The sequence below is a fragment of the Pongo abelii genome, chromosome 15 (assembly GCF_028885655.2).
Source record: "Pongo abelii isolate AG06213 chromosome 15, NHGRI_mPonAbe1-v2.0_pri, whole genome shotgun sequence".
Lineage (NCBI taxonomy): Eukaryota > Metazoa > Chordata > Mammalia > Primates > Hominidae > Pongo > Pongo abelii.
In genome coordinates, this window is record NC_072000.2 from 30,478,028 (window position 1) to 30,550,116 (window position 72,089).

Here is a 72,089-nt window from a genome sequence, read left to right on the forward strand (position 1 = left end):
TCTGTAGGTCTTTTGCAGAAAAAGTGTCATGAGGGACAATCAAGTAGGATGAATCATTGCCTAGACAGAATATAAAAAACAGTCCTGAAATTGAACTGAACAGGTGGCAGAAGGAGGTGGTGGTATTATCACATTTTGATTATCATCAGGACCTGGCACGCAGTGAGAGGCTCAATAATCACTTTGGATATAATGACATTTCAATGTTAAATTTGTAGAAATGCTGACGCCATTTTGACATGGGGGCAGCCCAGGTTCTGGGGTCTTCCATGGTGGGAAATTGCACTACAAGGAGAGTAAAACACACAGTGGTGTGTAGGGTTGATAAATTGTATGAAGGAGAGAAATAAAGTTCCAAAACAAACTTCTGATAGGCATGAAAAAGTATAAGGAAGTTATAAGTAGAAAATCAATCAAGGGATAGGTCTGAATCATTAATCAGAATAAAAGCCGCAAATAAATGATTACTTAGACACTTTGAAAAAGAAGAATTACCACCACCAGGGACTTTTTGAGGTTAAAGTTGTTTCAAATAGAACTATTTATTTAGGAAGTAATATAAGTTTCATCTTTTCAGAGGGCCACTGGCAGACACATTGGGTGAAAGCATTTATTCAGACAGAGTGTTTCTTTATTCTGACTCATTCATTTTATTAACCATTTATCTCTTGGGGAGTTGTTTAAATATTTAATCCTTCTTAATATTTATTATGCAGCAGGCCAAAGATGGCTATGTTTTTAAAGGAACTACAGTATCTTATCATTCTGATGATCTGGAAGTTTATATTCACATCCAAGAATTCTTCCTGCTTCTCCGAAAACTCATCCTTTGCTTTATTACTCTTCATGGGAATAAGGAAACAGCTGTGCAGTATAAGTTATGTGCTCTTTCTTTTCTTCTTGACAACTATTATCAGCTCATTCTTACCGAAAAAATGACTTAATAAACTTCTCTCTTCTAGCCTCTTTTAAAAGATCTATGTAGTTTCCAAAACTCTCAAAACACTGTAGGAACTTTTTCAAAGCCTATTTCAAATTGAGGTCTGTATCAGATGTAATAATCTTTAGAAAACCTGATCAATATTAATTATTTGACATGATACCCTCCTCATTTCTAATTAGGAAATGTTTTATTTTTTTTCTTTGTATTCTATATGAGCACTTTATGTACCCTTTACCCCATACCCTAACAAATCTAAGAAAATAAATTATGGGCCCAGACATTTTATTGATTTTAAAATTACCTTATTCATCCATGAAAAGCCTAAAATGAGAAAGGTAAAAAACCCAGGTCATAATATATCCTAGAAATTCCTCTTTTAAAAATATCCCGTATTTTGTTCAATGGATTCCCATGTTTCTAATGAAAAAGAAACACCCATTTTTCCACTCAATTGCAATATTAAGAAAAAAGGCAGGGGAAAATACTTTCTATGGGAAAAAGATGCCAAACTGCATGGGTTTGAAAACATTTGATTCGAGAAGATATTATGAGATCAGTCTACTCTGAGATGTCCTCAGAGTTATCCCTGAGCTGTCTGCAACCTGACCTTTCAGTTGTTGATACCAGTTGTTTGTGTCCTTCCTTGTTTGATTGTTCCTTTTCCTCCCTATCACTTACAGCAAAAGTTACATTATTCTTAATCCTAGGATCTTATCTAAATTATTTGCCATTCCACTAAACCTCAACATTTTTTTGCTCAGGCTTTCGATACTTTGAACTCCCAACTTAAAAATTCTGTAATTTTTTTCCATCTTTTATTGTTTATTATTGTTATATGCTTTTATTTAGAAACCATAGATTCTAACAAGAAATCAGGATTAAAATGGCGGGTCTGAAACTAATGAGCTGTTTGAACTTGGGCAAGTTCCTTAACCTTGTTGAACTTCAGTTTCTTCATCTGTAAAATGGAAAAATCAATACCTATCTCATAATATTGGTGTGAGTAGCAAGTGAAATAATGTGTATAAAGGAATAAGAACGGTGCTGGCATTGTTAAAGCTAAAAATACTAGTTTGCCTTCTCATTCCTCATTGATTTCCTTTTTCAAGCTAAAACTGGATTTCACTTTGTCAGAAGCAACTAGAATATAATGTGCAAAAGAATATGGCTAATGCAGCTTAAATTTGTTGTTATCATTGTATTAAATGATCTAAAACTGTATCAAATTGTGTACAATGAATTTGCTTACAAAGGAGGACTCCTAAATTTAGTTGGTCACTCATTTTTGGTCATTTTTTTAAAAAGTTCCTGCAAAAATCTTGAATTGACATTATTTAGCCAGCAATAGCATCAGCTAGTAACAGAAAGCAGTTATAAGGAAAATGAGCATTAGAAGATTATTATTATGTCAAAATATATGTAAATAAAAACATCACACACACACTAAAATGTAGAAGAACAAAGCCCCACTGGAAAAAAACAAACAAACAAAAAAACAAAAAAAACAATGGTAAGTACTTGGCACATAGTCATCTAATTAGAAAGCACAGTTTTGATACATCCTTACTTTGGCAAAATATTAAGTCCATTTTCCACTGGATTGTTTGGAGACTATTAGTATTCAGGCTTGAATCCATGGAATAGGGACATGTATTGGTGCGTCACAGATTGAAGGAAATAATGATGACAGAAACAGCCTCTGCCTCCTATCTAGTGCTGCAGAGACATCTTAATAGAGGTGGAAGAAATACTTTTCTTTTTTAAAGCCATTTTAGGAAATAGTTATAGACCTCCAGAGAAGAGCAGAGAGGTAGCTCAGAAAATATTTATGCAGAGGAGGGATACCTATAAAAACTGTAGAACATTGATCATAAGGGATTGCAGAATTACTCTGACACTAATTCAAATTGGAGCACGACAGTGGCCACCAAAGGTGTTTGTTTTCAAGACAGCACAGGCAAGTGGCGGATAGGCAACTGTTGGAACAGAAAACAAAGTCATTGTCTTGAGAATTTGATCTTGTAATCATGCAAACTTCACTTCTAAATAATAATGAGAGTTCTAAGGGAGCCTTAAAAATTATAGCCTAATTCTCTCCCTCCCTTGCCTTAGTCTCTCTCTGGGAGAAGTCATAAGTGGGTACTCAAAGAAGCTCATTGACACTTGGAGGCTAAGAGGACACTGAAGCAGTAATATGCTAAGTGCTCCCCTAGCGGGATAAAAACCTGAATGTGCTTCCCTGAGTGTAAAATGTTATCAACAAAGACCTTGGCACTAGAAAGATAAAAACCTCATTGAACACATGGATATGTTTTCTTTGACTCTGATTTATAGCAAGAATGTCCGACAGACAAAATCATAAAATTCGACTTCCATACATTTGTACTATGCGCAGCTCGACACCAGATTTTCTGAGGACAGTAGCTCTACATCGCTTCCTCCTTTACCATCAGAACAAACTTTGAGCTAGCTGTCACATAAAATGGAAGGTGATAAAAGAAACCAATTCAAATTAAGGATTTAATTATACAACTGTTTAATTTGCCCTTTCCCTCCAAAAGGGGAATTTCAGGCATTAGGCATAGGCTATGGGGAAAATTTATTTGAAGGTAGCCCTGAGTCATTCTGCCAAAATACCTGCCTAAAATCTTGTCAGGTAGTTGCAAATTTGAGTTAACTTGTCATAGCATCCTATTGAGACTAGTAGAGAAATACTTTATGGAAGCCAACTTAAATTTGAATTTGACGGCGTGACCTTAAAAAAAGGGAATGTTCAACACAGAATAGAAAAGAACTTTGAGATACCCTCTCCTCCAAAGTGCACCAGTAATACATTTACTAAACTTATATAATCAAACAGAAGTTGGTTAAATACTGAGAGATCACATCTACAGTTTTTTTTTTGTTTTTTTTATAAATTGGAAAGGAGGGAAATAGAAACAACTCAATAAAAGCAGTGTGGTTTGATTAATTGGTGGTTTACCTCCAATTTAGGTAAATAGTACAGTTATTCTAGGGCATAGATTCTCGAACACACTTTCTTTTCCTTGTCCTTTGTTTCTTCTATATCAGAATCTGTTTATATGCTATCGTATAGTTTAGAACTATTACTCAAGCATGACAACAATAGGTCTACAATTATTTAAGTAGGAACCAACTCTTTGGAGATATTCATTACTTTAAAAAGCCTCAATGTGAGCAAATGTAATTGTATTTAAAACACAAACACACATGTACACAAACAAAAAGAAGGCCACTGTACAAAAATTTCCTTACTGGTTAACTATTGCTGCATACCAAAGAATCTTTATACCTCATGACTTGAAACAATAATCATTTGTTTGGCTTCTGAGTCTGCAATTTGGACAGATATTAGGGAAGGCTCCTTTCTGCTCCATGAGGCTGAAAAATTCACTTTCAAGAGAGCTCACACACGTCCCTAGCAAATTTGGCACTCTCTGCTGGCTAGTAGGTCAGTTGGGAGCAAAGGTCAAGAACATCAGTTCATCTTCTCTTGGTTCTCTCTAGGTTCTGCCTGGTTGACTGGTGGTATAGTGGCTGTGTCTCAAAAGTGAACATCCTAAGAGACTCAACAACTGGATGCTGCCAGTTTACTGAGGTCTGAATTCAGAATTTGCCACTATGAAACTTTTTTCATGTTTTTTTGGTCAAGCAGTCACAGGTCCCAGGTTCAAGTATATGAAACATATAATCTACCTCTTGATAGGAAAGGTGCCAAGATTATTGAGGCCATATTTTAAAATATTACATATCTCTTTTAAAACATCTCATGGTAAACTCTACTACTTGATTTGAAAAAGGATTGAATAGAGGGCAATTTGTTTTTTTCATACAACTTTTCAGAAACTGTTCATTGTAAAAAACAACTGGTATGACTTCTTTAAAAAATATTTATATTATTGTTTATTTATAATTACTGATACTACATTACCACTACATAGCATCAGTGCCACTGTTGTGATATCTATCTGACTTACCAAAACACAAATTAATTCACTATGCTGTGACAAATCACTCATCCTAGTGTAAAACAAAAATTAAATTCTAAGCCTCCTAACAGACTGAATGGATCCCCCTCTTGGCCAAAAGAATCCCAAAGAAACCTAAAAAACTAGTTCAGGCCATGACAGAGAAGGGGGTCAGATATACTTCATTACAGTATCCTCCCTTTGGAGTTTAAACACAGCTTATCAGCATTAAGATTAAAACAGAGCTTACAACTGACAAAACAGCTCTTTGTAGCAATAAGATACGAAATTCGAACCTGACCCTGGTGTAGCATCACATTTTTGGAAAAAAAAAAAGAAAAGAAAAAAGGCTAAACTCTGTAAGATATTTAAGGAGATTTATTCTGAGCCAAATATGAGTGGCCATGGCCCAAGGCATGGTCTCAAGAGGTTCTGAGAACATGTATCAAAGGTGGCTGGGTTACAGCTTGGTTTTGAAAACCTAGGGAGACATAAGACATCAATCAGCACATGTGAAGTGTACATTAGTTTGGTCTGGAAAGATGGGACAACTCAATGCAGGGGCTTACAGCTCATAGGTGGATCCAAAGATCTTCTGAGTGACAATTGATTCAAAGACTTAAGTTATTATCTAACGACCTGGAATCAATAGAAGGGTTAAAATAAGCGTTATGGAGACCATGGTCCTTATTATGTAGATGAAGTCTCATAGGTGGCCTTCCTAATAAATGGCAAATGTTTCCTGTTTAGACCTTTAAAAGGTGCTAGCCTCTCAATTCATCTCTTCAAGATTGGAAGGGCCTGAAAAGGGAAAGATCTAGTTATATTAATATAGAGATTATTCATAGATGCAAATATTCCCTCAAAAAAGATGCCTTTGCAGATCCATTTCAAAATATGGAAGATATTTTGGGGGAAAAATATCTTGATTTCTTTCTTTTTGTGTTATGTGATGTTATACTAGAGTCAGATTGGAATTTGATATCTTATTGCTACGAAGAATCTGTTTTGTCAGTCTTAAGATCACTGTTTTAATGTTAATGCCGGTCAGTTGCGTCTAAACTGGAAAGGGAGGAGGTTATAGTGAAGCATGTCTGACATTATAATTACTGATATTCTGAATTATTGTCATGGCCTGAACTAGTTTTTCAGGTTGTTTTGGGATCACCTTAGCCAACAAGAGGGTCCATTCAGTCTGTTGGGGGGCTTACAATTTTATTTTTGGTTTACAACGTGGCATATAGCAGGCTCTGAAGGAAATCAAAGTATTTTACCCCAAAATATATTTCTTTGACCTATTTTAAAGTGGCCCTACAAAGCTGTCACTTGTAGGGGAAATCTGCATTCTGTGGAGACTCTCTTTCCCTTATTAGGTCTTTCTGGGGAAGTCTGACACAGTTTAGATTTGATAAGAGACATTCACCATCTATTTTCTCTGAAGCCTCCTACCTGGAGGTTTCATTATATGACAAGAACCTTAGCTTCCACAACCTCCCCCTGACTTTAATTTAAGCTGACCTCAGTTCTTCAGGCAGAGCTTAACTCTTTCAACCAATTGCCAATCAGAAACTTTCTGAATCTACCTGTGACCTGGAAGACACCCCACTTCAGGTGCCCCGCCTTTCCGGGCCAAGCCAATGTATACCTTACATGTATTGATTTATGTCTTTGCCTGTAACTTCTGTCTCCCTAAAATGTATAAAACCAAGCAGTAGCTCAACCACCTTGGCCACATGTTCTCAGGACTTCCTAAGGCTGTGTCATGGGCCATGGTACTTAACCTTGGCAAAACAAACCTTTAAATTGATCGAGACCTGTCTCAGACACTTTTTGGTTTACACTAGAAACTGATTTCACTCTGACAAATCACTTTAGCAATATTTCATATTCTGTTGCAATAACTTGAAAGAGCTAATGCACAACCTGAAAAGCTAACAAATACAACCATCAGGAAGGGACTTAGGTGCTGAAGGAATTGGATTCATTATGTAAAATGGTGCATGAACCCTCACTTTTTCAAACTCCTGGAGGACTTTTTGAAGCAAATGGAAATTTTGTGCTTGCATTAGTCTACCGTATAGATTACTGTGATGAATTTAAAATCTTTGCCAAATGACTTAACAAAAAAAAATAAAAAACAAAACAAAAAAAACCCTCACACAGATGCCTCCAATTTGAAAATACAACGTAAGCATATCTATTTTGTTACTCCCATTTGTAGATTTTCCAATAATTTGAAAATAAACAAAACCTTCTGGCTTTACATGTCTGTGGGGAGTTTGGGACTTTAGGTACACATATTTGAGAATCTTTTGCGTAAATCTGCATATGTTTACATGCAATGACAGACATACTGCCACTTCCCAAATGTGGCTAGGGTAATTTAATCTTCTACAACATTTTGCATAGCATATGTAGGTGTAATATGCTCAGAAACGTTACCTGAATATATGCAAAGTACACTTAGCTCATGCTTACATAGTTCTCATACCACAAGATGTAGTTAGATCTGAGATAACACTTTATAGCTTTACATCTGTACATTTAAAGAACTCAAACCAAATTATCCATCGCAAGAAATGAGCTTTTTATAAATTTAAAGATACTCCTAGATTTGCTTATTGTGCATTCTTTGAACTCATTTGTCTTTCTTTAACTATTTTCTTGGTTTAACTTTGTAACTATTGAAATTTATTTTTCTAAATTATTCAACAATTGTAAGTTGGGGCTATTGAAAATTGTTGTAACACTGACTGTAAGAGCATTTACTCCAAAACAGTAAAACTATAAACAGTAAAAATAATAAAAAGTAATATTGGTGTCAGCATAAAGAAAGCACCTATACATTTTTAAAAGGGGTAATATTACGAAATTTACAAAACTTATTAAATCATATAGAATATTATATTTTTACTTTTGTGTTGTTAGAAACACTCTTTCTTTTCTTATGAGCCTTTGATTTCATAGGCTGGCTCTTTGTTCCAAATTCCTTAATTTGAATAAATACCTAATGTTTTGTTTACCCAGAAAATATATATCTATTATAATATTATAGAAATACAAGTAAGCAAAAAGAAAAAAATAGCACCTATAATCCTGTTATCTAAAGCAATGTTAACAGTCCATCCAGATATTTTCTTCTATCATACTTATTTGGCTAAAGTTTTTCATATAGATTTTTTTCACCAAATCATATATTTGTATATATATTAAATATTTTTCATGCCATTTGAATATTATTCTTCTATAACATCTTCTTTCCTGGCTGCATAGTTTTCTAATCATCACAGTTTTGAAAGCAACTTTCCTGAATTCTCTCTTTTATGTATTATAGAGATAATCTTCAAATAAAAAAATATCTTTTTGAATAAGAATATTTTAAAAAATCTTATGTTCTGAAAAAGAGTTAAAAACAGCTCATCACCTGCTCACTAGTGGTTCCCTTCTAGTCATCTCCTCCTGCATGATTGGAATGTTCTATAATGAGTGCCTCTCATTCATACATCCAATTTACCTCCATCTATATCATAGTTATTTGGAATAGCACCTATGAGAGAATGAACTGACCACACCTGGAACATTATTTTCCCACGTTAAAAGAACAGAGCTGCATTTTTTTTAAGGCATATTATTTAGAACAACTAATGAGCCTTATATTCATGCAGGATAGTAAAAATTTAAAACTCCTGCCATTTTATTTTATAATTATGTCCTAAACTCTCAAAAAGTTAACAGATATATATATATAAATGTATATATGTAGATATTATATATATTATATTATATATAATATAAATATATAAAACCTGATTAGGTCATGACACTGCTTAAAGCACCTGGACCAGTCCTGTTTCTTTTGAACTAAACTAAAATCCTAAATGAGGCACAGCAGCTCCTCTATTACCAGTCCCTGCCTTGCTTTCTAGCTTCTCATTCCATCACTACCTCACCCAAAATTCTCTATTCATATTGAATTTTAGCTCACATAGAGACGCTGCTCTTTTCTGGTTGAAATGCTTCTTCTGTTTTCACTGGATCTTGTCTTCCTCCAAGGTTTAGCTCTGGCTTGTTCTCCCTTAGAAGCAGTCCTTGAACTCCCTATTTTGAGTCAGTTTCCCTTTCTCTGTGCTCATAAAGAACTGTAATACTATGTTTTGATGTTCCTTCAGCTGTGAGCTCCTTGAAGACAGGAATGAATGAAGGAAATTAGTTTGCTTGTGCCTTTGAAAATGATCTTCAGATGTGTACTTATGTAGGTGGCCCTGCAGATGGCCTTTAGGATGCTCTCTTTGATTCCTTCCAAGAATAAATTGTGCATGTGCAAATCTGTTCTCTCTGCATATTGCAGAGCATATGAATGCCAGAGCCCAATGGCTTGCTACTGCTGGTCATAATCTAGCCTGGGTAATAAGTATGCTCTGTGTTATATAAAGAACCTTCATTTTTTTTGTCTCTGCCTCAAATCTATGGCTGAAAGAATATATATGTGACATTTGTTAGTGTCCCTCATTCGTTCATTTCCCCATCCATACTCTAACTTACTAGCATTATAAGCATTATAACTCTAACAATTATAAGCATCCAGGACAAAATGATGTTGCTATTGATATAGAGTTACCAATTCACCCATAGTCTTCAGATTTCTGAGGTATGCCTTTGCCCTACCACATTTTTCCTTTTGTTGCTGTGTTATTAAGCACTCAGACATTAGAAGCCACAGAATATAATTAAAAACATGATTCCTGACCTTGAGATCCCTTCAAAATACATGAGGGTGAGAGTGTAAAAAGATAATGTGTATATGGGGCACGAGAGATATAAACATTTTAGAAATCCTAGTAATGTAAGCAACAATATCAACTAGTGTTTAATACCTGCCTCATAAAGTATGATGATTATATGAGTTAATATATGTAGAACATTTGGAGAGTGTCTGGAAGTATTAAGCATTTTATAAGTATTTGCTATTATTATTATTTACTAATTATACGATAGATGCTGCTGTAAGCATTTTAAAAATATGAACCTTATATAACTCTCATTTAAATCTTCATAATAGCTTATGAAATTGATTGTATTATCATCCCATTTTATATGTGAAGCAACTGAGGCTCAGAGACATAAGTAACTTGACATAGGTCATCTAGAATTCAGGCCCCCTCTCTCTAAATTTACTGACCTTTCCACTGCAGACAGCTGCCTCAAATTTATCTAGCAGTTAGAATTTATTTTATTGTGCTACTCTGAAGTTATCTCCGAAATGATTTTACTTCATATTTATTGGAAGTACTAAGTGCCTCTTGGTTAGAGATAAATACAGGGTAATAGTGTCAGTGAGGCCTAAGAAAAATGGTAGGACATTTTCCTTTTAATTTTCTACTCACTTAATTTTTTTAACATCATATGGCTCTAGTATAGGTCACATAGAGTTCACTTTTCGAGAGAATGATTATTTTAAAATACTTTACTCAAGTATCCTCTAACTCAACATACAATTAATTTTAGATTTTGTATTGATAATTTTCCTCTGCAAAGATAAATTAACTCTTCAAATCAAAGCTGTAGAAGTTGAGTATTGACTGTAGTGAATAGTAAGGCTTCCTTTATTCTTTCCAGCATCACCTAAAGAGTTGTAAATTTTCAAATCTCTGCTTCTGTTGGTGGGAAGCTCAGTTATTTATAAGCATAAATTACAAATCAATAACTAGCTATTGAAGACAAATTTTAAAACCACTTCATTCTTATTTGTGTTTTTCTAGTTATATCTTCCTCCCTTGAAGGTTATTTTCAACTGTAACTTTAAGTGTTAACCCTCATGTTACTTTGAAAATCTCTAAAGGGACTAATTATTCACATCTGCTTCCTCTGAATTTTAACCGGATTGAGACATGAGCTTAAGAGCCAAATACAGAATGAACTGTTAACATTATTATCAGTGAAATGGGCATATAGCTTGGATTTAAAGCCAAATTGGATTTAGCTCTGAATTTACTTTTCTCATGTCATTGCACACGAGAAACTTAGCAACTCAACCTCATCTCTTCAAGGGGCAGCCCTTCTCCCTGTGGGTATGAACTAGGGGAAGAAGGAGTGGTACATTACTTACAGGAAGGCAGGCTCTATCAGAGACTGTGCTATCCATCCATGCTCAGACCTTCTTCCTAATGCTCTAATCAGATTATCCCATGGCTCTTCCATTTGAGGTGGTGGGTAGAGGGTAGAGGTGAGGTAAGTGGTGAGGTGGAGAGATTGGACAGTTATCGGGGAACCTGCCCTGATAGTCAGGTAGGTTGTTTTCTATTTTCCCTAAGCGTCAGCTGGGTTGAGAAATAAAGGGACAGAGTGCAAAAGAGAGAAATTCTAAAGCTGGGCATCTGGGGGAGACATCACATGTTGGTAGGTTCTGTGATGCCCCACAAGCTGCAAAACAAGCAAGTTTTTATTAGGGATTTTCAAAAGGGGAGGGAGTGTACGAATAGGTGTGGGTCACAGAGGTCACGTACTTCACAAGGTAATAGAATATCACAAGGCAAATGGAGGCAGGGCGAGATCACAGGACCACAGGACCGGGGCGAAATTAAAATTGCTAATGAAGTTTCGGGCACCATTGTCATTGATAACATCTTATTAGGAGACAGGGTTTGAGAGCAACCAGTCTGATCAAAATTTATTAGGCAGGAATTTCCTCTTCCTAATAAGCCTGGGAGCGCTATGGGAGACTAGAGTTTATTTCATCCCTACAGTTTCCACCATAGAAAACGGCCACACCCAAGGGGGCCATTTTAGAGACCCACCCTCAGGGGCGTATTCTCTTTCTCAGGGATGTTCCTTGCTGAGAAAAAGAATTCAGCAATATTTCTCCCATTTGCTTTTGAAAGAAGAGAAATATGGCTCTGTTCCGCCCAGCTCACTGGCGATCAGAGTTTAAGGTTATCGCTCTTGTTCCCTAAACATTGCTGTTATCCTGTTCTTTTTTCAAGGTGCCCAGATTTCATATTGTTCAAACACACATGCTCTACAATTTGTGCAGTTAATGCAATTATCACAGGGTCCTGAGGTGACATACATCCTCCTCAGCTGACAGGATTAAGAGATTAAAGTAAAGACAGGCATAGGAAATCACAAGGGTATTGATTGGGGAAGTGATAAGTGTCCATGAAATCTTCACAATTTATATTTAGAGATTGCAGTAAAGACAAGCATAAGAAATTATAAAAGTATTAATTTGGGGAACTAATAAATGTCCATGAAATCTTCACAATCCACGTTCTTCTGCCATGGCTTCAGCTGGTCCCTCCGTTTGGGGTCCCTGACTTCCCGCAACAGACAGTGGAAGAAAGGAGCAAAAACTGTGTCTCAATATTTCTTAGGAACTCTATTTTAGTCTGAGGTAAAAACATGAATAAGTTTAGGGTAGGTTCTTTTACATATACATATTTATAAATTCTGAAAAGATCTAAGGTGACAAAGCAAAACAGCATGTCATATAATAATAGCTTAGGGGGAAAGACAGACTTTTTAAGAACTCATAACCCATACCAATGGAGTGTATTAAATACAATAAATACAATGGAACACAAAAGCACAGGATACTATGGGAAACAGTGGAGAAAACCTCACTCAGCTTAGGAAGATGGGAATCTTGGGGAAAGTTCCCAGAAGAGGCACTATAATATCAGAATTGCCAGCATAGAAGATTGCCATGTAATGAAGAATGGCAGTGATGGTGATGATCTGGGGGAAGAGCATCTTCTATAGAACTTTGGGCTCAGGGAAATCTTGAAATTCAAAGGAATGTAAGAACAAAGACTGTTCAGAGAAAATCACATCATTCAGTATTGGAACACGATGAGAATGAAATTAGAGATGCAGGTAGAAGCCAGATAATGGAGGTCCTATAACTTATGTTGAGAAATTCGTATTTTACTGGAATGGTAGTTGGGAGTTATCACTAGACATAATGAAGGGTTTGGTATGGTCATACATGAAGTCTCTTGGTATCTCTGTGGTGACAGACTGTAGGACTATGAGTCCAGAATCTGGAGAAGCCTTAAGAGTCATAATAATCTAGATGAGAGCAAATGAAGTTGTGGGAAGGAGTATTTTTGAGAAATTTGAGGCAATCCAATCCATGAAGTAGGTAGAAAGGTAGATACGGTAAATTATTGAGTGTGGAGTTAAGGCACAGAAGGAGTTAAAAGGGTGTTTACATACATGATTCACGATGACATGCAATACTTTGTACTTATTTCTAACATAACATTGAATATAATTATTTGTTCCTTATATGATTATTCTCTGAACTCTCGTAAGTGTAATATTACCAATATTTTTTTCTGGAGTACAAAGAACTAAGAGATTTTACTGATAAAACATAGTAAAATTTGCTAATTGAACAGTCTCTCTGGATCAAATTTAGCCAATATGAATGAGGTTAAGTCCATGAGTAGAATAAAAGATAATCTTCATGTTTTGTTTTAATCTCAAAATCCTAAAACTGTATTTGACAGAGGAGAATTTTTTAGTAATTGATAAACATGTCTAACCATTAGTAAGATAAGTATTTTTGTTTCAGCAGCAGGGTTTATATTTACAGCATTTACATTGTGTAAGACCCATTATATTCGTATATCCTCAAAGGTTATATTCCAAGGGCAATTTCTGGCTTTATACTTTTGGGATCTGTGTATTTATGAGTGTGTGTGTGTGTCTGTACATATACAATTTGACTTCAGCATATATTTTAAATATATTTTTTAATGTTTTCCTTATTCTAATGATGGAAATATTTTGAGTTATTTGTATTGTTGTGTCAAGTCTCCTTTGAAGACCAAAAACAAGGCAAAACATAATAAAACAAACACAGAAACAAACAAAAAATGTCTAAATACTTCATTGTACAGTACGGTGCTCAGCAAATTTGTTTGTCTGGCCACCCTTTCTCCACCCCTTCCACATCCTTCGTCTAGGAAGTTCCTTTGAACATTCTTCATCTATACAATATGATATTAATATAACAAAGATGCATAATTTACTGTGGCAACCAGTTGTAGGGGTACCTCACTCAGCCCAGTTGGGAGTTGGATATAGGAAGGTTTACCTGAAGAGATCCTGTAATACCTGAATAGTGATGGTCAATGTGGGAAGACCCTGTGTAATGAAGAGTTGTGGAGGTGGTGGTGGTCACACAGCATAAACCTGCACCGAGACAGTTAAGTACTTTTCTGAAGGTGATCAGTATACTCATACTGAGTTCATTTAATTTCTTCCTTGAGGACAGATAATACAGGATAACAAATTCCGTCTCTTTCTGAATACTCTTTTTGAGCAGAGGAGTAGGGACCTGGGAAATGTTGCCAGGAAACATTTTATTTCAGGTGGCTTATGAATTGGAAAAAGCCTGCCCAAATTTAGTGGAAGAATATAGTACATCCATGGAAAGAATCAGAGATTAGAAATAAAGAGAGGGTTTTACAGCACTCTCAACCCTGATTTTAATGCATTTTTAAGATTCAGCTGCATCCCTGCTCTTGGGTTTCTTAAGACACTAAACATCCTTGGGATGTATACGCTATACTCAAGGAGTTTTCTATTATTCCAAAACAGAAGGGTGCCATATGCACCAGAAAGTTTCTTTTTCAGTTGTTGATTAGGCTGCCAGAAAAGACAAAACAACAACAAAAAACCAAATATGTTTTGTGATAATGTGGTCTATCTTTAAAGCTCATTCCTACATGTTTTTCATTTGACAATACTTTTACCAAAGTATTATAACTTCTAAGGTATAATATTTTTCAGTGGTTGTGCTTAAGAATGCATACAGGATTTTAGAAGGGGTAGGAAGAGTATCTCAACAAAATCACTATAAATCGACCTTGTTAAGCAAAAGTCTAACCACTCAATCAAAGTAAAATTTACTAGAGTGAGAGATAATTGTGGGAAGGGAGAGGAGGACAGGAAAAAAAATATACTGTTGCCCAGGTCATTCTATGGATTTCAGAGAAATATGGCAAAACAAGTTCACTTGCCTGGGATGGATGTAGAAAGATAAACAGTGGGGTAAGTGTGAGTTCTTTTCGGTGGAAAAAGGGATAGGTGAATTATCTCTCCCAAGTTGAAACATGCCCAGTTTTCTTAATTTTTGTTTCTAAGATAACAATGATAGATCCACCAAACTAATTACTATCAAGGAGATTGAATGAGTGGCTGTTTGGGATAGCTTACAGTGTAATGCAGTGACTACAGTTGCTTGGATATACAAAACCTTAACCCAGAATCATTTTTAGGGTGGTGAGAATTTGATATTATAGAGAACTGATGGTGGCTGGGTTTATGAGATCTTATACATGATGCCAGACACAATGTGTGATTCTGGAGAAGAGAATAGAGATAATGATTTGATATCTTCATAGCCCTAGAAACTAGTTTGGTATCTGGCTCAAGATAGGCCCTTAGTAAATGTTTAGTAAATGAATGAATGTGGATGTTCACTTCTTCTTCCTATTTAGTGGGTTCTGTGTTGGTCAGATGCTTACTGCAAACAACAGAATTAAATTCTATCTGATTTAGGCAGAAAAATAATTTATTACATTCCCTTTTTGTTATTCCAAGTATTGATTGCAAGGCTAGAAAACTAGTTCTGAGATGACAGAGTCAAGAACAAAGCCAAAAATAACAAAGCAGAACTGGCACTATGATAAGATCTTATGCCACTACAGTTGAGCATTATTTGTTGAAACTTACCTCTCAACACATCTGATAAGAGAAAATGGATCCCACTTTTACCACTTATTCTTATTACCCAGAGACCAGTTACAAAGAGCATGGAGGAAGGGTAGATTTCTTAGCTCCCATTTAAAGTCTGGAGCAGACTTGTCTGATAGAGGAGTCAAAGACACCCTCCCTGGGCAGAAGATAGGCTACAAAAATAAATATCTGCCTCTTTCAGATTTTAGGGTGAGAGGTGGGCTATACTTCCCACCAGGAATGCTAAAATGGAGGATTTCCCAAATATAGAAACAAGATTTAGAATATGAGCATCAAAAAAAAAAAATGCCTACCTCAAGTGTCCTCTGCAGATAGATTTGAAAGGTTTATATATACAAGATGTTATGCATCAGCCCTGGTTCCTGATTCTGTAGATAATAAAGAATAAATTGAGTATTATTTAAGGAGTTCATTTGTACTTCTCCACACAACACAGTGATTACCAGCTCATCGTCAATTCCTACTTCCCCTTTCCCACTTTACATATCCATCACCAGTAGGACTCAAATATTTTTCAGGTTTTAAGCATATGACTGAACACATATGATATTTGTGATTCTTTGAGTAGTTAAATCAATATTCAGCAACATAAGGTTATTGACTAGAACTTCAATACAATGGAGTATTATACTATTTTAACTACAAGATTTAAATGGAAGAACAATTCCACAGGGAACTGGGAAAAACACAAAATAAACAATAATTATCAGAAACGTTTTAGATAATCAATGATTAAAGTGAGCAGAATGACTGGATTTTAATCCCAGGTTCAACACTTAAAATTGTGTGACTCTGTGTCATTTACTTAATGTTTTCATGCCTCGGTTTCTTCATTATTACCTAACTCAGATGATTGTTATCAGGATTAAATAAGTTAATGACAGTAAAGTGCTCAGACTGTGCTTGTCATGTAGAAAGCATTTATGTGTTTGCTCTTAATTTTTGTACTATTAATATTAAATCATTATTATTTAAAATATGCACTTCCTTAATATGTTCATCCATAAAGGAGCTTGATCTGCCTCTTTGATGGACTGTTCCCTGTGGATTTTCTTCTTCACTGTTCACCTTGCAGTTGAGGACAGTGGCAAGAGCTTTGACACTGGCATTGGGAAGAAGCCAGGGAGCTGAAGATAAGCTACTGCTCTGAGTGGCCGTCAGTAAAATTGTGACGTTTGTTTTCTGACATTTTCTGCTTGGTGACTCTGCTACCTCTTTCTTCAATGGCCAATACCCTTTATCATTTTTCCAGTTGGACCTCTATCAAAAATGATGTTTATAATTATTCCCTACATTTGTATTATACTTCCAATTTACAAGGTATATATATATATATATATATATATATATATACACATACATGTTTGGTCCTAGTAAAAACTATATGACAGTTGAGACAATTTAAAGATGAGTCTGAGCTTAAAGATTTTAAGCGACTTGCTCAGGGTCATGCCAATAATATCTGGCAGCATTAGAATCAAAGCCCAGGAATTCTGATGCTTAGTCCAATATGGTATCAGTTTTTCACAACAGTCATGTCCTTTTTAAGTGGAACATTCCCTAATCTCAGGCATATTTGTACAGGTAATAATACGCATCACTCTAGAATGGTGGGTCTCTACATAGGAAATTTGAAGCGACTTGAAGTCCCAAAGGAAGAACAGAGAAAAAGCTTTTTAAAGGGCCTCAAATTACATCAGGTAGCATGGTCCATAAAGAAGACAATTACCATTGTGCCTTGAATTTTCTGAAGAGTTATAAATGTGATTCATGCTATCTAATGGTCATGATCAAGATTACAACTGAGAAATTTCAGATTCCAGTTAGTGGTGGCATCTTACGTGCTTATCACCCTCTTAATAAAGAGCAATTATGTAAATATAAGAAATATTTAGATTATACTCTAAATGAGAATGGGTGTTGGCTATTTTAATTGCAAGACACATATATATATTTTTAGTTCCATAGTATTTTATTTGAATAAAGATTATTTGTAAAAGGTATAGAGCAGAATGTATAGTAAACTACTGTGTATAAAATGAAAGGGATAAATCACACTAATTTTATTTTATATACATAAATAAATTCTAGAATGGTACAAAAACTTACAGCAATAGTTACTATGAAGACGGGGGAATAATTGGGTATAGGACCCACAGCAATTAATGCATTTTAAAAAATTAACATATAAATGTATTACCTAGTTTTAAACTATATATTCAATTTTTTAAAAATCCAGAGAACTTAAAAATATGCAATATAGCTAGGAACACTCTGACAAGGAGGAATATGAGAACCAGTCTAACAGATATTTTTATATGTTATAAAATATTGAAAATTAAAATGGTGTGGTAATAGTGCAAGAATAGAGAGGTATATCAAGAAAACGAGTAGATATTCCAGAAATAGAGAAATACATATGCGGATTAAGTACATGTTAAAGTAAGCACCTAAAAATCAACTGCAGACAAGATGGACTATTTAGTAAGTGGTATTAGGAGAACAGAAAAGATATCTAAAAAAATCATTTGGACTAGTGTCACAATGCTTCTTAGGATGTATTTCAAATAGGTGCATATTTAAATTTAAGTAATAAACTATAGAAGTGCTAGAAGAAAATATGGGATAATTGACGTGGAAGGAAAAGCAATTTTAGAATTGGACTCAAAGCAAGGGACATAAAAGATTGTTAAATAAGAGAGAGAGAAAAAAAATGTACCAAAAGTCAAAGGACAAACAAGCTGAGGAGAAATATTTACCTCTCCTACCACAGACTGTGCTAATCTCTTTAACATAAAAAATCTGAAAATCAATAAGGAAAGCCCCAAAATTACAATAGAAAGCAAAAGAGAAAAGATTTTGAAAATAGAGCTCACCACGGAGGAAATGAAAACTGGTTCACGTACACAAGGAAATGCTCAAAATCATTTATGTTAAGAGAAAAGTAAGTTAATTACTTCAGCAAATTTTCCGAAGTTTCACAATACTCTGAAAGAGACTCTATAGGTAGATAGGCACTCATATATGCTATTGAGAATGTAAATTTGTGTAATCCTTATGGTGGGTAAATTGACAAAATATATTAAAACTATGCACACACATTCTTTGACCTAGTACTTTTACTTCTTTCTGGGAATTTATACTGGAATTATACTTACCTCTGTGCAAAATTGCAAATATATAAGGTAATTTATTCCAGCATTGCTTATATTAGGTTGAACTATGTAAAATTGACATTGATGTGAATCAAAAATGGTTGAAGGCTGGCAGTTTCATATAATTCAGCCTATAATAGCAAAAGATTGAAAAAATCCATTAATACAATGCGGTTCAAAAAAATTTGTTGTATCAAGGTAAAATAATAGCCTGAAAATAATTAAGATAGTCTGTGTATACATCAATGAAAAGATTGCCAATACGTGTTGTCATGTGGATAAAAACAAAAGAAAACAATATTTTTAATAATAGAGATTATATAATGTATTTTATGTAAAATGAGGGAAATGAATAATATTTGTCATATTTAATTGTGTAAGCATAAAGAAAGCCTAATATTTATAATAGTGGCTAGCTTTTGGAGGGAGGTGGGCCCGGGCTTCTGCATATGGTCATAACTTTTGGAGGTGAGATTCACATGGAACTGTAAAATGTGTGGCCATCATCAGGAAAGGCAACTGTGTGGATAGAGCCAAGAGTTCAATGGGAAAGGGAATTTGTTCATTGCATATGTTTTAATATGATTGGGTATTTGAACTACAAAAATGGTCTACCTGTTCACAGATAAAATATAGCTGGTATTTATTGTATAAAGTAGTTTCTTCATGTTATCTGTGGGCCAGAAGATTTTTCCTTATTCCTATAAGACTGTAATCTCATAACAGTAGTATTACAATATTCCGATGTAGAGTTATTTTATAGGCATTATGAATCTTCAATGGGTTAGAATAAAAAATATGTTTAGTAAGTATTTCTTTAACTTTTAAAAAATGTTTCTGGCAGTCTGCTTTGGTGTAATGATAGACGGATTTGGAGCCTCAGCTCTGCCACATATGTACCTCCTTTGTGGGCTTTAGATAGCCAACAGTTCTCAACCTCCATTTTTCTTAGTTGCAAAAGTAAATTAATAGTTAAAACCACCATTAAATAAAATTTCTTTGTAAAATGTTTCACATATCAAAATTTGTATAAAGTCAACATTTAAAAAAGTTCATTTTGAAGCATAAGTATTTATAATAATAGAGGTTATTGGGTTTTGCTTTGTAGACAAAGTGTCCAAAAGAGTTGTGCTATGTGAACTGCCATATGTATACAAAATAGAATCTTACAGATCTGCAGGGAATTGGTCAATGGGAAGAAAATAGGGTAAATATGGGTGTTACAAAATGCATAATGAACCACAGTACACTCCGGGCTGGGGCAGATCTTCTGCTTGTGTGTTCACCACCATCAACACCAATTATACCACAAAAGAAGCTATTACTTATTAAGTCCCAAATATTTGTTAGAGTCTGCGTGGGACGTTTTACTTATTCTATCCCACTTAACTGATATAAAAACCCCTGTGAAATAAGTATTACTATTTCTATTGTACAGTTGCCTAACAGTGAATAGCCAGTTAAATGTGTAAACAGGTGATTTAAAGACAGATCTTTTTGATCCCAAATCTCAAATCGTTATTAATATTCCACTTTCTTTCAGACTTTAGTGGGCATTAACATGTAATAGAAATGCAGATTTCTGGACTTTGCCTCAGAGATTCGGCTTTGCTTGGTCTGTACTGTACCATCTCTCCCAGCGGCTCTAATGCTGTTGGATAGTAGTTACTGGAAGTAATTCCATGCTATCCCCAACTCCTCTTGGCCTTCTTCTATAGCAAATAATCTGTAAGTAGCTCTGGTTAAGTCACTGTGTTTGCAGGAAAGATGGCAACCATGGAGCCATAGTTTCTTTATGCTTTGCTTTTGGTCTCTGGGTGTTCGATGTCAGCCTCTCAGATGATGATGTGGAGAAAGAGAAGGGGTCATAGAATCCACCTTCTTTGTTGGAATGGAGGCAGAGAGGTTAGAAATAATCTGGGCAATCTGGGTTCTAAATCCATGCTGGAGATTGAACTTCAGGTCTGCAATAGGGTGTTACAATGTGTAGCTTCGAAAAAACACAGTTTGGATAATTAGCCAGGTTTGCAAACAACTGGGATAAATGCTTTCAAACATTTTTTTTCTCTCTGTTACATGATTAAGAGCCACATGGCAAATGTTTCCCAATTCAATGCTGTCTTATTAGGATAGCCATTTCTTCATATTCTCAATAAGTAATTTTTTTTGAATCCTTGTCTGTACAGACACAGAGAAAAGCGCATGGATGGCTGCAAATCTGGATCAGGCATATGGAAGACGAGGCATAGCCACAAATGCTGTGCACCACTAAGTAGAAAATTTGCTGAGAACCAAGATGCAGTGAGGATGGGTGCTATAAGAAATTAGAAGAAGGGGGAGATCAGTGAAAGGATCAGGGAAACCTTCCCTGAGAAAATGATATTTGACCTAAATCTTGCAGGATGGGTATGATTTTAACAAGCCAGTCTAAAATGGAAAGTAACAGAAGGCTAAAAGACTGCACGAACATATGTAATAAATATGTTGAGATTTGGCCAAAAATACTTTTGAATAAAGAAAATAAATTAATAAATTTCTGTGTATAAATGCCACATATAAAAATGCAATTAAATAAAATAATTTATACCATAATCAACTTAATATTAGTAAACACTGTAAATTAGACATACTAAAGAGTCTAGAAATATAATAATAAACAAGATTCTACCCATATACAGGTCATTGTCTAATAGAATGCAGTGTAGAAACTGCTATATATTAGAGGTATTTGTCAGCCTCCCGGGGATTGTTTTCAAAACTGTATTTGACAATGTATATATACTTTAAAACATAATGCTCTACACAATACGTATATATAATTTTATCTATCAATTTAAATAATAATAAATAAAAAATAAAAACCTGTTTCCTATACAACACAGGGTGCCTGGGAATGGGCCTGGGAATTGTTTACATGTAATTTAAAAAATTGCCTCTGGTCAATAGTATGGAAATTGCTGGTTTAAACAAATTCTGTCAACTATTTTTTCTGTGTGACTTTCCAGAGCCATTAATATTCTAAGTATATTATGTAACATTTCTCCAACTTCCTTCAACATGGTCTCCTTTTACTTCTTTATTATTATTGCTATTACTGTAGAGCACCTATAAACATCTTGAGCATTAATGTTCTGTTGAACACAGATTGGGAAGCTAAGTACTGGAAAACACAGCAAAGGAGTCAGTCAAGATATTCTCCGGGAAAGAGGAAAGAGTCATTTCATGGAAAGCCTTTAGCTTTTTTCTATGAAAACTAAGGAAAATTAAAGGTAGGTAAGTTAGACTGTAAATAGCCATTGTAATAATAGTATACAATTTTATTTTATTCACAAGTTCTATATTATTTAATAATGTCATACATTGCATTTATTAAATAAAAATTAGTCTGGTTCCTGTGAAATATCCTTTCTTTATATTCTAACTATGTTTCAGAAAGAGTAAAAAAACAAGTCTATTTACTGTGTAGTCATGTAGTTCCTGCTGTCAAAGTGCGAGCATTTATTTCTCCAGGAAGCAGTATGTCAAGAAGTCTTGAAATAATCTGTGCAACAAACCTCTATGACACAAGTTTACCTATGTAACAAACCTATACATGTGTTCCTGAACTTAAAATAAAAGTTAAAAAGTAGAAGCATTGCACTGCAGATGTATATTAAGTTTTCAAAAAATATATGCACTCATTATGAAAAGTAAAGGGTCTTAAATATGGAAAATAAGAGCTCCTGTAGCCCTAATATTTATTTTGAACCTTTTCCCTATGGATGAGTGTCCTCAAATATTTCTAGACTACCAAGTTAAAGGGAGACTATATTGAAAGTACTTTAAAAATTTAATTAGATTATTCTTTCATTATTTATTAAATGGCAGCACCGATACAGTATTTTCAAAGTTTTTTTTAAGTCCATACAGATGAAAATATTCATGGAACTGTTCTTCAATCACTATAGGAATCACTCCCTCCTGGCATCCTTGGTTACTTACGCATTGTCATTTTTGGTTGGAGTTAATTTTTGTCCCCATGAAATGGCTAACCAAGGTGTAAAAACATATATAAGCTAAGGATTCTCTACTTACTATGTAGCTAAGGAGGTTGATACGCAAGAAAAATATTGTATTAATGACATATGGTCCAGATAAAGGAGTTTCTGAAACGGGTATTAATATTGCCAACTAAAATAAAGTAAACTTGAACATAAAAAAAAAACAGGCCATTTTGAAAACTAAGTGATCAAGAAAATGAGGGTAATTTCATTTTAAGTCAGAAGATACTAAGATTGTGCAGCTTTTCTGAGCAGATTTTATTGAAGGCCAGAGAAACGAGAGTATTGTCTTAAGGTTATACAACATGTTTTTGAAAGAGCCAGAACTCAAATGCAAATTCCCTGTCCACTACTTTTTCTATTACATATATTCTCTCATCTTTTCTGATTTTCTAGTTTTAGACAGTTTATCGAATTGTGTCCTGTAAATTCTCTTTAGGGCTACGTTGTGCCAAGGGCTGAGTTGCTGTCATTTTCTTATGCTGCCTATCAAAAGAAAATAAAAACAAAATAGTCAGTATTTAGCACCTACTTTGGTAGTATCAATATTTGAGGTTAGAATAGTATAATGTATTCATGGCCATGGTTTTCTCTGATGGTAGCACATATCCAAGTCAAAAATAGTTTGGCCCTGCCTTGACTGTTATAAAGTAAATCATTATTTTAAAATAATTACGAATGCGTTACAGCTTTCCTTTAAATTCTGTTAATTTTGATGCTTTTAAAATCAGCGACATAAATAATGTCCTAATACTTGAACTCTGGCTCATATATTCAACTGCATAGTTGACATCTCCACCCGAATGTTCAATAGCTATCACAAAATTAACATGTCTTAAACTTAAATCTTCATCAACTTGTCCTTCTCCCAATGTCCCGTACTTTACTAAATGATACTACCATTCAACCAGTTGCTCAGACCCAAAACCTTGGAGTCATCTGTGATTATTTTCTTTTTCTTTTACTCCACATCCAAACTATCAGTAAGTTCTGTTGACTCTATTGTCAGAAATTATTCAGAATCTCCCTGACATCTTATCATCTTTATCATCTTCCTTGTTCAGGCAGGAGCCATCACTCTCCATACTAGTGCAACAGCAGGCTAACTGAGCCCTTTGCTTCTGCTCTTTCACTGCCATAACTTTTCTCCACGTTAGATACTTTGAACCTTGTAAAACTAAAATTGAATTATTACACTCCTCTTTTTAAACACCTTCCCAGCACACTCAGAATAAAATCCAAATTGCAAACTCTTTTCTTGGCCTATAATATCCCATAAGATCTCAAGCTCTTTGTGTCTGTTCTCATCTCACTTTCCCTGTGCTCACTCACTTCGAGCCCCACTAGTGATCTTGCTGGATTTTGATCCTATAAGGCATACTACTACCTCAAGTCCTTTGCGTTTGCTCTTTCCTCCACTTGTAGTTGTAACACTTTTTCCTTTACTTTATTCTGTTCTTTTTTCAAATATCTCTAATTAAAAAATAATTTTCCTGACCACCTTACCTGAAATAATACTATCTTGTACCCCTAACCACTTACCCTGTTTTATTTTTCTTTATTTCTCTTAGTAGCACAACATTATAATATGTGTTATATTGGCTATTATCTGGCTCCTTTACTTTTGTCTAGAGCAGTAAATAATTGCAATTGTTGGCTTTTCTACTGCAAGTTTCTAGTAAGTGCATGAGTTATCGGTGACATCTAGTAAGTATTTGTTAATAACTTGTAAATGTGAACAAAACTAGACACATACAAACATTGAGCTGTAGTTCTAATTCCTATAAAGAATGCTCGACTGAATCAAGGTGATCAAAAAGTCTTCCCTGGGAAGAGCATCTCTATACCTAGATCTAAGGGGACAATGCAGTTAGCTAAGTGAAGAGAAGAAGAGGAATCTTTTGAGTAGTTCAGGGTCATGCCAAATATAAGAGCCTAAGGCAACAAGGCCAGTGTGGCTGCACCAGAGAGATCAAGAGCATTCATGAGCAGAGGAGTGTTACTCACTGAGGGATGGAGAGGTAAGTAGGAGCTGGATCATACAAAGCCTTGTTATGTGTGATAATTGTGCTGTTTTATTGTAACAATAGGAAGTCTTTTTGATGCTTTCAGTAGGGCATTGTCATGATCATATATATATATATTTAAATATATATATAATATATATTATATTATAAAAATATATATTATATATTATATAAATATATTTAAAATATATATTATATATTATATAAATATATTTAAAATATATATTTTATATTATATAAATATATTTAAAATATATATTTTATATTATATAAATATATTTAAAATATATATTATATATTATATAAATATATTTTAAATATATATTATATATTATATAAATATATTTTAAATATATATTATATATTATATAAATATATTTTAAATATATATTATATATATTATATAAATATATTTTAAATATATATTATATATATTATATAAATATATTTAAAAATATATATTATATATAATATAAATATATTTTAAATATATATATTATATATATATACACACACACACACACATATATATATATATATTTAAAGGTGCATATGACCATGGTGTGAAGTTTGAAATTTAAAAAACTGAGTGAAAATCAACTAATTCAGTGGTGAGAGAAATCATTGAGGAAAAAAACTATCAATAATTTACCAAGGGGAAGGTAGTGGGAGCTGTTCGTCTTAGTTCTGGGAAATACGGTGGTGCATTGTTTGTTGAAAATTTAAAAAGAATAATATAACCAATTAAAACCAATTTTTTTTTTTACTACCAGAAAGTGCCAGTAATTCTAAACAATGTTAGTGACTAAATTGGTCTGTTAACTTGGTATCCCCTGGAAATAATAGATGATCATAGCTTGAACCAAAGATTCAGTCATTTATTCATTCAAAAATATGTTTAAGTGCCATCTATGTGACAGGTCCTGTTGTAGACATGGGAACGCAGTAGTGAAAAAAAATTCTTTCCTGCAAGGAGCCTATATTTTTGTACAGGGAAGACAGACAATATTAAATACATGTTTAGCATCTCCACTGGTGATAATGTTTCTTAAGATGCCCAAGAGGAAATTTTAATTAAGCACTTGGCTATAAGCTCCAAGTGCTGAAGCAATAGCTGGGCTAAAGGTATAGTTTTCTATGTCATTTGTTGGTAGGTAGCTGTGATAATCATGCATGTGAAAAAAAAAAAAAAGGAGCTTAAGAAAGAGCTTTCGAAAGGAGTGTGCAGCTGAGAGAGGAGTCTAAATCCTAGCATGTAGGAGATGCTCCAATATTTAATATTGAGGCAAAGAAAGATGAGCTTGCAAAAAAGATAGAGAAGGAGCAGTTAATTAGACATAAGAGCATATCAGAGACTGATGTGGTCATTAGAAAATAATTAAAAGATCAATAGCTCAAAGAAATGTGGCCATAGTCCCAGTGCTTGAAGGGTGTGTTGCTTCTCACTTGGAAAATTTTGAAATTGCCTCTATTAAACATTTCTATTTTTCCACTAGAAAGATGGAGATGACTCTGGGATAGATAGGCTAATCTTTCCAAGACACTCATTTCCATGTCACTCTCTTGCCAAAACATCTTTCAGTGGCATCTTTCTCATGGAATCAATTAGAAGTTCAAAGTTCTGACATTCAAGATGCCCCATGATTTGGCCTAAACTTCTCTTTTCAACTGTGACTTCTACTTACTCCTTGCATGAACCTTCTGTTCTGGATCACCTATTCTTGTCATTCCTGTTCTAGAAATTCTTCCCATTTTATTCTTGGAATCATGAGAATATTTTTTCAAAACTCTAATATGATCAAGGATGAAGGCTGTTAATTATGTGTTTGTGTCTACCACAACATCTAGCTCACATTTCTATTTGCTCAGTATTAAGTAGATATTTATTGAGTGCGTATTTCATGTCAGGTACTGGAAAGAGCCAAACAAATAGCTGCTAGCTGAACAACTGTAGTTCTTCTCTTTAAAGGGCCAGATGGCCGGGTGCAGTGGCTCACGCATGTAATCCCAATACTTTGGGAGGCTGAGGCGGGTGGATCACTTGAGGCCAGGAGTTAGAGACCAGCCTGGCCGACATGGTGAAACCCATCTCTACTGAAAATACAAAAAAAAAAATTAACCAGGCATGGTGGCAGTTGCCTGTAATCCCAGCTGCTAGGGAGGCTGAGGCAAGAGAATTGCTTGAACGTGGGAGGCAGAGGTTGCAGTGAGCCGAGATTGCACCATTGCATTCCATCCTGGGTGACAGAGCGAGACTCCATCTCAAAATAAATAAATAAGCAAATAAATAAATAAATAAAATGAATAAAAAATAATAAAAAAAAGTGCCAGAATGAGCCTATCTTACAGAGCAGAGAGCTCTGGTGTTCAAGCTGATGGGCAATGACAGAGATGATCCGTAAGCTTACTTGGCTAATTTCATTTTTTTCTTGTTACTTACATAGCTCAGGTTAGTTTCAACACTATCACTGTTTTAAAGAAAAGAACAATTCCTCTTTTCCTGTTAAAATGATGAAACCTTAATGTTTAAAAACCTCTCTGTGCAAGCTGTTGGTATGAAATATCACAACATCACGTCTGATAGTTCAATTTAAATATTAATGAAAACCTTAAGCTTTATCTGGAAGAGTTAATTTGGAATTTCAATTCATATTCACATCCTTGTGCAAAAAGAGGAGAGAGAGAAGAAGGGGGAGGCTGTGTGTTTTAAAGGATTTGTGAATAAGATTCCCCAACAGACACACTGTTTGCAGACAAAGCAGCACAGATGTTACTTGTCTGTCACAAGAAACGCCAGCCTATAATGAGGCTCACCTGATTTGGTGTGCATGTGTATGTGTGTGTTTGTGTGTGTGCATGAACATGTGTATGACAAAGCTAACCTATTGCAAAGCCAAATAGCAAGTGCTTGCCAATCTGCCATATTCATACCATGTTGCATAGGAGAACACAGTAGAGAGAGAGAGCAAGAAAAGGAGGCTCAAGTCTGAAATCCCGTTTAACATGGGGCAAAGCAAGTGTGTCTTTCAGATGATCTAAAATCTGTGAACTTGTTTTCTGATTGATAAAGCCCTCCAAAGTTTAATTATATACATATAATTGTAAACATTCACAAAGTGAAATTGTATATAATAAGTAAAAAAAAATTCATAGGTAAATGGCCATTTAGCAAATGTATTTCTGTGTCCCTGTGGATCCAGACATAGAAACAGCCTACTGCTCTTCAATCTTTTTATGAATGCCTCCAAGAAAGCATTCTTGAATTTGGCTCATTGTGTTGTATGAACGGTGATTGATCTTGTCAGGCGAAAGTCAACCACACTTAGCCCCTTGCAAAGCAAACAGCACGGGCAATATCTTAGTCAAGTTCTCTCTGCTGCTGCTTCAGCTGTCAAAGTCACTGGTGCAATGCAGCATTCAAGGTAATTTCCATTTAGTGGTGAAAGCTGTTTTCTTCAATTTCTCGGCTTCTTTGTCTTTTTACTTGCCTGCTATCCATCTAATACCATTCCCGTGTCATTGGCACACTTATATTTACCTCACCTCGCTGATTTCTCCCCACCTGCATGACATGCGTAGAGCCCCAGTGCTGCTGATGCGTTATCCATCCAGGGCTTTGTTGCGTGGTGACATTCCAGAGCAGAGCTCAGCCCACGGGCATCTGCCAGTGCACAGGAACTCTCCTTTCTGGCAATTATTCAGTTTGATTACACACGATAATAAGCTATTAAGAGGCACTCATGCACGGCCCTTTATTTACCAACAGTGGAAATCTCCCCATTTGCTTCCACTGTGTAAGAAAATAATTGTAGTGAAGTAAACAAAAGGGAAGAGCAGTCACCTGTGGTGGGAACAGTGATACAGGGTAGTGAGTTTAAGTCTCCCAAATAACAAAGGTGTCAACAGATCAGTCACATCAATATGCAAAACTATCATGTAGATAGAGCAACTGGAAAAGAAGTATATTCAGTGTGTATGATCCCATAATCTAGTTTTCAGAAACGCTATTCCTGGTAGAAGGGGACAGTTTTATATATAGTCACACCTTGAGAACAAAATGCATATTAGGATATTGAAGAATGCTTGCACAAAGCAAGTTACCTGTAACAAACACTTTAACAACTATTGAAAATTCCATGTTTCCATTAATAATCCATAGACTTCTGCTTTATTAATTCAGTTACAAGTGTGTTTTCTGTGTCAATATTTACAGCAAATAATGCTTTGCATAGAAGTTCCTATTATTAACATTCTCAAACTCTAGAAAGAGTGCCATTGTGGACTGATGTGTGGAGTGCACATAAGTACCAGTTGCTTTCTGGGTCTCTTTCCACTGGTAAATTTAAACAAGTAGTTTAAATTCCAAGTGGAATCATTTATCTGAGCAGCAAGCTATCTTTAACAAGATACCCTAAATTCTCTCAAAAGTAGTCACCTTAAATAATTACAAACATCCACTATAGAGAATTCTATCTTCTTTCTAATGCCTTTTTTTTTCTCCTATCTGCAATCCTATCACCCCTACCCTCTACACAGGCATTTTGGAGCCTGGAGGAAGAAAAAGGAAATTAATTTGTTTATCAGGTAGGCTTGAAAAATAAGTGATTTTCCTTTGAAGGTCTCTTTCCTTCCTTTCACTGCAATGAATTTAGTGCCTTTCCTTCCGAACTTTTTCCCCCACTTGTTAATGCATTGCCTCCTCCCAGGGCAGCATCAATAAGAAGACCTAGAGATCTTGTTTTGCATTTGTTTACCCTCAGCCACAACTGGGAATATGATTCCTAGCAGCATACAGTGAAATCTTGCTATTGTAGGGGGAAAACAAGAAGATGAAAACTGTGATGCTTATGGAGTTCACTGCAACAAGAATAGATTGAGCCCGTGTGGATATGTGCTTCACCTATGTATGGTATTTATAAACTGTTCTCTGTATGTCCGTATGGGAAGTTGGTTGAATTACATGCATAGTCCATGCACTGTATGGAGGGAAAAATGTGAGGATAACAATACTAATTTTTTTACACACTCACAAGTGCACATAAGTACTAAGCTCGCATATCTATTTTCTAAGTATGTTTGCCAGTAATTCATCTAAGAAAGTCAGCAGGTGAGATAAATGTTTAGATGTAAATAAAACTAGCTCTTAGAAGCCCATTTAGCTCCCTGCAAAAAAGATCTCTAAACACACTGAGTATCTTCTCTAAGTAAGGCCTTCATCAAATCACAACTATAATTGGGTGGATACAAAAAGATAGGAATCTAGTTGGTAATTACAGAATGATTGAGGTGCCTACATGAAGTTTTTAGTCTGAACTGCCCAACTCCACAAACAAATATGTGAAATATCTAACATTTCTCAGAGAACTAGAGTTAAATTGCTTTTTTTTTTGGAAATGCAAACATTATTAACCTAACAAATCATTTCTGAAAACCTATGAAACATTAAAATATGAGTACTGCAAAATTTGATACTTGGAAATCTTGGAAACTAGAGACAGATCCAAAATTACTCTGATGTTTGCAATTTCTAACACGATATAAAAATATTACCACTTATTGTTTAATTCCTTCTAAACCAAGATAAAGTAGATACTCCATTGTCCAAATTCCTCCCATCCCAATCTTGTGATATTACATGTCCATAAATGTTATTCACAGTGGGCAGAATTTCTTGTCTCTGAATATTATGTTGTTGTTGTTTTTGTTTTTTTTATTTGTTTTTGTTTGTTTGTTTGAGACTGAGTCTTGCTTTGTCACCTAAGCTAGAGTGCCATGGCACGATCTCAGTCCACTGCAAACTCCACCTCCTGGGTTCAAGCAATTCTCCTGCCTCAGCCTCCCTAGTAGCTGGGACTACAGACATGCATCACCATGCCTGGCTAATTTTTGTATTTTTAGTAGAGACAAGGTTTCACCATGTTGGCCAGGCTGGTCTCGAACTCCTGACCTCAGGTGATCCACCAGCCCCGGCCTTCCAAAGTGCTGAGATTACAGGTGTGAGCCACCATGCCCAGGCTGAATGTTATGTTTTACTATTAGAAATGATCCCAATTTATTTTATAATGCTTTTTACAATTAAATATTCCAAAAGTAGCTTTAAAATGCAAGTAACAGCTTTATTTCCAGAAAAATATAAGTTCATATAGTCTACCTTGTGTAAAATTCACAGAAACAAACCATTCCAGACATTCTCCAAGTATTTTAAGAAATACACAAATTTTCAGAAACAAAAATCTGCATATATGAACATCAAACAGTGTTTTTGTTTGTGATTGTTATGCAAACTCCAATTTCCTTCATTTCTGACCAAGAGAACATTCTTCTAAGTTTCATTCCAAATAGAAATTTCCCCTGATGGCATCATTTAATAAAGACCAACTGTCATCCTTCCATCTAAGAGAACATTAAATCATACTTTCTGTGTCTTAAAACATAGACAATCTTTTCAAATTGCAAAGTTCTCACAATGTAATGGAAATTTTAACTTGTTTGGCTTTGTGGGCTATTCAATAGTTTTCTAGGTAAGTAATCAGAGAAAATATTCTTGTATGGTTTTGTGCATACACCATTTCAGCAGTGTAGCTAGCTCTAAAGCAAATAAAACTGGGGGAGAATAGTGAGTTTAACAATGTCAAAAAGCAATTGGTATTGGTAGTGGTATTGGTATCAGCTTGTCTATTACAAAGACTACTCTATTAATATTCTTCAGCGGTGAAGACATTTAGCATTGTGAGAAATGGGATTATTACCCGTTATAGAAATCCAAGAGAAACCTTGGAAATGATTGTTTCTACTTTATCCTTTGGTAGTTTCTAACACTTTGTTCATTAAAATAAGATTCAATTATGACTGCCTCACTGATTTAAAAACATATCTTATGAAGAGTTCCTGCCTTTCCCAGGCAATTCCTTTTTCTAATAATGTCCTCTCCCTGTTGGTCCACTTGACATAGCTTACTCATCTTTGAAGAAGACCCTGCTCTTTGTGGTCTGTTGTGTAAAACTGCTGTCTTCCAATGCAGTTTAGCCCTCTCACTCATTAGGCTCCCACAGACCTTCGTCCCAGTTCTGGGAGAGCCCTGGCCCTGTTGCATAAGAATGATTTATCTTCCAGTCTGTGTTCCTGACTGGAATATGAGCTTCATAAGAGCAAGGATTATACCTTTTTCTGCCGCATAACCTCAAGCCATATCTGACATACAATAAAGTGCCCCAGGGGGATAGAGACGAGTGCTAGGGAAGTTTCTGTTTAAATGTACACAACAACAGCAAAAAATGTGTGACTATATTTCCTTCTCATTGTCTTTAAGCTCTTTTTGTTTGTTTGTTTATTTTGTTTGGAGGGCAGTAGTGTTTTCCAGGGAGGTTTAGAATAAATTGCAAGCTCCTGCAGGACAGGGAACTTGCTTGATTTGTTTCTTCTTAGAGCCCCCAAATACAAGTGGTCTGTGCAGTGAGCAGTGAGTGTTGAATCAACACTCCAACGCTCATTGCTCATCTTTAAAGTAGGTCATAATGTCAACTGAAAATAATATTGTCTTGTCAATTATAAGTGTTATAAAACAAAAAAGATTCTCTTTATAAGTAAATTCACTGTCTGATATTAGAAAACAATTGAAGTTTATTTTAAAATGCTTTTGCAGTGATAAGCCACAATTAAAGCAAATCAAATACATACACTAACAAAAGCAAAGACATTTATTGTCTCTTTGTTGTCTTCAAGGCATCCACTTATTCATTCATAAGTTCATTAATTTATTTCCTCATTCCTTTAGTGATCAATAATTATTACTATTTTAAATTATTATGTGTACATAATAATTTTATATATTTAGGGTATATGTGAAATTTTGATACAAGCATACAACATGTAATGATCAAATTAGGGTTGTTGGGATATCCATCACCTCAAGCATTTATTATTTACAGGAGACCTATTGTGTAGGCACAATTCTAGTTTTCATGTGGTTTGCAATGTAGTGATGAAGACAGACATTGAAGGGATGAATGGACAAATTATAATAAAAATAAAAATACAAAAAGTCCTGATTGCTACTGGAGAAAGCATAAGGGAACGCTCATCTTGTCAGTGATGGAGGAGGATTGAGAGACTGGTGTAGAACAAGGAAGAAGTCCTTGAGGAAGTGTCACAGATGCCGAGTCCAGAGGCAGGAGGAGAGCTTGTCAGTCAAAGGGCTCAAGGGAAGGAAGAGAAAATGGTGAGGCAATGTTCTAATGCATGAATGATTTTTATGTAGCACAAGGGCAAGGTGGGTGGGTGTGACAATGGAGAGATAAAGAAGTGTAAATTGAGGATATATAGAGATAGGAGTCAAAGAAAAATGCTTCATGAAGCATTCATGAAGTTTTTAGTTTTTTTAATCAACATTTATATTATTAGTATTCTGAAAATATTTTAGGCAAGTACAAAAAAATCCTAATTTTTGATCTCAAAGAACTTTACATTTATTGTAATTATTCAGCCCTTTATTTATATGGTCTGCTAATAATTTATTTTCCAGGGGTTATAAAAATTTGTGACTAATTAAGAAGGGCTGGCTCTCATCAATGGAAAGAGGTCAGTGAGTATAGTTAAAGCTTAAAGGGATGCAGCCTGAGCTAAATTGTAGCTACTCTCAGTGTACTCAAATTTCCAGACAAACACCATGTCTTAGAAGAGGATAGTTCAAAATCTACCGGCAAGTGGTGTTGGAAAACTGACCCTATTGGAAGGATTGTGCAGTTGGGTTCAGAAAATAGGAGCTCTCCCTGTAAACTCCTGAAATTAACTTCTCTACATAGATCGCATAAGTGACAAGCTGCTGTCTTTTGCCATAGTGAAATGCAAAGCCTTTGTGTATCAGCGAAGTCTAAAGCAAGGTATATCACTATGGCAACCATAACTCCAATCTCAAGCCAGAAAATGGACATTTTATATTATGTGCAGAATTTTATTGAGATGGTGGTCTCCAGCAGTTCCCAGAGGTCTGGTATCAAAGACGGGGTAGGAGTAAGTTGGAAGTCACTATATATTGCTTATCAGACTGTTTTGTTGGTTGTTAAGCAGCATCTCTGTACAGCTCATTTCCTCTACTTTATTCAGAGATGGTTGTCTGTCTGACAAGCATAGTTTTGGCATTATAGGAAACTAGTTAGCTACTGACAACTGTTTCCTCATGATTTTGACTTTCTATGTTATCCTGAATTAATTGTAGGTGATTCTGTAAGATTTCTAGGCATTATCGTGTATTTTTTTTCAATGTTATTTATGAACACTTCAGGTAAAAAGTAAATACCAAATTTTTCATCTCGTTTGCCTAATTATTTGTTCATAAATAACAAACTGTAGGAGACTTAACATACCTGGAAGCTAGTTTGTAGCATATCTCCGTTGCATATTAATGCATTCACTCTGTTTGATTATTAATATAGAAATAATCAATATAAATTGATATTTGTGAGTGATGTTATTAAAATCCTTGTGGAGACAGAATTAAAGAATTAAATAGCTATGATGCTGATTATGTAGCCTTCTGAAGAAATTAACTTTTTTCCCACATCTTTTGTTAAATGCAAACAAAAATTTTGCAAAGATTTAATTTTTCACTTTGAATTAATGATATGCACACATCAAGAGACTCACAGAAAAAGCATATTGTTTTAAATCTTTCTTATTAGAAAATTTCAGATTATTTTTTCTTGTGTAGTTTCTAAGTTAAAAAAATGACTACTTATAAATTCATGGAAACCAGTCTTTCATTATGAAAAACCTGGAAATACTGGTCAAACATATTGAACAGCAAATGAGGATATTAACAACTTTTATATTAAGAATTTAAACAGTTTTGCTTCTTATTTCACATACACATAGACATAAATTATCTTAGATATCAATGATTTATTTTCTCAGCACCTCTGTTGGAGGAATAAAGAAAATAATATGAGCAACTTAATTCTGAGGAAAAGGCAGAGGAAGAGAAATCACTTTCAAATATTTTTTCATGACTAGAAGTTCCTCCTTTTATTTACATTCAATTTGCACTTGATTCCTCATTAACATATGTCCTTATTCATCTTTTCATTAGCAGGGAATCATAGCAACCTAGGAAGAGACAGAAAGGCATTGTAAGTTTTCTTACACAATAGATTGGAGGACAGAGTTGTCTTGTTTGTATAACTTTAGCCTTTTTTTATATTACTGAGGAGTCATAGAGCACTCTCACAGAGATCAACCCTGAATTAATGACGTTGGGATGATGAATGAGCAATTCATCTAAAGCTTCCTTTGGATAGGCAAACAGTCTTAGACGTGTGTGAACTACTCTCCAGGCAGCTGGGGAATAGGTCAAGTCAATGCCATTCTTTCCCTGAAAGTACTTTCTGTTCTAGGCATGAGGTCCTTTCAAGGCAGCAAGAAGTATCACATAGATGACTCAGCGTCATGCACAGGTGCTGGTTGGATTCGGTTCTTGGACCTGGGATCATAGCCTATTCAGATTATCAGTGAGATGTTAAAGAATTCCTGTCCAGGATCAAAAACAAAGCAGGCATTCTCTCTTTTTTACAGTTGGTTTTCCATGATCCTTTTAAAGTGCAAATTCTCTGTTTTCCTAAAATTAATAGTTAAACCACTGCCTTAGATTTTGACTTGTTAACTCTTTTTTTTCCCTCTTTGTGACATTACTGAACTATCTTACATAAGCTTGACTGTCCTGTCCTCATCTATAAAAATGAAGATCACATAATCTAAGTCACAGTGATATTTCCAGAGTTAAAAAGATAACACGTGCAAAATTATTGCAAAATCTTTGAGACATAGACAGTTAGTACTCTTCCAAATACATAAATCAGAAATTTAGCTCTCCTGAGTATTTTGTTTTTATCTTCAACTGTTACTGGTAGATAAATTATTAAAGATTAAAAATGTAAAATTGTGACAAAATTAGAACTTCATTAAAGAGTTTTAGATTCAAGATTTTATGATCTGCATTGGCAATTTCCTAATTCTATTATATTTTATAACCCCGCTTTAGATCAGTGAAGGATGTACATCTTCTCAGGAGCACAGCGGAAGTTGGAAAAGTCAGAGGCTGTGTAGCATCTCTGATTCTTTAATATCAGGTCACTCACTTGTTGAAACCTCTCTTTGTCCTTGAGGAGTTAATTACATTTCCCTTATTTCCTTTGAGTTATTAAAGAGAAATAATAATTGTAAATTGAAGAAGCACTTGTAGATCCTTTCATGGTGATGGATAATCCTTCAGAGTATAAACCAAGTGTTTGGCCATTTGTAAACTCACAGTGCATTTTAGAAATAAGTAGAAAAAAAACAAAAACAAATGCTCTGATGAGATAAAAGTTGGAATGTATTTTGTATCTTAAATGATTTTTTATTCTTTTCATTTTTTGTATAGTTAGACATTTAATATAACCAAACTTATGTAATATGAGGCACAGTGTGGTCTGAAATCTTTACTTTAAAGTTATTTTGAAAAAAAAAATAGAGCCAGAAATGTCATTTTGAGGCAGGAGTAGTCCCTTAACTACTATTATTATATAAGCTTAATGATTCCTAAAATTCTACTGTATCAGAACACCCAGAATAAATTAGTGCTCTCTTATTGGTGGCTTGGGGTCTTGTACAACTAAATGAAATTTAATATCATCTAAAAATATCTTATTGTAATAAAGAAGTCAAGATCATAATTTTAGTCAGCATCATTCTAAGATCTGGCAAATGTTATCCAAATTGAAGGAGCTAATAATATGCATTTTTTTTTTTTTTCAGATGGAGTCTCGCTTTGTCGCCCAGGCTGGAGTGCAGTGGCGCCATCTCGGCTCACTGCAAGCTCCGCCTCCTGGGCACCATTCCCCGGCCTCAGCCTCCCGAGTAGCTGGGACTACAGGCACCCACCACCACGCCCAGCTAATTTTTTTCTTTTTTTGTATTTTTAGCAGAGACGGGGTGTCACCGTGTTAGCCAGGACGGTCTCGATCTCCTGACCTCGTGATCCACCCGCCTCAGCCTCCCAAAGTGCTGGGATTTACAGGCATGAGCCACCATGCTCAGCCAATAATATACATTCTTATCAAAGTATCACAAACTTATATTGTAAGGAACTGTCAAAACAAATCTTACATCCATATTCTAGTGGCTGCTACCCCGAATGTACTTGTAAATCAAATTCTATGCCTTTTTTCTAATTTTGTTGTAAGCATTAATTGTTAAGTTATTGTCAAGATTGACTATGGTCATGAAATTATGAATCTTCGGGAAGATATTCTGGTACTTTACTAAGCTTTGCAATGAAACAAATCCTCTTCCTAATTTCCAGGAATACATCATTGTTTTTATTTCTTCTCTTGTTTCTGAGTACTCAGTTTCTGAGTACAACACATTTTGGGGGAAAACTTTACAGTGCCCACTATGACTTACTTTAAGGTTGGTTTAGGTTGAAATCTGATTGTAATTTAATCACTTCAACTTTTCTTAAAATACAAAGGCAAAGAAAAGGATAGTTGAGAAAATAAAATATTCCAAAAATAGTTTTTCATGGTGACCTCTTACAAGATCTTGCTAAATTTCAACTGTCAAGGAAGAACTAGTCAATAAAATGAATATAATATTAACTGACTGTTTCATTAATGTTTAAGTTACTATCTCAGTAACTTTTACTTCTTTATTCATTTGACATATATTCACTAAGCATTATAAGATGCTTATAATGCTTAGCCAAATGTTGTAAAATTTTAGTAACTAGTAGTTTTAGAGAGGGAGGATGAAATTAAATTAAAACTTAGGGATATTTTATATAAATAATTCAAATCAAATCAAAATCAAAACGACTGGTAATAACATACGAGTCCAGAGAAAAGGGAAAGGGATTTCTGAAGAAAAGCCAATTGATGATGTGTCAGATAAGTAAGGCTTTGAGAGAATGAGCGTGGTTTGTATAGGTAGAAGAGAAAGATCATTCTAAAAAAAATGAGGCTGGGTGCGGGGGCTCACGCCTGTAATCCCAGCACTTTGGGAGGCCGAGGTGGGCAGATCACGAGGTCAGAAGATCGAGACCACCCTGGCTAACATGGTGAAACCCTGTCTCTACTAAAAACAAAAAAATTAGCCAGGTGTGGTGGTGGGTGCCTGTAGTCCCAGCTACGCGGGAGGCTGAGGCGGGAGAATGGTGTGAACCCAGGAGGCGGAGCTTACAGTGAGCCGAGATTGCACCACTGCACTCCAGCCTGGGCGACAGCGAGACTCCGTCTCAAAAAAAAAAAAAAAAAGAAAGAAAGAAAAAGAAAGAATAACATAAGTCGAAGCCTGAGAACAAGAAAGAGTGTGTTGTATTTAAGTGAGTGTCAGGGAACCATGATGGTCTTGATAAAATATGTATAGTAGTATGAAATAGGGTTAGATAGAGTTCTGAAAGCCAGGCTGAGGTTTTAAAATTTATACAACAAGGACTAAGGAATTGGGGAAGTTTTAGGAGAAACCGTATTCTGCTGATGCTAGTAAAAATTGGTTCATTATTTCTGAATGTTTTTAAACCGTTTGACTCAAAATTGCCACTTTTAGGAATTCATCCTAGAGGAAAAAAATCAGAAGTGATTTAAAAATGAGTGCTCTACAATATTATAAATAATATTGAGAAACTGAATTTCAATTAAATGTCCAAAAATAGTGATACAGTTAAATGAATTAGAATACGTCTTGGAACATGAAATGCTCATGAAACCTCATGTTTTAGAAGATTATTTATCACATACAAGTTTAATACTCTTTAGCAAATTAGGCTGAAAGCAGATACTGGTACTATTAAAAATATTATTTCTGGTTATCAGTTGATGAGGGATATGCGGGGTGATTCATTTCTTTGTTCTTTTCTGGATTTATAAACTTTATATATAGGGTATATATTATTTTGTAGTACACGGTGTTTTTTCACAAAATAAATAACCTTGAAATAATTTTCCACAGGATATTGTCATAAAGAGCTCTGTATTTTAGGAAGGCCACCCGGTGAGAGTATACAGTTGAGATGAAGGGAGGCAGGAGCCATATATTATAGAACTTATATTGAGAAGATATTGGAACTCAAGGAAAAGGTGGGTGAAGGAAATATGATTGGGATTTGATATTTAGATGGACATAGGTGTGAAGGAAAAGATTGTCAAAATTTGGAGCCTACAAATTTGATTGTAATAAAAATCAGTTCTTTGAATGATAAAAACAGTAATGGGCCGGGCGCAGTGGCTCAAGCCTGTAATCCCAGCACTTTGTGAGGCCGAGGCGGGTGGATCACGAAGTCAGGAGATCGAGACCATCCTGGGTAACACGGTGAGACCCCGTCTCTACTAAAAATATAAAAAATTAGCCGGGCTTGGTGGCGGCTGCCTGTAGTCCCAGCTACTCGGGAGGCTGAGGCAGGAGAATGGCCTGAACCTGGGAGGAAGAAGTTGCAGTGAGCCGAGATCGCGCCACTGCACTCCAGCCTGGGTGACAGAGTGAGACTCCGTCTTAATAATAATAATAATAATAATGATTTTAGTATTGAATTGTTAAATTTTAAGGTGATGACCTTTGCCCAAAATATGGAGATGGAGCTTATGTAGAAAAAGAAAGCAGAAGCTAAAATATGCATTTAAGGATCATCAAGTATTATGTTAAGCTATTGGAGACGATCAGTTACATAATGAAAAGAATGGATTGCAGAAAGAACAAATGCCAAAACCTGAGCCTTGGAGAATACTTTAAATCCAGAAATGGAGGATAATAAACAGCAAATAACCCAATGGAAAATGGTTAATTGGCAGTGCGTGGGAGAAAAAAGTAATTCTCAATGTCATTGGAAAGCAAAAAAAGAGTAAGGCGACATTTCAAGGTGACGATTGTTAGTGTTGTCAACTATTGTAATATTTTGAAAAACGTGGCAAAAAAGTCATTGAAATAGAATATTAACAGGCGATGAACATGGGAGAAGCTCAGGTACTTCTCTGGTAACTGCAGACTTCAAGCTGGATTAAGCACTACTGTTTAAAACTTGGGTGCAACACTGAGAAGCTGTGAATATTTGGAAATTGACTTCCACTGCCGACCTATAAGTCCATGCGCACAATGGCACCAATGAATAAACTGAATAATGAATGCTTTTTGTTTTGTTTTTTTTCGGAAAATAACAGATATAATCAAGAATTTCACAAAGTGTTCTGAAAAAAAAAACAACAACAAAAAAAACCCAGTTCCATGGGACATTACTAGTGTGAGAGTTACATGAACAAAGTATTCTGGAATAAAATGACTTTGGGAAACTGAGTTATACAAAGTTGAGCAAATGTCTTCTTTAAAGAAAGACTTTATGTGATGTTAATTATTTTAATTATTTTTGTATACACTGTAGATTTCAGATAATAAGCTTTGGAACAAAGTGATTCCTAAAATTAACTGTGACTAGAACTCATTTTTTTCAGGCAGTATCTCGCAGATTAGTTTTCTGTTGACTGGACAGTGGGAAATTATGATAGACTACTGTTGTGAGAAGCTTGGCCTTCCCCCGCTCCCCAAGGACTTCCTATCCCACAGCTTCAGGTTTTATCTATGCTTAGAACAATGGAAATGCTAATTTACTGTTCATTGTAGGCTATCCTCTTCATCTTTCTTCACACTTTTTATTTGCAATCACTTGGTAAAATATTCTTTAGAAGAGATACCTGTAGCCGACATAAGTCTGGACAGATGCTATCCTTTTCTTCAAAAATAAAACATGACTTTTGATCTTTGACTATATTGAGCGTTTCAGTGCTTTCCTTGTAGAATAGATATCATTCCACTATAGTACATATTTTAACAATAATGTAAGAAAATTATTTTTAAGACTGAGATATTACCTGATATTTAATATTTACTTTCTTTTTATGCATAAGCATTAGCTATTTTTCAGCCTTTTTTCAGCATTTTTCAGCCAGAATTGAATTACACTTTTCCTCTTTCTCTACTTACTGACTTTTGTTCCTTAAGCATCATTTTATCAAAAAGACTTCTATGATTTCTAAGCTGAAAACTCCTACTTTGTGCCTACTGTTATCGAATAATTTACCACTCCGCATTGTGGTCTTTTCCATTGAATGTGTTTTGAACAACTAATTGCAGTGTCTAACATTTAGTCATTGCTTAATAATTGGTAAATGAATGAGTGAATAACTGAATGCCATCTTCTATATATTTATGAATTCTGAGAATCCATATAAAATGTTTAATTACAAGAGGTTTTAAAGCTGAAATGACTCGGTAATACAATATGTATTTTTTATTTCTCAACCAATTTCTCTGGAATTTTCTTTACACTAAAAACTGTTCTAGAATACAAGGATTTTATTTAAAGCTACAACTTACAAATATGAGACAAGAAATGCCTCTCAGTATCTCATCTCCCTTCCCTTTTTTTCCTAATTATCTTCCGTTTCTTCATTCTCTAAAATGAACAGATGGGTTGTTCCAAAGTTTTTACAAATCTACTTGCTGAACATTCTCACAGACTAAGCAACAATTGAAAATGAAATCCACCAGTTGTTTTACTGCTCTGCCATCAACTGGAGCAATAAAATGATTCCAAGAGGGAATTGTTGCCACTAGAAAATGTGATAATGCCACTTTCCATTTCCATTTACTTTCATAAGTGATAGTAGATAATTTCTTCTTGTTTTTCCTCCTATCTTTTTCTGCATATAACAATGATTTCAAATTCTTTCAGCTGCAGAAACTTTCTTTAACAATTATCTTCTGCATATTTCTAGTTACACAGAAGTAGAACCCCATAGTGAAGGGCCAACTCCCACCTTGTCTTAAGCCTCTGGAGTGGCCTTTGAGATATATCCATGGAAAAAACAGTTGCAAAAACACTGGGCTGAAAGCTTTACCTTTCCCTAATGAGTGCCATTATAGTTGACATTTTAAGCCAAAGCTTACCTTCCTATGGCAGGACTTGGGGCTTCACAGTTATGGCCAATTTGTTAATACTAAAACGAATTATATAATTTTTAAAGTCATTTGATGCAATGAAAGCTTGGTATCATATTGTGGCTTGTTTGCTTGTTTTATAGAAGATCTATAAACTGTGTTTTGCTCTGAAAATAACTATATAGACTTAGAAAATAAAAGGAGTCTAAATAATTTGGAGGATTAATACAAATGCGACATAAAGACATATACCTCTTGGCTAGTAATCTGAATTCTTGACAGAACAATAAAAACCAAAATTGTCAGCTCCTGACAGCTGTTTGATAGAAGATAGAAAATGTGGTAGGACTGCCCATCTAGTTCACATTATGCAGGTGTCCACATTTTTAAAAAATCATAATTGGCACTAATTAAGAGCATTGCTGGCAGCTTCAGCACAAAGGCCAGACACTGAGTGGGCAGGAAGATCTGCTTGGCCTCTAAGCCCCCGAGTTCCCGGCAGGTCACCGCTGAATTGAATTAACAAAGCTACTCTTACACTTTAATTCTGTGGAAAGAGAAAGTAAATTTTCTGGTGCCAGCAAAATAAGCAATTCCAGTGTGTTTATTCCTATACATTTATTAAATACATTGAAAGGCCCAACCTCAGGATCATCTTTGATAATATGAATGGCTGCAAATATTTTCTATCTTGTTTGTCCCCTATAAGAAGGCAAAGCAGCAGGATCACCAGCACAAGTTCTGCAGTTAACATTCACACCATTGACGGGAAACATAATTAAGTGTGTGATGAACCTGCACCAACCGATAACCATAAATTTTGCTTTTAGGACTTGTTGCGAGTTCCTATTTTAGGGCCTTTGTATTTCAATGTAATGTGTTAGTAGTTTTTGCTACCAGATCCATCTGTGATTTTAATTTGGTTTGCACATGAAAATAAAGTTGGCAATTAAACTTATTGTCTTGGGATTTCCATCCTGAATAGTATTTTTAAATATTTTTTAGTGATGATAACATTATAAGCGTACAAGAGTCTCCTTGGCTGGTAAGAATAAGGATGTGTCCGTGTAAGCCAATCAATGTGAAAAAGGTGCTCGAGGTTGGTTTTCAATCAATGTATTTACAAATTATTCAGCCTTACAGACCCACATTCAGTTTTACATTCAGATGCAGTCCAGGGTTGGGGGTGGGAGGAAAATAAAGCTCTGAAGTGGGGTACCTAATCATATAAAGGTTTTCAATTTTGTTAGGAATAATAGAGAAGCAATATTGAGAGAGCTGTGGGGTTAATGAACACGGATGTGGCTTTCATGTGCAAATTTCTTTTGATTAGATGAAACAACAATTCCCAGAGTTGGGACTGGTGTCCACACACTCAGGCCTGCATCTGCATGTAAATGGCTTCATTAGAGGCCAAATCCGTGTGCACAGATGAACTGTGTAAGGCACTCAGTCTCTGCTTCATGAGCCACTTTCTTGCTGTGTCTTTTTCCCGTTCAGAAAATTAGTGGTAAATTTTCCTTTTTGCCAAAGCTTTTGAAAAAAAGGGATAGGAAGCAGTGAACTGTTAACATATTTGTCCTCTTTCTTATTCTTACAACTTGCCGATTGAAAACATAACTTTTTCTACTTCCAAGTAAAATTGAACTTTCTCAATTTTATCTTGCAATTATTGAGGTTAGTGTTCTGTGGTTTACCATTTATTACATGCTGACAGAAGAATGGCCCTCGTGTCAATCAAGGGCATCACCGAACATACAAATAACTTGGCTGTTGGCTCGTTCTACCTAGGTTGAATCGGACCTCTGAAACTCCCTGGCCTTTTTATGATTGAAGGCTACTAAGGAGAACAGTCTTTTCTTTGAGAGAAAAGAGTAAAATATATTCTCAATATGTGCTTGATGACATCCTGAGCATAATTTTAGTTTGAGATATTTCTGGGAAATTTTTCTCCATAATCAATTAGTTTATTAATTGAACTGGCTTGCTATCAGCTGTAGCCTACTTATTTTGGATGGAGCATATAGGTGCTAACTTTGTGGGCACTAAAGTAATAATACTTATATTGTATAATAGAGATCTGATGTTATGTTATTTCTGCTCTAATATTTTAGAGATGTAGTTTTAACTTTGTTTTATTTACAAGCTATAAAATGCATAGATGGATAGTAGCATCACATGCATTCTTTTGTATCTGGCTTTGTTTTCTCTCAGTTTAATGTTTTAAAGATTCAGTCACTTCACCATATTACTAGTTTGTATCTTCTTATTGCTGAGTAATATTCCTATAAATATACCCCAATTTTCTTATTCATTTATCTATTGATGTTCTTTTGGGTTGTTTCCAGAGTTTGGCTTTTATGAATAAAGCTACTATGAACATTATATATAAATCTTTGGATTTATGTTCTCATTTATTTTGAGAGAATACTTGAAGTTGTAGTTGCTCATTTATATGGTAAGGATATGCTAAACTTTATTAGAAATTCCCAAGCTATTTTCTAATGTGTCTGTATCATTTTGCATTCTCACTAACAACATAGGAGATTTCCAGTTGTTTCACAGCCTAGCCAACATTTGATATTAACAATCTTTTAAATTTTAGCCCTTCTAATGGGCTATATTTGCATTTCTTTGGGGATTAATAATATTGAGCATCTGTTCCTGTGTACACTGGCCACTTGTGCATTTTGGTTTATGCAGTCCTGTTCACAATTTTGCCCATTTTTAATATTTTTATCTTATTGAAACATAAAATTTCTTTATATCTTTGGATACATGCTTAATTTTAGAGATATTTATTGCAAATACTTTCTCCTAGTCAATGTTATGTCTTTTCAGTCTTCTAGTAGTGCCATTCAAAAAGAATTTTTAAAAATTGATGAACTCAATTTGTTCATTGTTTCTCTTATGTTTTTGCTTTTTATGAACTCTAAGAAATATTTGCTTTCCCCAAAGTCACTTATTTTCCCCTCAAAGTATTATAGTCTTAGCTTCTATATTTAGGTCTAAATCCATTTCAAGTGTGTGGTGTGAGGTAAGATTTAAATGTTTTTCTTTATAGATATTTAGTTATCTCTGCACCATTTATTTTTTAAAAACGCTATCTTTTTACCATTTTATTGCTTTCAGACGTTATCAAAAATCAAGTAAATATTTTGGGAGGTTTATTTTTGAAGTTTTCCCTCTATTCCATTAATCTCTGTCTTTAAGCTACTAGCATATTGTCTGGATTATTGTACCTTTAGAATAATCTTGAAATCAAACGGTATAATTTTTTCATCTTTTTTCTTCTTTTACAAAACTTATAATTATTTCTTATTTTTTACATTATCATATTAGAGTGGCTTATTAATTTCTATTTTTAAAACTGCTTAAATTTTGATTGCAATTGAGTATAGTCTAGGGGTCTATTCTGAGAAAACAAATATTTTGACAGTATTGAATATTCTGATTCATCAACAATTATTTGGATTCTTAATTTTTTCTTAGTGTTTCATAGTTTTCAGTATACATGTCTTACAAAATGCGAATTTCCCATAAATATGTTTTTGTAGACACTATGTTATATGTTCTTGTTTAATTTTGATTTCCACTTTTTTTCAGAGTATAGAAACATAAATAATTTTTGTATATTGATCTTGTATTCTGCAAACTGGATAAACGTATTTATTAGTTTTCTAATGATAGTTTTTACTCTTAAACCAACCTTATATACTTAAACCCCAGGACACAATCTTTTCATACATTTCTGGTTTGGCTTTGCTAATATTTCGTGATGACTTTTTACACGTATGTTTATGAGGATATTGGTGGGTAATTTTATTTTATTGTAATGTCTTTGCCTGATTTTCATATCAGTGTAATATTTTCATTATAAAATTAACTGAATAATTTTTCCTCCTAAATTTTCTGGTAGAATGTGTAAATAGCTAGCATTCTTTCTTAAATGTTTGATGAAACCCATTAGTAAAAACATCTTTTTTTTTTGTATATTCTTTGTGGGACCATTTTTAACTAAAAACTCAATTTTGATAATAGATATAGAAATACTCAGATTATCAATTTCTTTCTGAAACAGTGTAGGTAGTATGTCTTTTAAGGAATTAATTCACTTCATCTAAGTTCTCAAAATTATCAACATATGGATTTTTTATCATTCTTCTATTACATACCAAAAAATTTACCAAATTTATTAGTCTTTGAAACGTTTCATTGATTTCCATTCTTTATCTATTTTCTATGGTATTTGTTTTCTTTCTTACCTTTAGTATTTTCTAACTTTGTTCACCATGGGTTCTAGTTTCTCTTCCTTTTTGGTTTATTCATATAAAAACTTAGATATTTGATCTTAGACTTTTTTTTCAATTTAAGCATTTAAAATTAAAGTGAAGGTTTTCTTACACATTACTTTAGCATCATCCTATGCGTTTTGATATATTTGCATTTTCATTTTCAGTTGGTACAAAGTATTTTCTAATTTCATTTATAATATCTTCTTTGAAGTATTGGTTATTTAAATTTATGTTTTTAAATTTCCAAATACTTTGAGCTTTTTAAATATTTCTGTTATTGATGTCTGATTTAATTTCAATTAGGTCAGAAAATACACTCTTACAATTTAAATCTTTAAAAAATTTATGGAGACTTGTTCGACGGTCACACATATAGTCTATCTTTATAAATGTTTCTTGTTCTGTTGAAATGAACATGTATTCTGATGTTGATGGTGTTGTATTCCATGTCAATTAGATCAAGTTGGTTGACAGTGCTGTTCAGGTGTTCCATATTATTGTTTATTTTCTCTCAATAGTGTTGAAATCTCTACCTACAATGTGGATTTTATTTCTCCTTACAGTTCTTTCATATTTTGCTTTAAATATTCTGAAGATTTGTTGATGGGTGCTTATACACTTATAGCTGTTAGATTCTTTTAATGAGTTGAACCTTCAATCATTATGTGTTTTCCTGCTTTATCCATCATAACAGCAACTGTTTTGAAGTCTACACTGTCTGATATTTACAAAACATCTTCAATGTTTTTTATGACTGATATTTGCAAGGCCTATCTTTTAAGCTGTCTATTTCTTTGTATTAAAAATGGGTTTCTCAAAGAAAGCAAATAGCTGTTGCTTTTTTTTTTAATCCAGTATGTCAATATATCCCCTTTATTTGGAGTGCTTAAATCATTTATATTTAATATAATTATCAAATGTGTTTGGGTTCATATCCACCATCAGGTTAATTTAAATTTTTTTTTCTCATCTGTTTTTGTCTGCCTTTTTTTCAGAAACTGAGGATATTTTTATTATTCCATTCTGATTCTCTGATGGATTTATTTATCATACCTGGTAAATAACATGGTTTGTTTTATTTTATTAGGAGTTGTTCTACATTTTAAAATACATGTCTTTAATTTATCATAGTCTGCTCTCAACTGATATTATACCACTTTACATATAAGAAAAATTTCTGTTTTAAATTTACTCAGAATTGACAATCACATAAGCAAAATTTAATATAAGTTAGGATGTAGGTTTTGTGTGACACATTGTGAATAAATCTGATATGAAATCCACATCTCAGCCAATTGGTACTGGCTGAAAACACACCTCAGCCAATTGGTACTGGCTGATTTTTCACAGAAAAGCCATTATTGGCATCCTAAAGATCTAGACTTGTCAAGAAACATAAGGCAATTAGATAGAAAGGGTGGGGATATGTGGGCTGTGTCTTATATATCCATGTATCTACAAGGCACAGCACAAAATCAGGTCAGGTACATCTGGAGTTCTAAAAATATATTTGATTGAAAGACAAATAAGTGAATTTAAGGATGACTAGCAGAAGCTGGAGAAAAAACCCAAAGCTCTTCTTCACCATTCAATTGCCTAGAAAGCTTTTGCTACGACTACCTGGGCAGAAGCATCAGACTTATTCTAATTTTATTTAAATAAAATTTCATATATCTGAACAATTTTTTTTGTGGGGAGGGAGGTTCAATTTGTTAGGTAAAGGATTTTATTTTATTTTCTAATACAACTATCAAATGTACTCCTTTGAGCTGAGATATTTATTCTGCTCCTATGTTTCTAGAAGGCATCACGCACTTGAAACATTTCTGAAGACTTGGTAAGTCAGAGTGGCCTCTTTCTTCATTTTTTCTCCCCTTGTTCAGGAGGACCATGGAAAGTTATGGCTATGGAGGAAAGATAGAGTGCTGGGAGAGGGTTTGAAGGCAGGAGAAATCCCAGAGGCAAAAAAGTGAATGAAAATATTCTGATAAAAATTGTCTTATACTATATGTCTATGTATTTTGTATCCAAAACATTTTTTGTTCAAAACTAGTTGACTAATTTTAATACAATGTTGGGAAGCTTCTCTTGTTCTGTTTATGATGAGCTGTTTTATTTTCAATTGTTACATCTTTTACTCTTTTATGGAAGGCAAGTGGGAAATAATATGTTTCCAAGACTTGTTTTGGTTACTTTTCACAAATCGTGATTTAAGACATTCTTTTCAAAACATATGGTCATTAGTTATCTTTATCACTAGGAGACAAAAGATGACATATTTATTGTTCAACATATCTAAATAGCTTTGTCTCATATTCATTTTTTCTCTGTAACAAGGACAAAACATCTAGTTTTACCCAAGTTCTTCAAAGATAATATGTTTGGGCTGGTTTCAGTGGCTCATGCCTGTAATCTTAGCACTTTGGAAGGTTAGGTGGGAGGCTCACTTGAGTTCAGGAGTTTGGGGCCAGGCTGGGCAACACAGCAAGACCCCAACTCTACAAGAAATTAAAAAAAATTAGCTGAGCATGATGGCACATGCCTATAGACCCAGTTACTCAGGAGGCTCTGAAGCAGGAGGATCTTTGAAGCCCAGGAGTTTGAGGCTGCAGTGAGCTATGATTGCACCACTTCACTGAGCCTGAATGACAGAGTAAGACTCTCTCTCTGAAATAAATAGATAAATAAATAAAATATAATATGTCTGTATCAGTTTCCTACTTTTTAATTAAATAATTGTGCATAAATTAGTACTATTACTTTTTTCAGTTTTAAAATTGAATTTCCATAAAAGTAAGTTCTTTTTAATATTCTAAGAAGTCAACTTAACTCTTAGAAATATGTTCTTTTCCTGTGCAGAAGCTCTTTAGTTTAATTAGATCCCATTTGTCAATTTTGGCTTTTGTTGCCATTGCTACCATCAGAGTGAACAGGCAACCTACAGAATGGGAGAAAATTTTTGCAACCTACTTATCTGACAAAGGGCTAATATCCAGAATCTACAATGAACTCAAACAATTTTACAAGAAAAAAACAAACAACCCCATCAACAAGTGGGCGAAGGATATGAACAGACACTTCTCAAAAGAAGACATTTATGCAGCCAGAAAACACATGAAAAAATGCTCATCATCACTGGCCATCAGAGAAATGCAAATCAAAACCACAATGAGATACCATCTCACACTAGTTAGAATGGCAATCATTAAAAAGTCAGGAAACAACAGGTGCTGGAGAGGATGTGGAGAAATAGGAACACTTTTACACTGTTGGTGGGACTGTAAACTAGTTCAACCACTGTGGAAGTCAGTGTGGCGATTCCTCAGGGATCTAGAACTAGAAATACCATTTGACCCAGCCATCCCATTACTGGGTATATACCCAAAGGACTATAAATCATGCTGCTATAAAGACACATGCACACGTATGTTTATAGCAGCACTAGTCACAATAGCAAAGACTTGGAACCAACCTAAATGTCCAACAACAATAGACTGGATTAAGAAAAAGTGGCACATATACACCATGGAATACTATGCAGCCATAAAAAATGGTGAGTTCATGTCCTTTGCAGGGACATGGATGAAGCTGGAAACCATCATTCTCAGCAAACTATCGCAGGGACAAAAAACCAAACACCGCGTGTTCTCACTCATAGGTGGGAATTGAACAATGAGAACACATGAACACAGGAAGGGGAACATCACACACCGGGGACTGTTGTGGGGTGGGGGGAGGGGGGAGGGATAGCATTAGGAGATATACCTAATGCTAAATGATGAGTTAATGGGTGCAGCACACCAACATGGCACATGTATACATATGTAACTAACCTGCACATTGTGCACATGTACCCTAAAACTTCAAGTATAATAATAATAAAATAAAATAAAAATAAAAAAAAGAAATATGTTCTTTTCAATGTCTCATTGATGGCTGCATTCAACACTATTTTAGAGATTTTATTTGCTCCAGAGGAGTTATTTTGATGAAAGAGATCAAGTCATATGGGAATGTTCTTCCCTCTCTGTGAGTGTAAGCTGTGTGGGTCCTTTCAAAACTTTAGGTCTCAGTGAATCATCACATGAGAGGTAGGTAAGCTTTATTCTGCAACTTCATCAAAGCATATTAATTTCATTTGATGTGCTTATCAAAAATTCAAATCTTTTGTTTTGTTTGACTTTCATGTCTCATAATTCAGTAAATCATTCTGCTTATGAAAAACCTGTAATTAGCAAGGTCCTAGTGAGATAAAAGGATGTAGAACCACTTGATGCTTAACTTGAGTAGGGGAGCAACAACAGAAATATGGAGAATGCAGTGATTTTCATAAGAGCTTTGAGGGCAGAACAGAAAGCTTTTGGATTATAGTTGAGCATAATACTAATGATCAGCAGGATTTTTGGTAGACACTTTCAATACAAATGACAGTTTAGACAGAAAGGGCAGAATGAATACAAGCATGCTGATTAGAAATATAGCCCATATCCTAGGAATGCCCAGTAGTGTTGTTCATGTCTGTGACACTGAGTGTAGAGAAACAGAGATTAGGGTTGAAAAGATACAATCATGAAATACTGGTTTTTAGAGGGTGATATCAAAATTAGCTGGTCTAATCTAATTTTATAAATGTAGAAAATGAGGAGCACAATTGTTTGGAGTCCAGTGCATGGCTCGGATTTTCTCGAATTCCGTTTTGTCTCTTCAAAATGTTCTGTCTATGCGTCATACTCCAGAGAACCCTAATCACATTGTCATGTGTTCACATTTGATTTTGTCAAAAAATGGTCATTACTGAAGATTTTTGAGGAGAGAAGTAACATGATCACAGCCACACTTAGAAAGATTTCTCTGACAGCTCTCTGGAAGATGGATTAGAGAGGAGAGAGAATGAAGGATGGGAAATAAGTTACAATTTGATTTAACAGCCCAGAAGAGTCTACACTATAATGATGACAACAGTAATAAGAAAAAGGGGATGGGAAAAAAAATATACACACACACACACACACACACACACACACACACAATCTATGTATATGTTACATATATAGTTAATATATGTAAAACATATGTATAGTTATATCTAAAACATAGATGTAGATATAGATGTAGATATAGTTTAGGGTAGAAGTGGCTGGATTTATTATCTAACTGAATGTGGGATTCCAGAGTGAAGGAAAAGTGATCTTTGACCCGGAAGTTCGGAGTCATGGTAATTTAGAGTCAGTCAGCATTATTAACAGAAAGAGGCCAATCCACTGACCTAAGAAGAACCAGGCACACACACACACTCAATGAAGACACAGAATCATTATGAAAAGTTTTATTTCTTCTATGAGAAAAGCATTTTTCAAAGAGCTGGATCACCTAGATGGGCTAGAGATTGTGATATGGAGACAATTCTGGAATCATCACGCCAGAGGGCTGGGTTGTATGACCAAGTACGCTCTCTCTCCCAGGGTACACCATAGGACAAAAGGAATGAGTAAAAAAGAACCTAAAATATATTCACATAGCTGGGCTGTAATTATTTAATAAATAGAACCAAAAGAGATCATATTTTTATATATTGGGAAGCCACGTATAGATAATTTTATGTAAAAAGAAAGGGTTTGACTAGCTGGGTCTACAGGATGAAAAACCTTGCACTAGAATTGTATATCTTGACTCTCAGTTCAGTTCTCTTTCCATTGCTTTTAGGATGTTGGCTGCAAATACATCAAAGGCAAAACTGTAAAGAAAAATTATAGGAAAATTTAAAACTACATGGAAGGTGTAATAGGATTGGAAAGTTATGTTAGATACTCGTGAGCTAAGTTCTCAAGCGACATTGTGAGACATGCAACCCTCCTTTTCTCTGGCTGAAACAACTACTTTCATTCTTTCATTCTAGTAGCCACTAGTTATTTTTGCTAAACTTCTAATTCTATCCTAATTAAATGGGGTGAAAATAAGCCACTACCACATTCAAAGCAGCTTGTGTGTTCTCCCCATGCTTCTGAACTTGGGGACTGTAACATTTACAAAAGTCTGGTTTTGCAGTAAGGCTTTTCATGTTCTAGTTATATGACCTTAGGCAAGTAAGTTGACTCTTCTGGTCTTATTTTCTTCAACTATAAAATTGATATGGTAATAATAAGATCAAATTATGGGGTTGCTTTTAAGACTAAAATGAGTAATAGATGTAAAGCACTTAGAAGACTACCTGGCATAAAATAAATGTTCATTATTTTCCCCAGAGTTAGAAAGTGTTCTGACTTGAACAAAGCGTTACTCTACCCTCACAGGGATCTATGAGCTATTTATAGCTCCACATATTGTACAGTTTCTTCATGAAACCTTTTTACCACTTTGATGCCCCACCTTTGATCATTTTCCTGCTTATAGCCAAGAATACCTGATAGAAAACAGGTGCAAATGAGAGAGGATACAGCCCTATTTTGTCATAAAAACTTTCATTCCTTTTTAAAGCTTTGCAAATAACTGATCAAGGAAGCAGTATAAATTGAGTATATCCCATATGCATGTCATTGTTTATCAGTATAATTGTTGGTATATATCACTCAGTATAATTAAGACATATTAAAAACATTTTTTCTCTTTCTTTTCTTGGACTTGGAGCAAATATCCAGTATGCAAAATTATATCAAGACCTGGATGTCTGATATAATTGTAAGAAGTGGAGAGGTAGACCACTTCTGAGATTCATAATCCAGACTCTGCACCAGATGAGGACTGATGCTTCTTGTGTGACCTCCCAAGTATTTATTTATGTAACACCTATTGAATGAAGATGTGTGAAGATGTAAGGATGAAAGAAAGGTTCCTCCCTTTAACAGCCTCCATTCACTATATATAATGCTATATATCCATTTAAGCCTGAATGTAATTGAAATCTAATCCAATATTACTTTGGCAAAAATGAGAAAAAAAGGGTAGTTTAATGGTAGATTAATTGTGTAGGGGAAGCAAACTAGCCAATTATTTTGTGGGTGTTTTTGTGTTCCTTGGAAAGAATTGTGAGCAATTAATTAGTATGCAGATCTTGTGTTCTCTAGCGGTATCTTGACTATAGCTAAAGAAGAATAATATTTGGCAAGAAGATATTATAAATTATTTTTAAAAATCAAACATAAAAGAAAAGTGAACTTTCTGGTTCCTGAAATAGGCCTATGGAGACACAGTGGCAGAGCCAGGTGGATTATTCTCCTTGATTTTCAAAATCAGTGTTTTAATGGAGGGCTAATTACGTAGAAGAGAAGAAATGATGGTATACAAGAAAAACAAATTGTACAGATAAAAGCTCTTTTTGTGTGTGGCGGGGAGGAGATTTACACATTTTGGAGGTAGATTTGGACAGAACTAGAATTTCCATGTATTTTGGCGTTGGGCAGCAGAACAGCTGAAGTCTTAGTAAAACACACATACACACAGAGATGTGCACACACAGGCACACACTCACAGAAGCGTGCCTCACACAGCATTCCTGTTTTTAAAAAACTATTAAAACGTGCCTGTGTTTCCCTCTATTGTCCTTCTTGGTACCTCTTTCTTCCTTTTTTTCCTCCTTCCTCCCTTCCTTTCTTTTTCCCATTTAGGCTGGAAACGACTCTTTCTCTATTGAAAAACCTTCACAACTGCGGTCATTTCACATGCAACTCAGTTCATTAGTTTCAGACCATCTGCTGCCCTCTTGTGGCCATACAATCCACCTACCCATGCCCCAACTCTAAAGACCCTGATGGTTTTTGTCAGTTGAGATGTTTTTTTCTCAGATGAAACGGACATCTCAAATTATAAACAAGCTATTTTTACTGTCATATATTACACCATTATCTTCTAATACACTTCTCTAAAATATGTAAAAAATATATAATGTTTGTAATCATATTAAAGACAACATATTCCTATACATCATGGAGTGATATATCTTTCAGGGATATTTGAAAGTAATGCATTTCACTCATTCATGTGGAGTCTTCAGTAAGTATAAGCCACTTTATATTAGTAGATAATGTTCTAACATAGAATGAGCCATAACTCACCATATAGTAAAATTATACCATGGTAAAAATTCTCTGAGAAAGGTATCAGGTAATGATAATTCTTGATCAAAATGATTTGTTTCAAGCATGTCTCATATAATACTTTAATAATTGCAAGAAAGAAATGGTTTCAGATAGAATTCTTAAGTATGTCTTTTTATAGATTTGGGAAATATGTTTTTCTAACAGATTCTCAATTTTAGTACCAACTATACATAAACTAATACATTTATCTCTAAAGTCATTACACTTCAATTTATAGTCTTCCTTTTTTACATCATGATTCCAGTGTTCTTTTTTGGTCACAAGAATAAAGCCAAAGTTAAAGCAAGGATAAAAAGAATCATTTTATTAATGTTGACGTGCATGTCCCTGATATTCCTTATTGCACTGCTTTTTATTTTCAGTTTCTCATTACCATTTTAAATTAAGGACAAAGATATTTAACTTATTCAATATAATGCTTTAATGAAAACCAAAGAGCTAATTCCAAGTAGCACCATATACTCAGCTACTCTGAGTGCTCAGCAAAGCTGACAATTCCATTTAAGGGGAACCTTTTTTTTTTCTTTATTTGGGCTGTGGCTTAAAGACTATATTAGATAATTCAAATGTTTCTATTGCAATAATTCCTAATCAAAATATTCAAGGAGATGGAGGTAAAAGAAACAGAGATTAAATGTTAAAGTCCTGGTACTACTGGAGTGTTAATATCTGAGACATTGTCACACTGGCACAGGTTGTGCTTAGGGCCCAGCAAAGAAGAACATCAAATCATTTTAGAAAATTATTTCATGCTTTATATTTAAAACAAAATCAAAATCATAATGTTATTTTTATGTTAAATAGATGATTTATCTATTTAAAATAAGATAAATAGATGATTTATCTATTTAAAATAAGATAAATAGATTTATCTATTTAAAATAAGATAAATAGATGATTTATCTATTTAAAATAAGATAATAGATGATTTATCTATTTAAAATAAGATAAATAGATGATTTATCAATTTAAAATAAGATAGATGATTTATCGATTTAAAATAAGATAAATAGATGATTTATCTATTTAAAATCAGATAAATAGATGATTTATCTATTTAAAATCAGATAAATAGATGATTTATCTATTTAAAATCAGATAAATGGATGATTTATCTATGGGAAAAGGCAGAAATCTGTTGTAATTCCTAATACTTAATGGTTTAGCTGGTTATGGTTTGAATTAAAAATGTATAGGACATGTATATTCTTTATCATATTTAGGGTCGCTAAAGGTCCTAAAACAGTTCTTAGCATCGTCAAGCAATATGATTAAACTGATTCTTTGGAGACAGAGAGTAGAGAATAATGATTAAATGAGAAGCATATGGGCTATTGAAAATATTTCTAAGCTAATGACTATGATGTTTCCTTAAACATGAATCACTGATTATTGGTCACTGAACATGACTCTTTACCAAAAATAAATGCCCTTTCTCTATGTTCCTTACTATCCTCATCTCTGAAATGGAAAATAGAATTGTGATCGAATCTGAAAGTATCATTATTTAATTGATACCTGAATAAACCTAAATTTTCTTCTTCTTCAGAGCTGAATGAAGAAGGAGGGTATTTTTCACCTGGATTAAAGTTATTTAACTATTCAATAACAGTTTTAAGCTGTCTTGAGAACACTTGTCTTTACTATTTGAAAACAATCTAACGTGGATGATAGAGCCAAAGGCGGTTGTCTTAAGTTGTTTTGGAGATGATTAGCTTGTACAGTATATACAAACTTTTCCTATTGTTTAAACAAAATAAATCTTAGATAACTATTTCTTTCCAGAATATCATCTTAGTTTATTACTTTAGCATTCAGTTTCACTAACTGAACCTAGATCCATGCACAACTTAAAAGAGAATATTTTCTTTGCAATATTTGTCTTGTAGAAACTAACAACAAACAAAAAAACTTTCTCTTGCTGCTGTTAAGCAGGGGAAATTCTGGCTTGCAACTCCATTCTCCTCTCAATAGGTACCCCCAGTTCAAATATGCACATGTTGCAAGAAAAGACCAGCTTCATATTTGGAAAATGAGCTGTAGATACTTTTCTCCACTATAAAGAAAAGATGTTCTTACCGCTTTTCCTCAGGGTTTTATGGGACAAGAAAACAAGCAATTAAAAAACAATCACATGTGTAAAGTAGCATGTTGTTTGTGCTGTCACACAGGCTAAGCAAGAAACTAAATCATTGAAAGTTCGAACATGGCTAAATTGCAAGTCTAGAGAACATTCTCACACTGAGTAATGCTTGTTTATAAAATTTATAAAGTAAGAATGGGGACCTGGACTGCATTTAAAATTTAATGTGATTATTTAGAATAAAAAAATTTAAATTATAAATTGTATGAAATCCTTCAAATGCAAATATTTTAAAATTGCAGTATTGGAGGGTACAGTATGCTGCAAATCAAAAAGAACATGTCTCAAAGGCAAGATTTTAAAAAATCAATTTAGATTAATTGGAAATAGTTCCAGTAAAATTCTTGGACACGTTTATTATTTAGTATGCATCGGAGCTTAGCTATTTAAAAATTATTAAACATGGCATTTATTGAATAATATTGTTATTTTTATGTTAAATAGCTGATTTTTTTTCTCTGAATGAACCACGCCTTATCTGAAAGATTCAGCTGTAACTTTACTATTTTAAGAAAACTAACAAGATCACATCCCTGCCTTTCTCCTTTTTCCCATTTCTTTCTTCCTCCTTCTCTCCCTGTCTGCCTTCCTTTCCTCCCTTTTCTCCTTTCTTGCCTTGTCTCATCCCACCTCTCTCTTTTCCTTTCTTTTCTCTCACCCACGAAATGGCCATGTGCACAATCCTGATGGATGCCTCATTCTGTGAATAAGCTGGCGGTGTTGATCTACAGCTGTATACAGACCACATCTTTCTTCTAAAGCTGCAAGGCACACATTTAAACTCAAATCTCAGAGACTGCAGCACCTAGATTGCAGCACAAATTGGTATGACCAACCAGACCCAGCAACCATCGATCTTCATTCTTCCTGCCACCCTGGAAACTGAAACCTTTTGTAGCAAGAGGTAACTAAAATTCTGAAGTTGCCTTGCAATAAAGGGAAGCAACAACTTTAAGATTGGACTGAAATATCTGACAGCTCTCTGAAACAAAACAAAAACAAAATGTACCCAGGTTTCAGTTATGCTCTATTTGGTTTCTTTTCTTGTTAAATAAGTGCTGGCATATAACTAATTAGACACCTTGTGGGCTGCCCCACAAAGATGTGGGCAGTTCAATTTAGAGTAAGTGGGAGGTGTATCATTCAGAGTTTACACTTCTAGATAAATCAGCTTCAGCATGAGATTTTTACCATATACTTCAGATAATCTTATTTCCCTAGCTGCTGGCTCAAATTTGAATTTAAACAGAAATACAAACAATACATAGAGGGGGAAAGTTTTCCAATAACAATTTCCATTAATAATGAAAATTTGTTTGAGGAAGTAAACACCTCTTAGAACTTGTTTTCCTGATTCATTCCTTCATTTTGGAGTAGACAGGAAAACTGTGTCCTTATCTAGGAGGCTGAAGGCAGATCATCTGTTTGGTCTATTCTCAAGTGGTTCTAAAACCTTTTTAACTAGTCTTGGAGACATGTTTAACTGTTGGTCAGAAAATGTGCTTTTACTAGGAAGAGCTTCAGCAGATTCTCTCTTCTTAGTGTCTAGTGATTTCTGCCCAACCCTTGGCCTTTCCTGGGACAGTTTGTGCTCAAACTGGATGATCACATGTCTCCAAGTGTAGCTTGAGCTAAGTCTGTTAAATGGGTAGACCGGGCATTAGAAGTGGTTGCGGATTTTTCTTCTATCAGAAAAATATATATTAAAAACAAAACAGCAACAATAAAAAATACAAGACAAAACAAGCAAACAAACAAACAGAAAACTGGAGTATCTCTCATTTGAGAAATATCCCTTCTCCCTCAAGACGATTAGAATTCTGTGGCATATAGTTTCCACAATTATCAAGATGAGGTTTACTATTAGGCCTCAACAGACAAAATAACACCACAACACACTGCTCTTTGCCAACTATATGACCAAAGATTTACAAATGAATAACTATTTTACTCAATGCTAATTATGGTATGATGGTACTAGCATTCTCATTCACAGCTGTTGCTAGTTGTGGTAGACTATTTGCAAAAAATGACAGAAGTTCTCTTACGTGAAAGAATCCCCCCTTGCCATGTAACTTTGCAAATCCCCTCATCAACAGATGGAGTATCGTTGCCCTTCTCTTTAACCTGGGCTGGCCTTGTGACTTTCTTTGACCAACAGAGTGTGGTGGAAGTGATTCTTGACCCAGACATAAAGATACTTTTATGTCTGCATATAAAATCATGAGAAGGTTTCTTGCTCTTCTTCTGCCCTTGTCTGTGGTGGAGAATCATCTGTTATTGCTATTTGAGATCACAAGTCATTACCTTCCTGAGGAATGGAGTCTGTTATTAAATTCACTCTCATCTTTCTGATTTAGATTTCTCCTAATACTGATTTCTCCTAATCTTCCCTCAGAAAGACTGATTTCTACTGCTTAATTCTAGGCACGGCTTACTTTCAGAATACACATTTTGACCAAACTCTTCATAAACTGTGTAGAACCAGACAAGGGTGGGGTAAGTAAATCAAACAAGGCACTTAGATTGGATGCAATATTTAAGGGGCACCAAAAACGCAAAAGTCAAGAGAAATAATAGTTTAATGCAGTGTTATAAAAAATCAAAATCAATGCAAAAGTCCATAATGAACACACTATCAGAAATTTAAACAAAGAGATGATCAGTATGGAACCATGTAACATGGATTTGGGCTAAATATATCTAAGTTAAATGTCTTTATTTTGACAGTTTTTACTTGTGAGGCCTCAGAAAATTTATTTATATTCTCCAAATCTCTGTTTTGTCATTTGTATAATGGAACTATTATTTTCAGTGGGTCATTTAAAAGAGTAAATAAAATAAGGCATAAACTACTTAGCCTGTTCTTACCACATACTACTACCCAGTGTTAATGATTTGTCACTCTTTATTCTATGTGTGTATTTTTTCCTTTTGAAGTTTATCATTTATTCAACAAATATGTTTGAGATCTCATGAATGATTTAATTGGTCTCAGCAATGGATATAGAATTATGATTTTAATGGTCAGCAAACACAAGCATAGACCTTGACAATCCACGAGCTTACATTTCCATAGGTAAGATAGACATTAATCAGTTAATCAACACACATTTTAAAATACAATTTAGATAACTATGTAACATAGGGATTATACTTAATCAGACAATGCTTCCTTGTGTAAGTACAAAGCTGTGATGTGTGCATTAATAATTAAGTGAATCCAGAGAAAGATAACATTCTTGGATAGAGAAAGTATAGTTCTTTGTAAATAGTTGAATAAAAAGAGTGTTTGAGGAGAGGTCAATGAAGACAATTGTTCTAAAAATGTCCATTGGATTTTGTGACATAGAGGTCATTGATCACCTTAAAGAGGGCTGTGACTCCAGGTTTGGCTTAAATGAAGAAAAGGGGGAAATAACAAATGAACCCATGAAGTAACAGTACTCCTATTAATAAGCATTTTTCCCCAAGATACCAGGCAGACATAGAATAGGGAAAAGAAGGAAGGTTTTTTCTTTTCTGTTTTTTAATTGTTTCCTGATAGAAAAGCCTTGACTGTGGTTAAATTTCAAAATAGGAAGTTTCCATTTCAGAGGGAAGAATTAAATATACAGTCAAGAAAACAAGTAAACAAATCAGTCTAGTGCCCCTGAAAGTAGAAGAGAAAGGGTTTCAAACCATCATTTATAGATAGGTGGAGAGGCAGTAGATCATCAATTATGAAGCAGAGAAGGATGAGAGGGGTATAAATATAGGTGATTTGCATGTTGTGTAGTGGAGAGACAAGAGCAAAATATCACATTTAAAATTGGAGATGTCCTTTTCTCACTATGATTACCCCATGATAGTGTAGTGTAGTGAGCTCAGTTTCATCCCCAAGGGCAAGTATGGGATCTTCTGTCTATCACTCTATTAAATGACTAGGGACTTCCTTTGGTCTTATGAGTTGTGCTGTGTGGTGCTGGGAAAAGGACTCTCCATGAAGTTGTCATGGTAGCAAAAATGAAAAAAACAAAAAAACAAAAAACTTGGCATTGGTACTTGTATTATTTTTTTGTTGCTGCTCTAACAAATTACCATAATGTAATGGCTTAAACAACACAAATGTATTACGTTACTGTTCTGTGGATTAGAAGTCTAACACAGATCTCACACTGTGTTGGGGCTGCATTCCTTTCTGGAAGGAGTGCAGGGAAGACTTGGTTTCCTTGCCTTTTCCTGGTTTTCAGAGGCTGTCTGCTTTTTGGGGCTTATGATTCCCTTCTTCTTTCTTCAAAACCAGCAACATTAGCCCGAGTCCTTCTTGCACTGCCATCTCTCTATTCTCTAATTCTTTCATTCACTTTTAGGAACTCATAGGATTATTTTGGGCCTATTTGGGTAATCCAGTATAACCTGCCTATTTTAAGGTCAGCTAATGAGCAAATTTAGTTCTTTCTGCAACCTTAATTTCTCTTTTCTATGTAACATAATTTATTCACAGGTTTTGGGGATTAATATATGAACATCCATGTGGGGGGCCTTATCTTACCTACTGCAGTAATGCAGTAGTAGATTGACTGAGATTAAGGTTCAGACTCTGCAATATTGCCTTAGGGAAGGTTCTTGATGAAGACTGGTCAGGGGCCCTAAACTCTTATCTAATATTTCTGGAGAAATAAATGGCACCCAATGCAAGCTTCCTTTGGAATACTCATATGGAATTCCTGACTAGTCATCTTCTAAATCCATCTTCTAAACTCTTCTAACTTAAGGTCCTAATCTTCTCTTCCACCACTTTAGAATTTCTAGAGCCTCTATTTTACTCCACGAGAGCTACAATTCTGTGGTGATCTCCATAGATTGCAAATTAGACTAAATGGATGTCTAAATATTTGGAAAAAGTGTTTTTTTGTTTGTTTGTTTGTTTGTTTTTCATGAATCCAAGGAGGGCACTGTCTATTCAAATCCATTGCCCTCAGTCTCCACACCTGTAAAGGAATGATTTGGGTAAAACATTGGCATTCTGGTTCTGTCATGCTGAGGTCACCGTTCTTTCCATAACTTTTAATACAGCAAGACAAACCAACAAAGAAAAACGACAAAAAAACAAGTGTAGTTTGATTGATCTGCTAAAGATTTTTCTTTTGTTTATTGTTTATGACATATATGTATTTTGCATTACTCAGTTCATGCTGCCAAAGCAAAATACCATAGATTTGGTGGCTTTACAGGAATTTGTTTCTCACAGTTCTGGAGGTTGAGAAGTCCAAGTTTAACGTGTGGCCTGATTAGGTTCCTTCCTGAGGACTTTCTGCCTGGCTTGCCAGAAGTGACTTTCTCACTGTGGTGAAGAAAATTCTTTCTTACTGAGGTTTTTATTTTATTCAAGCCTTCAATGGATGGGATGATGCCCACTCACATTGGAAAGGGCTATCTGCTTCACCCAGTCTACTGATTCAAATGTTAATCTCATCCACAAACACTCTCATAGACAGACCCAGAAATAATGTTTAACCAAATATTTGGGCACCCTGTAGCCCAGTCAAGTTGACATATAAAATTAACCATCACAAGTCCAACCCTTATCACCTTGGCACCAACATACATTTCCTTAAACCTTACTTAATCTTCAAGTAAGGACAATAATATGGTCATAAATCCACTAAACATGATACAACTACACTGTGTACAACTGAAAATGCAGGGATACCTTCCCCAGAAAAGGAAGTAAAGTCCTTGAGTGATGTTTACTCTCCTTCTTGATATCTCATAACTAAAAAACACTATGATTCAAATCAACAAAACTTAAATACTATGGTATAAAGTCCATATGTCTTATACTACATATGGGAATAAGAAAGGGAAGAAAACAAAGATATTTACATACACACGTACATATGTATGACAAAATATGGAGAATGTATTCGTAAAAATTATAGTTCTCATTTACATAGCTGATCATATGGTTGTAGCTGGTATTTATAACATTCTTCTTCTACTGCATATTGTTTTTGGTTTTCTTTTTGAGTCAGAGTCTCACTCTATCACCCATGCTGGAGTGCAATGGTGCAATCTCGGCTCACTGCAATCTGTGCCTCCTGGGTTCAAGCAATTCTCCTGCCTCAGCCTCCCTGAGTAGCTGGGATTACAGGGGTGTGTCACCATGCCCGGTTAATTTTTGTATGTTTTGTATTTTTTATTTTTTGCCAGGCTGGTCACAAGCTCCTGACCTTCAGTGATCTGCCCGCCTTGGCCTCCCAAAGTGCTGGGATTACAGGCCTTTACTACATATTCTTTATTCCCTTTGTCTTTGGCAAACATCTCAGCTGGTAATGGTTCTTTCCCCTGTAGAATGACTCAAACCTTTATAACTGAAGGGTCTCAGCCATTAGTAGTTCTGCCTGGATTCCATTGTTTTAGTTTTCCATTGGCCTGCATCACAGGAAATGGTAATACTAAGAGATACCCTAAGGGATTCCCTGTATTACAGACATAAATTTATTTACTTTTCTAGTGGCATAGCAGTCCAATTTCCCCTTGGCAGTTGGGATCAATTAGCCCATCCTGCAGTGTAATTCCCTACTTTGCTGTTGATTCAGAGGCACGAGGATTCTAAAGGGGCCAGTCAGCAGTTCTAAATTCCAGTTCGATGGATCATTGTTTCCCCTAGGGAAGAAATTCTTCCTCTGGAATGAAGACCTCTCAGCCAGCGGAGCATAAACTTACAGGAACAAGAAGCAAACTTTTTGCTAGATGGTCACCAAGGGTGATAGAGAGTGGTGTCACTCCCATTTCCATCCCTTGAATCTTGAATCTATGAATTTTGGGCATGGGAAAAACAGCACTGTATGTTGGATATTGATCAGTAGCATATGAAGCCTACAGGAGAACTTTGCAGCAGCTGTGCAAGGTATTGCCTCCTAGATGGCACCATCGCTGAGTCTTCAGAAGGCCATTCCACTATCCTATTAAACTAATTGCATCAGGATGGAGGAGAACATGGTAAGGGCAGTGATTCCATGAGGATGGGCCCCTTGCCACACTTCTTTTGCTGTGATATGTGTTCCTTGATCAGAAGTAATGCTATGTGGTATAGCATGATGGTGGATAAGGCATTCTGTAAGTCTGTGAGTGGTATTTTTGGCATATTTGTGTGTAGTGTTGGCAAACCCATATCCACAATGTCTATTTCCATAAGAAGAAAATGCTATGTCTTCCATGATGGAAGTGATCCCATATATAAACCTGCCACCAAGTAGCTGGCTGATCACCCCAGGGAATGGTGCCATATCATAGACTCAGTATTGGCTTCTGCTGCTGGAAGATTGGGCACTCAGAAGTGGGTGTAGCTAGGTCAGCCTTGATGAATGGAAGTCCATGTTTCTAAGCCCATGCATAACCTCCTTTCCTGCTACCGTGGCTAGTCTGGTCATTAGCTCATCAGAAAACGACAGAGGTGGCTGGGGAAAGAGGCTGACTGGTATCCACAAAAAGTGTCATTCTATTCACTAGATTATTAAAATCCTCCCCTGCTTGGGTCACCATTTGGTTAGCATTGAAATGGGACATAAATATCATCGTATTTCTTGTGAATTCTGAGAGGTCTATCCGCATCTTTCTCACAAATATCCTTGCCACCAACTTTGGAATCATGTTCTTTCCAAGTCCCTGACTATATACCAGTAACATGCCTGGCCATTTCTTCTTTCATGAAAAGATGTAATGCTGGAAGTTCTGCCCACAAGGAGGATTTCCCTTCCCCACTGTTCTTCAGAGATGTTCCAGAAAGAGGCTGTTGTGTTACAGCTGTCCATTTTCAGGCAGTGCTTGCATATTGTGCAGAGCCATCTATAAACCAGGCCCCAGTCTTCTCTTCTTCTGCCAATAATCGTGGGGACTCTCCATGAGACCATAGGTGCAGGATGGAAGAGAGAAGATAGTGTAGCTGGAGTGGGAACCGTGGGCATTTAGGCTAGTTCTTCAGATAACTTGACATGGGTACTTGTGTCTTCAGATCCTGCTCAGGCCTGATTGTGTACATAGCACTTCCATTTGATGATGGAGTTCTGTTCTGCATGCCATACTTTTTGGCTTAGTGGGTTGGATAACACCCTGTTCATCATGGGCAACTCAGGTCCCATGGTAACTTGGTGGCATTTGGTTAAGCACTCAGTCTCAACTGAGGCCCAGCATCTGGCCAAGAACTGTTTCTCAGAAGAAAAGTAGTTATCTGCAGAGGATGGCAGAACTTTGCTCCAAAATGCTAAGGACTTGCACTGTGATTCATCTTTAGGGGCTTGCCAAAGGTGGCAAATGGCATCCCTGTCTGCCACTGACACTCCAAACAGTTGGATCTGCTGGATTATATAGCCCAATTGGCAGAACAGCTTGCACAGCAGCCTGGACCTGTTGCAGAGCCTTTTCTATTTCTGAACCACATGCAAAACTAGAAGCTTTTGAGGTCACTCAGTAAATAAGTCAGAGTAACTAAGAAATATGTTGCCAATTCCTTACCCAACTAGAGTAAGTTGCCTCCAAAATGCAAATAGCCCCACTAAGCATTGTGCCTCTCTTTTGGTTGTTAGAGGGTCATATGCAACAACTTATTTTTCACCTTAGATGGGTAACTTGACAAGCCCTATACCACTGAACCACTAGAAATTTCACTGAGATAGAAGGCTCTTGACTTTTCATCAGATGTATTTTCTACCTTCTGACACACATATGTGTTACTAATAAGTCTAGAATTGGTGCTACTTTGTGCTCGCTTGGTTCCATCAGCATAATGTCATCGATGGAATGGACCAGTGTGATGTCTTGTGAAAGTTAAAGGAGATACAAAATCCCTGAGAACTAAACCATCACATTATATTAATATAAAGAATTTTTCCAAAATGTTACAGATATCAGGAAGCTATTCAAGGTCATGTTCAGGCTAAAGCTGCCTGGCTTTGAATGCCAAAGACTAATTATAAGTAATTTATGCAAGGCTGTATGCTAAAACCTACAGTTCTCTTCCAGGAAACAAAACCATTGGCAAATACTCCAAACACTTGTGGAGTGTTAGACTAAATTATCCTTACAAATCTTTCACACAGCATGTTGAGGGGGAAGGGGCATTCGCTCATCTGCCTATTAAGCCACAGGACTTGGAAGAATGTTCCCTACATCCTGTTATGCAGGACAGGAGGTTTGACGTACTTTAATTTTAAATTAAAGAGGTTCTTTTAAAATAGAGGATACGTAAGGGAAAGCAGTTAGAATTGAGAATAGGCCATAAAGATGAGCTGTTGGCTTCTGGATGCAACATCTGGAGACTGTTAGTACTCAGGATTTGTATAGATCTCTGTTTAGAATTTGAGAAACAAACATGGCCCACAGAAATCTTGGATGGGATTGCTATCCAAGGCAGAAAGACAAAGTTTGCTTATGTCTCTAGCATAATAAATATTAATTTATGTTATAGAAAAAAATAATCACTCATTCATTCAAAAAGCATTTGTGAGGTTCCTGCTCTGATTCAGTGTTAGAGCGTTAGAGATTGAAGAACAAAGACTGACACATGCCTTGAAACATTAAGAACTTGAGAGAATAACTGTGGACATTTAAAACATCATCGTAGTGAGATATTTTCTGATGAAGTTTAAAACAAGAGGAAACGTCTCTCAGGCAGATAAGTGGGGATGGGAGAGTGGTGGTAGAGGAGTTAATTCCAAACAGGGTAACTGCTAGCATGGGAAAAGGCAAGTGGAGTGCAACACAGTAAGTTTGCAAAGAATTATAACAAGAGTGAACCATAAGATTCAAGCAGAATTAGAGACAGTAAGTATTGAAGATGAAAAGGTAGCAGGGACTGGCACATGGAGGATATTCTACAGCTATGACAGAATTTATAACTTTGGTCATTTATGCATCAAATTTACAACTTTAATTTAGATACACATTGTGCATGTTTGCTTTGACATATTCTTTAAATAAACCAATTTTTTAAAATTGTATGACTATTTTTAAAATCTTATATTAGTCTCATAAATAGAAAATTGGTACCATTTTCTACAAATTAGAAGTAAAAAGCAACTTCTCAAACTTCAAAAAATGTTATTACGGGTGAATTAGAGGCAATTATCCGTCAATTATAGATTTATGATTATAGAGGTCATTCACTGAATTGGTCCAAGATACTAAAGAAAACCAATATTGTAGACAAGATACTAAGGTCAATTTTTGGTATGATACATTTGCAATGCCAGTGTTTGGGCACGTAGAAAAAAGTTTGGAAATAATGTTAGTGCTGGGAGTTTAGCTCAGGGCCATATCAACCTGCAGGTGGGAGTTGACACTCCAAGAGTAAATGGCTCTAAAGGTTTGTGAGGTTCTTAGTCAATGAGCAGATTAGCAGTACGTTAGACTAGGTAATAACCATTACCTGGAAAATACTAAAGATACTTTCTTTTTTGCTTTCCTTTTCTCCTCCTTTTCCTCTTCCTCCTTCTCTTATGCTACGATTCAACTATGACAAAAATTGTTTTTCATCACTCATGTGCATAAAGGCAATTTTTTTTCAGTGTGGCATATCCTCCTAATGGCAAATTTCTAATCCATGGTGATATATATGTTTTCATTTTTTTCTTTCTTGGTGTTCCAATGTCTGTGACTGGACTTTGACTTGACTCTTTCAAGGTTAGGCTGTTACTGAGTTGCCTAACCTTACTTCCATGCTGAAATAGCCATGCATGTGCAGCTTTGCTATGAGCTGGATGCTCATGTTCTCCCAAAATTCATATATTGAAATCCTAACTCCCCCAGGTGATAGTATTAGGAAGAGGAGCCTTTGGGAATAATTAGGTTATGAGGATGAAACCCACATAAATGAGATTAGTGTCCTTATAAAAGAGACTCCAGAGAGCTAGCTATCCCCTTCTGACTTGTGAGGACACAGTGAAAAGTCACCATCTGTGAACCAGGAAACAGACTTTTACTAGACACTGAATCTGATCTTGGACTTCCCAGCCTCTAGAACTGTGAGAAATTAATTTCTGTGCTGTATAAACTACTTCATTTATGGTATTTTGTTATTGCAGCCTGAATGAACTAAGACATGATTCTATCCTATGGGTTCCCGTAGGAACTGCCATATATAATCCTTGAAATGACCTTTGCCCCTTTGCCTTGGTATGACATTTATGTTACATTTCCTTAATCCTTCACTCCCTCTGATTAATAAACTCATAGATGAAATACATTTTAAAGCATTGTGTTAATATGATAACATAGTAGTGTAAAGGTATTTTCTAGATTAGCAAAGAAAAGAATATTTAAATAGTGACTTATCGCAGGCAGTATCTTAACTATTCTGATGGAATCTAACATTGACACTAAATTTTAGTGAATTTCAGAACAAATGTGTGAGAATTCACGTTCTGGTCTTTCAGTCCGTGTTGACAGGGAATTTTAGCCCAATAAGATATTCATCTGAGGCATAAGATTTTTCCTTTTAACAAAGATAGGAGTTAGTGAGTGTGCTGGATCTGCTTGTGATAACCATCAACAACATGGAATTCACAACAAAACAGTGGCAATTAAATGAAAGCTTGCTAGATTGAAAAGGACATTTTAGGGGATGAATGTACCAGGATAAATTCAGGACTGACAGAGAGTGTAGAAGCAGTATTGTCCAGCAGTCCAGAGGCCTTATAGCAAGGTAGGCGTGCAGTACAAAACAGCATATAATAAAACACAGACATCTTTCTATTTGATAATAGAGAGCTTGATGCTGGTGGGATTAGCCAATTGAAAATGAAATTGTATACAAACTCTCCTCCAGACTATGTCCCTTCTACACCTTGCCCTGTTTTAATTTTGAATTAGCATTGTCATCATTTATAGGTTACACGGTCATCCTTTCAAAGCCTTTTCATCATTGGAATATTTTTCCCTCACATTCTAAGGTACTCTTTCCAAAGTGTAAAAATGACACCTTCTTTGGTGTTTCTCCTGGAGTATCTGGCCCAGTGCCTTGCACATATGCTATGCCCAATAAATTATGGTGGCTGGTTAACTTAAGAGCTATTTTATTGTGAAGTACTAAAAAGTCTTACAAAACACATTAAGTAGGGATGTTGATTTGAGGGACTTAGACTGACAATAGCCAAAGCCTCTCATGATCATTGTGCTAACAAAAAAAGAGATGCCAGAATAAATTGGGAAAAATAATTTACCTTTGTGATGGATTAACACAGTTTTACAAATGAGACATGAAATGTTGATGCTGTTTCTTTCAAAATGTGATTAGTTAGAAGTACTAGAGTTGGCCAATAAATCAGTTTTGAACAACTAGAAATGACCACAAAAATTTAGAACATAAATTAAAGATATTTGTTGTTGAAGAAGATTAGTTCTGAGATTATGGTTAATATAGTTAATTATTTGATTCAGGATTTTAAAATTATTTTTTTCTGGGATTAGTTGATGAATTTAGGAAAATATGATTTTGACTCCAAGCAATGATACTGTAATATGATATTAAACGTGGAAATGTAAGTTTAGAAATAAAAATGTAGGGGAATCTCCATAGGCAGGAAATCTGTAGGTTAGTTTCAAATCTCTTATTAAGTTCTGTGAGCTTTTAGGCAAATCACTTTCTGTCTGAAAAGTTAGGATCTATCTATAATTTAGTAATTATGAAATATTTGTTAAGTTCCATGTTTATTCTAGGCAATTTTTGAGGCAAGTAGCTGTCAACTTAAAATATGTTTTGGACACAAAAATCCCTTTCCTTCTCTAGATTTTATTACCTATTACTAAGGTTTTAAATATTTTAACCTGCTAAATCCACATTTCAAACTAAATTCAATGAGAATTACAACATATAAACCAAATCTATGCAGTGAAGCAGGGATAGAGGGCTTGGTCTCCATCTGTTTGACAATGCCCCCCCGCCACCAAACATCTTCCTTCACTACTTCCAAATAACTTTATGATTTAGTCAATTACTGTTTAATTTGAACTTGACTTACCTAGACCACTATTAGTTGATATTAGCTTAACAGAGGGAAAATGGTAAATAAAGTAGATGTAATATGTAAACACCTACATCATTCCCTCGTTCTGGATCTATCAATGATTTCATAATTTGACTATATCTACATTATCTGTTTTTCCTGGCCTTCAAGGTGATCTTTAGTTCGGCCCTGCTTTCCATGGGTTAATTAAATTTCCTACAAGCTGAGTTGTTTATGTTGGTTTCCTCCTGTCCTGTGAAGTTCGTACTGATTTCTGCCAAATAAATTTGACTGGATGAACCTATTGTTTCTTGAGTGTCATCTCTTTTTCTTTTTTCCTCTAAGATCAAGTGTAGTTCCATTCTTGACTTATGTTTTAACCCCATTGCTTGTTAAACTCAATGAATTAAACACTATATTATATATTGCTTTGTCCTATTTGCCATTGTAATTCTCTTGATTGCTATGTATAATCCACATGAAAAATTCCTTAATTTTTCCTATTTTTTTAAACAAACTCATCTAAAAACTAAAAATAACCAGAAACCTTTAGACTTGCCAGGCTTAACATAATCCTCAAGATCTGGTGGTATCTTTATTTTGAATAATGTTGGTTTTCAAAAAGTGTTCAATTGGCCCACAATAAATGGTGGTGGCTGGTTAACTTAAAAGCCATTTTATCGTGAAGTACTGTGCCATGGATTAGAAAAATCTATGCTTCAACACTTCAACTCTGTTCACGTTAAATTTTACCTTCAGTGGCATATTCTTTTTTTTTTTGAGATGGAGTCTCGCTCTGTCACCCAGGCTGGGGTGCAGTGGCACCATCTTGGCTCACTGCAACCCCTGCCTCCCGAGTTCAAGTGATTCTCCTGCCTCAGCCTCCCGAACAGCTGGGACTACAGGCGCGTGCCGCCACATGAGGCTATTTTTTTTGTAGTTTTAGTAGAGATGGGGTTTCGCCATGTTGGCCAGGCTGATCTCAAACTCCTGACCTCAGGTGATCCACTCGCCTTGGCCTCCCAAAGTGCTGGGATTACAGGCGTGAGCCACCGTGCCCAGTCCCGGTGCCACATTCTTTGCCTATGCCTGGAGTATGGGCTAAGATATTGAGTCCTTAAGTCTATAAAGATACTCAAGCTTCCTTTACCCTTTGCACATATTGTGCCCAATTTTAGAGAAAACTGTGTCTACAAATTGTGGTGTCAAAGGGCATAGATTTGATGGAAGATAGTGCTAATATCCACGAGAGTCAGCTTTGCTGTCTGGGTCCTAAGAAAGAGAATTTTTAGGGGTCGTTAGTGCTCTCAAATAAGAAAGACAGCAAATGGGACAATTTGCAGTTAGAAGACCTGAAAAAGATGGTGGAGACCTTAAGAACTGGGAGCTGGTGAGGGCAAGGCAAACGTCTAGGTCCCTACACACCAGTAGAGTTTTAGCTCCAGAAAAAGAGTTTGAATCCAAACCAATGGTGAGACCAGAAGCCCATATATTTGGACTGGGAAACAGAGCACAGATGTAAAAGAGAACACAAATCTAGGGGTGAAAAGGAATCCAGGACTGAGACCCAGGACCTTCGATGCTTAGTTTATACTGAAATAACTAATTTAAATCACCAGTAACAATGTCTTTTTATAGTTTCTGCATAATAATCAGAGCTTCTCTGAACATCTTCTAAGATAATAGATGACGTTTGCATTTTTAAATCTTAAATTAAACCAACCAGTATTATTTTTAAGTTTGTATTTTAAAAGGATATTTGTATTTTTATCTTAAACATCAAAAATTACATCATTATTTTATTTCTTCTTCTACAAAGCAAAATTTTTTTCATTTTCTATGTTTAACAAATGGTATAGATTATAATTTCAGCATACTTTTTATCCATGACAGCCTATGTTCTGAATGCAATAGAATAAAATCCTACAGGCAATATAGCAAAATTTATTTTTTATACATAAGTACCATAGATGTTAAAATAAGTCTAAAAAGCTTTGAAAATGGATTTGCCACTTGTTAAATGTTTTTGATAAAGACATTTTGAGAACACATGGACACAGGGAGGGGAACATCACACACCAGGGCCTGTCGGGAGGTTGGGGCTGGGGGAGGGATAGCATTAGGAGAAATACCTAATGTAAATGATGAGTTGATGGGTGCAGCAAACCAACATGGCACAAGTATACCTCTGTAACAAACCTGCAGGTTGTGCACATGTATCCCGGAACTTAAAGTATAATTAAAAAAACAATTTTTTTTTTTGAGACAAGGTCTTACTTTGTCACCCAGGCTGGAGTACAGTGGTGTAAACATGGCTAACTGCAGCCTCTGTTTCCCATGCCCAGCTAACTTTTTTTTTTTTTTTTTTTGTGTGTGTGTGTGTGTGTGTGTGTGTGTGTGTGTGTGTGTAAACACAGGTTTTGTCATGTTGCCCAGGCTGGTCTCAAACTTCTGGACTCAAGGGATCCTCACCTTGGCCTCTCAAAGCACTGGAATTACAGATGTGAACCACCATGCCCAGTAAAAGAAATGTTTAGGTATTGAGGAAACAATAATTCAATAGCAAATTAAGTCATATTTTTAAATTTCCTAGAGTCTTATTTATTTTGAAAAATGTGATTTATTACTGAAAATGCATCTTATGTAGATAAATAAGTAACAATAAAGTAATTTTTTTCAAACAGCAGCAGACCTTTTG